Here is a 72089-nt window from a genome sequence, read left to right as displayed (position 1 = left end):
GAATTTAAGAAACAAAACAAATGAGAAAAGGGAAAAAAGAGAGAGACTAAGCAAGAAGCAGCCTCTTAACTACAAAGAATGAACTGATGGTGAAATAGGTGATGAGGATTAAAGAGGGCACTTGTGATGAGCACTGGGTTATGTATGAAATTATTGAATCACTATATGGTACACCTGAAGCTAATATAACACTATAGGCTAATGAATTAAAATAAAAAGTTAAAAAAATACAGTTTCTGATTCTTAGAATCTGGCTTGGAGCTTAAGATTTTTCAATTCTAATACACTTTTTAGAATTGACTTTTTTAAAAAAATGTTTATTTTTGAGAGAGAGACAGAGTGCAAGTAAGTGGGGGAGGGGCAGAGAGAGGAGAGACACAGACACTGAAGCAGGCTTCAGGCTCTGGCTGTCAGCACAGAGCCTGATATGGGGCTCAAACCCACAAACTGTGAGATCATGACCTGAGCAAAAGTTGGACACTCAATAGACTGAGCCACCCATGCACTCCTAGAATTGATTATTTTTGAAGAATTTTCCAATTTTAATAGTCTTTGCAAAATTCAGTGTGATGAGTTCACAGACCACACTTGAGTAGCAATGGCATAGGACCATGGATATCCCACAGTTATTTCCGAACACCAGTCCATAGATGTGTTGTATCAGAACCACCTGCGTTTTCTTTTTCTTTCTTTTTTTTTTTTGAAAGAATTTACTGATGGCTCACATAATGTAACAGAGAGGTAAATACAAGAGGCAGAGATTGCTTCAGGCATAATTTGGTAACTAGCACCTGGTCTCTGTATCCCTTCCTTTAACTTGGCTCCTTTCATTCCTCACAGTGACATTATACCTGCAGAAGCTCCAGTCCTTTCATTGTCTCTGTCCCAGAAGTCTTTGTAAAATTCTCAAGGTATCTCATTGGCTCTGAAGGGGTCCCATGCTAACCTCTAAATCAATTTCTGTGGAAAAGCAATGCAGGGTCCGATTGGTTGGGGCTAAATCTTATCCCCCTTGGGAAGTCAATGAGGCTTCATTGAACCTCCAGGATGAAGAGTATGTGTTGTGTATGTGTGCAGGAGGATTTCCAACTAAAATTGAAAGCTAGCAGAGAAAGTCAAGTCCCATCTAGCCTCAATCCTAACCCCAGGACTCTTATATCCAACTCTCCACTCACATAGCTAATAAGCATCTCGGATATGACATGTTCAAAGGGAGCCTCTGATCTTCTCTCACCAAAGTCTGCGCCTACCAATCTTTCTTATGCCAGTTAATGGCTACCCCAATCTTGTGGTAGCCCAGACCAGAAGTCCAGGCAGCACCCTTTACTCCCACTTCTCTCTTATACCCAACATTTAATCCATCAGCAAATCCTATAGCTCTACTCTCAAAATAATACAGCAGTCAGTTGATCCAGGCCACTAGCATCTTGTCCTTGGACAGCTGTAGTCACCTGGCTTGTTTTCCAGCTTATACTCTTGCTTCCTACGTCTATTCTCCCCACAACAGCCATAGTACGATCCTGTTAATATGAGTCAGATCATGGCACTCTTCCAAATTGGTTCCCTGCTCATTTGGAATAGAATCTAAACTATTATCAGGGCCTATCATTATGTGCCCCCCACCCTACCCCACCCAACTACTTGTCTGACCTGAAGCCATTCACCTGGGAGCTTGTTAAAGTCCACCTGCTACTTCCTGCCCAAGAGATTCTGATCCAGTAGCTCTGGGCTGTGTCCAGGGGTTCTTTATTATCCCAAGTGCCATGTGCGATTCTAATGTGCCAGTCCAGCTTTGCAAGCAGTTGCTCCCAACACCTAGCCTGGGCTAAGGCATGAAAGGAGTGAACAAACATGTGCTGAATCAGCATCTCATCTTTCTTCTGTGTGTGGTCTTCAGGCTGAAGCAGAAGTGATTGCGGAGCAGGGTTACCTATAATTTCCATAATGAAATCCGATTATACATAGTTTGTTATTTCTCTGAGGAGATCGCTTGAGAAGTGTAATTAGCATCAGCTTGCTTTGCAGGAGAAAGTGTGTCCTGCCCGTGCTGGTGTTGGCTAACATGTTTGCCTCTCCATAAGATGTCTGGGAGGCTGTTTGGTGACCACATCCTTCACTTTCACTTAATGGTGACAGCCCATTGCAGCCCACAGTGTTTCTGCCTGGCATCTGCACTGATAATGAAGGCAGCTTCACCAGAGCCCTTGTACAATCTGTCCCTGCTGGAGAGCCTGACTGCCTGACTCGTGTCATTTTAATTTGGTCCTTCACACTGCCAAAGCCACCTTGCATGCTGTCGCTTCCTGCCTGTTGCCATTCTTGGGCCTGCCCATCTCCCGAGGTGTCAGCTCCCAGCTTCTTCCTTCTTCACCTCTACTTTCTGGGCTGTGCAGCCCTAGCCCTCTTGATCTGGTCTTGGGGGCCCCTGCCCACCTTCCCCCAGCAACTACAGGCTGTGATAGGCTCTGAGTTCCCTGCTGCCCCGTTTTTGTTAGGATGTCAACTTAATTTCCAAGTGTCAGAAAATCTGCATCAAAGGCCCAAGTCCATAATCTTCTCATTGGAGACTCAACCTGGGGTTCTGGAAAGTGTCTATGGGGACACTTTGGTTGTAAGGAACAGAAATTGGCTATTTTAAGCAGAGGAGGAATTTATTAATATGCCTTATGGCAGCAAAGCCTGGAGAAATAGACTCAGGAAAAGCTGGGAAGAGGGACAGCCCTGAGGGGAGGGTTTTGGGAGTAGGATCTAATGGCAGAGCCTTCGGAAGCTCACCTCCAGGATGCAAGGGTGATAGTCATTTCCATTCCCGTGTCACTAGGCTCAACATTTAACATTCCCAGAGAGAGGATTACCCCACAAGCTCACCCCTCTATGCTGCACATCATGATTGTCCATCATACCAAGGATGTTAATAACGCAGCTGAGAAAGTTCCTTAGGATGAAGCATAGCTGAAGTGTGGGCTCCAGAGCCTGTGTTCATATCCCACCTCAGCCATGTTTCATGGTGTAGCTTTCAGCAACTTATTTATTAATTTTTGTCTGGGCCTCAGTTTTCTCATCCCCAAAATGGGCATAATAATAATACCTACTTCAAAAGATTCTGATGAGGCTTAATTAAATGAATATGTGTGAAACAGTAAAAATCGTGCCAGGCACACAGTAGATATTTAATCAACATTAGTTATCATTGGGAAGACCAAAATGAGGGGGTATGGCTGCATGGATGCTGGCAGTGCAGTGATTCAAATGCTCTCTCCATGGGATTTTTGCACATCCCTCTTCAACCTCTGGCTCAGATTTCCATGTGATTTATTACCCTCTCCTCCAGTGTGGGTGGTGCCTGGTCAGGAGGAGAGAATCCTCAGGACTTGGCCCATAAGTCCCATGAACACAGAAGGATAGGTCAGGACAACATATTGATCAGCAGCATAGGCTTTCGAGTCAACTTGACCTTGTTCAAATTCTGGCTCTGCTACAAGCAACTGTGTGACCCAGGCTGGTTGTAGAGTGTCTCTGTGCTGTATAGAAATAAGGGTAATAAAAGCTTACTTCTTTGGGAGAGTCCATCCACTCAGGGTAAAAACAGTTATTCAGCCCCAACTAGGAGCCAGACACTGTTCCAGGTGCTGAGATTACAGCATGATCTAAATAGACACATCTCTGCCCTTGAGCAAATAGGCATATCTTATTCCAACTATCATACAGAGTTGCATAGTTACAAATGTTGGGTTGTGGAAGAAGTGCCTGCATAGGGAACTTTGAGCTGTGAAAAGGTCTCATTTTGAGCTGAGATTTGAAGTGTGACTAGGAATGAGCTGGGCCAAGGTTGGGGGTGGGGCAGAGCTTAACATTCCAGGCAAAAGAAACAGCATGTGTGAAACCCCCAAGGTGGAAAACATCACAAGTCTGTGGGGGGGATTGATAAAAGGCCAATGTTGTCCTAGGTCAGGGAGAGAAAGGGAGTCAGGCTTGCCTGGAAGGGGACACGAGTGGAGGCAGGCAATCCAGTGACAGACAGCCATCTGTGGCAGACATCTAGGCTTAGGGACAGAGATGGCTAGGACTATGGCAGTGACAGTGAGGTTGGAGAACAAGTCGATGGATCTGAGAGATATTTGGGAGTTAAATCTTTATGATTAGTGATGGATTAGGATATAGAGGTGAGGGAATGAGAGTGTCAAGGATGCTGTCTTTGATTTCTCCAATATTTCTGGATATGCTATAAGATGGCGGCATTGCCACTCCCAGAGATGAGAGCTAGATCTGGGGGCAGGAGGGGTTGTGAGGTCAGTGTGGGACATGATACATTTGACGTTCCTTTAAGACATCATATGTTTATGTCAAATAGACTGCTGAATATCAAGGTCTGGAGGCCAGAGGACAGGTCTAAGATGGAAGAATAAACTTGGCCCTCACAGGCATTAAAGTCAGTCAGGAGCCCTGAGAAGAGATGAATTGGCTGAGGGGAGACACAGAGACCATCTGGGGAAAGCTCTTAGAAAGTGTTGCCATGAGGGGCACCTGGGTGGCTAGGTCGGCTAAGCATCCGAATCTTGATTTCAGCTCAGGTCATGATCTCATTGTTCGTGAGTTCCAGCCCACATCAAACTCTGTGCTGATAGTGTGGAGCCTGCTTGGGATTTTCTCTCCCTCCCTCTCTCTGCCCTTGCCCCACTCTCTCTCTCTCTCTCTCACAATAAATAAATAAACCTAAAAAAAGAAAGTTGTGCCATGTTTCAGACTTTAATGATTGTTGTGTGCATGTACATGCATGTGCATGAGTGTGCACATATATGCATACATGTGTGTGCAGTGTGTGTGCTCCTGTAGCCAAATCTCTCCTCTTGAGGCTGCTGCTGTGATTGGCTTTTGGTAGAGTGGATCTCACTTCATATTTGTTCCTGTTGTTACGTAAGGAAGGCCAAGATCCAGAAGGGGCCATGCTATGGTGGGGAGAGGAAAAGGAGACAGTGAGGTATGAAGGTGGTCTTACTAAGCTCCTCTCACCTACATCCACCACACACACAACTCAGACCTGACACTTTGATTGAACTTAAATACTTTCTTTCTAAAGGCTTCTCTGTAAGAATTATGAGCCCAGCTTCCCCCGACAACACCAGGGGGATGACAATATTGGCAATGGCATAAAAGCAGAGGAGAGAGGGAAGAGCAAAAGAGGAGCGTTTATCCTGAGCAGGGTCCTGGAGCACCAGCCACCTTCTGAGCAAGACAGAGAGAAACCAAGGGTTTTAAAAATAGAACCGCTTCACTGCTTCAGGCAGGGAAAACAACCCAGACTAAAGCCGACCTTCCTGATTCTAAGCAACTGATCCCCACTGAGGAAAAGAAGGCTCCTAAGCCCCAGAGAGGAGACAGAGGGCAGCCGGGCAAGAGGAAAGGGGCTGTAATTGGACTCTAGGCCTGAAGCTTTGTCCTGAAGTGGCCAATATGTTCTCTGCCTCTGAAGAGAGAGCAGGTCCATGGGGCACATGGGGCCCTTAATACAGACAGCAGTGTCTCCAGAGACAGCAAGGCAACTGGCAATAGGGCAGGCTGTTTCTGCAAGCACAGGTTACTGTCTATAAAACCATTCTCAGAAGGTACAATTCCCCTTCGAATGATGGCAGGGTTACAAAGTTAAGGATGACAGCATTGGTGCTCTGGGGAGGCTGAGGGGCTGGGGAGGAGGTAGGCATGGAGAATGTGGCCAGTGCCTTGGTAGGGAGAGAAGATGCCAAATCCCATGGGAGCTTGAAGGAAACAGAAGGCTTCAGAGACTGTGACTGTGTTTTGTTTTCACTAGACTTTATTTTTTTTAGAATAGTTTTAGGCTGATAAAAAAATTAAGAAGACAGTACAGAGAATTCTCCCATACCTTCTTACCCAGGTTCCCCTATTACTAACATCTTAATGTGAATATGATACGTTTGTCACAATTAATGAACCAATATTAATACATTATTATTAACTAAAGTCAATGCTTCGTTCAGATTTCTTTAGTTTCTACCTGATGTTTTTTTCTGTTCTGGGATTCCATCCAGAATGCTGCAGTATATTTAGTTGTCGTGTCTCCTAAGGCTCCTCTTAGCTGTCACAGTTTCTCAGAACTTCTCTTGTTTTTGATGACTTTGATGGTTTTGAGGAGTACTGGTCAACTATTTTGTAGAATGTCCTTTTATCAGAATTTTAAAAATATTTTTCTCATGATTAGAGTGGAGTTGTGGGTTTTTAGGAGGAAGACCACAACAGGGAGTGCCTTTTTAATTATATTATATCAAGTGTACCATCAACATGGTTTATCACTGTTGATACTGACCTTAGTCACCTGTCTGAGGTAGTGTTTGTTAGGCTTCTCCAAGGTAAAGTTAATCTCCTTCCCCTTTTCAGACTGCATTCTTCAGAAGGAACTCAGTATGTACAGCCCACGTTTAAAAAGTGGAGAGTTATTTTTCCTCTTCTTGAGAGCTGAGTATGTATCTATGTGAATTATTTTGAATTCTTCTGCAAGAGGGATTTGTCTCTTCTCCATCATTTACTTATTTATTCAATCATTTATATTGGTATGGGTTCATGGATATTTACTTTATAGTTGGGTTACAATCTAATACTGCTTCATTTTATTGCTTTTATCACTCCAGCTTTGGTCATTAGAAGCTCTTTCAGTTGACTTCTGTCTCTTTGACATACCCACTTCGATATATATTTTTAACTTCCTCACTTTTTTTTGGCATTTGACACTCATCTTGGACATTTCCTACCCCAATTTCTTTAAGGAGCTCTGGTTCCCTTGTTGGAGAATGGTATTAGAAACCAAGATCTGGGCACTAGGTGTGCTCGTTGCTACTGGGGTGTCATTGATTCTGGGCCTTTCAGCTAACAGAGCTAGAAAATGTATGTATGCATACTAACCCATGCATATACCATATTTGTAACTATTTCTATGGGTAACCATTTGTATCTACCTTAAACAAAGAATGGGTTCATAGGGATCTGTTATTCAGGTGGATCATTCTGGCCTTCTCCCTTTGCTTATATGTAAATTTCCACACTAACAGTGAGAACCTTAGCTCCTAACACCCAACATATACTTAGGTGTTTGATTCCAGTATATGTTCATAGTGGTGTCTGAATTATTAACCTACAGTATCCGTATAGGAAATGGCTTTATCAAGTAGAGCACAGGTCTTATGTGAAGTTCTTCTTGCCTTTGGTCTTACAGACACCACTCATTTCCGAAGTTACTTAGGTCCCTGCTCTTCTCTGAGGTTGTTCCATACATTTGTAATACATGTAGACTCTCTTGTCACAATCTATATTCCTTCCTGTGATTCCCCCAACCTCCTAATTTTTAAAATTGTATACATTAAAGTTTACTCTTTGTGCTGTTCCCTTTTATGAGTTTTAACAAATGCATAATGCCATGTATCCACTGTTAAAGTATCATACAGAATACTTCCACTGCTCTAAAAATTCCCTGTGTTTTATATATTCATCCCTTTCCTCTACCCTCCCCCAACCCCTGGGAAAACACTGACCTTTATACTGTCTCTATAGTTCTGTCTTTTATAGAATATTGTATAAGTGCAACAATATAGCATGTAGCTTTCTCAACTGGCTTCTTTCACTTAGCAGTATGTATTTAAGGTTCCATGTCTTTTCATGCTTGACAGCTCATTTATTTCTATTGATGAATAATATTCCACTGTATGAATGTAGCAGTTTGTTTATTCATTCACCTATTGAAGAGCATCTTGGTTGCTTGTAGCTTTTGGAAATTATGAATAAAGATTCCATAAACATTGGCATGTGGGTTTTTGTGTGGACATACATTTTCAAATACTTAGGTATACCAAGTAGGACAATTGCTGGATCATATGGTAAGATCATGTTTGGTTTTGTCAGAAATTGCCAAGCTATCCTTCCAAAGTGGCTGCACCGCTTTGCATTTCTACTAGCAATGGATGAGAGTTCCTGTTGCTCTGCATCATGATGAGCATTTGGTATTGTTAATTTTTGTGGAGTTTAACCATTCTAATAGTTGTGTAATGGTACCCAATTATTGTTTAATATATAATTCAGTAATGGCAAATGATGTTGATCAGTTTTTAATATGCTTATTGTCCATTTGTATGTTTTCTTTAGTGAGATATATGTTTAGATCATTTGCCTTTTTTAAAATTGGGCTATTCACTGCATTATTTTTGGGTTTGTAAGTTCTTTGTATATTTTGTATATTTTGGATGTCCTTTATTAGGTATGTGTTTTGAAAATATTTTCTTCTGATCCATAGCTTGTCTTTTTATTCTGCTCACAGTGTCTTCAGAAGAGAATAAGCTCTACATTTTAATAAAGTCTAACATCAATTTTTTTCTCACATGGGTTGTTCTTTGGGAGCTGTATTTAAAAACTTACCACCAAACCCACAGTCACTTAGGATTTCTCCCCATCAATTTTTAAAAGAAGTTTTACAGTTTTGCACTTTATATTTAGGTCTATGATCTATTTTGGGGTAGTTTTTGGAAAGGGTGCAAGGTCTCTATCTAGATCATATTTTCGCATCTGGGTGTCCAATTGTCCCAGGATTATTTGTTGAAAAGATGATTCTTTGTTGACTTGCCTTTGCTCCTTTGTCAAAGATTGATTTACTATATTTGTGTGGGTCTATTTTTGGGCTCTTTATTCTGTTCTACTAATCTATGTGTCCATTCTTTCAACAATACCACCTTGTCTTCATTATTTCAGCTTTATAGTAAGTCTTAAAGTTGGGTAGTGTCAGTTCTCCAACTTTGTTCTTCTTGTCAGTATTGTGTTGGCTGTTATGTGTCTTTTGCCTGTCCATATAGACTTTAGAAACATTTTGTCAATATCTACAAAATAGCTTGCTGAGATTGCATTGAATCTACAGATCAAGTTGGGAAGAATTAACATCTTAACAATACTGAGTGTTACAATCTATTTACATGGAATATTCCTTCGTGTATTTAGATTTTCTTGCTGTAATTAGTTTTGTAGTTTAATGCATATAAATACTATTCATATTTTTAGATGTATAGCTAAGTATATTTTTGAGTATTTTAAGTGGAATTGTGTTTTTAGAAATTTTTTTATTTTTATTTTTTTCAGAATTTTTAATTTAATTTTTTTAAAATTTACATCCAAATTAGTTAGCATATAGTGCAACAATGATTTCAGGAGTAGATTCCTTAATGCCCCTTACCCATTTAGCCCATCCCCCCTCCCACAACCCCTCCAGTAACCCTCAGTTTGTTCTCCATATTTAAGAGTCTCTTATGTTTTGTCCCCCTCCTGGTTTTATATTATTTTTGTTTCCCTTCCCTTATGTTCATCTGTTTTGTCTCTTAAAGTCCTCATATGAATGAAGTCAGATGATATTTGTCTTTCTCTGACTGATTAATTCAGGTAAAGGGTTAGTATCCAAAATCTATAAAGAACTTATCAAACTCAACACCCCAAAACCAAATAATCCAGTGAAGAAATGGGCAAAAGACATGAATAAACACTTCTCCAAAGAAGACATCCAGATGGCCAACTGACACATGAAAAAATGCTCAACATCACTCATTATCAGGGAAATACAAATCAAAGCCACAATGAGATACCACCTTACACCTGTCAGAATGGCTAACATTAACAACTCAGGCAACAACAGATGTTGGCGAGGATGTGGAGAAAGAGGATCTCTTTTGCATTGCTAGTGGGAATGCAAGCTGGTGCAGCCACTCAGGAAAACAGTATGGAGGGTCCTCAAAAATTAAAAATAGAACTACCTTACAACCCAGCAATTGCACTACTAAGTATTTATCCAAGGGATACAGGTGTGCTGTTTCAAAGGGAAATATGCACCCCAAAGTTTATAGCCGCACTGTCAACAATAGCCAAAGTATGGAAAGAGCCCAAATGTCCATTGATGGATCAATGGATGAATGGATAAAGAAGATGTGATTATATCTTCTAAGCAGAATTGTGTTTTTAATTTTAAATTCCAATTGTTCATTGCTAGCATATAGAAAAGCAATTGATTTTTGAATATTAGTCTTGTAACCTGAAACTTTGCTCATGAGTTCCAAGAGTTTTTCTATTGATTCTTTGAAATTTCCTACATAAAAAATGATGTCATCTGCAAACAAAGACTGTCTTATTTCCTTTTTTCCAATCTGCAAAAATTTATTTCCTGTTCTTGTTTTATTTAATTAGCTAATACTTCCAACACAATGTTGAATAAGAGTGATGCAAAGATAATATAAAAACAGGAAGGGGGACAAAACATAAGAGACTCATAAATATGGAGAAAAAACAGAGGGTTACTGGAGGAGGTGGGGAATGGGGGATGGGCTAAATGAGTAGGGGGCACTAAGGAATCTACTCCTGAAATCATTGCTGCACTATATGTTAACTAATTTGGATGTAAATTTGAATAAATAAATAAATAAATAAATAAATAAATAAAGAGAGAGAGAGTGGTGAGAAGAAATATCCTTGCCTTGTTCCCAATCTTAGGGGGAAAGCATCCAGTTCTTTTACCACTGTGTATAATTTCAGCTGTAGGAGTTTTGTAAATGTCCTTTATCAAATTGAGAAAGTTCTCCTCTATTCCTAGATGTTGAGAGTTTTTATCCTGAATGGGTAATGGATTTTTTCAAATGCCTTTTCTTGATCAATTGGCATAATCATATGATTTTTTTTTCTTCTTTAACCTATTGATGTGGCTCATAGAGAGGCTTGGGGATTCTAAAAATGAGAGGGATTATTTTGATTGATTTTTGAATGTTGATCAAAGCTTGCATACCTGGAATAAATGCCATTTGATTGTGGTCCATAAGTTTTTAATACATTGTTGGATTCAGTTTGCTAATATTTTATTGAGAATATTTATATCTATGCTCATGAGAGATATTGGTCTGTGGTCTTTCTTGTAATGTCCTTGTAGGGTTTTCATATTAGAATAATGCTGTTCTCATGGAGTGAGCTAAGAAGTGTTTTTCCTCTCCTTTTGTTTTCTGGAAGAGATTGTAGAGAATTGAAATTACTTTTTTTTCCCTCAAACATTTGGTAGAATTCACCAGTGGAACTATTTGGGCCTGGTGCTTTCTTTTGGAAAGGTTATTAATTATTTATCAAATTTCTTTGTTAGATGCAGATTATCTATTTAGATGATCTATTTGTCCTTGGGTGAGTTTTGATAGCTTGTGTCTTTCAAGGAGTTGGTCCGTTTCATCTAAGTTATCAAATTTATGGGCATACCTATTCTTCATGATTCTCCGTGATGTCCATGGAATCAGTAGTGATGGTCCCTTTTTATTTCTATTAGTAGTTTGTGTCTTCTCTCTTATTTCTTGGTAAGCCTGACTAGAGATTTATCAATTTGGTCAATCTTTTCAAAGAACCATATTTTGGTTTTGTTGATTTTTTTCTATTGTTTCTTTTTTATTTACTTCTAATCTAATTTTTGTTATTTTTATGCTGCTTTCTTTGGTCTTAAATTGCTTTCTTTCTATAGTTTCCTAATGTGGAAGCTTAGATTATTGATTTTAGATATTTCTTCTTTTCTAATATATTCTACAATTTATTAAACTATAATGTTTTAAATTTCTCTCTAAATACTACTTTTGCTGCATTTCACACATTTTGATAAGTTGCATTTATACTTTAATTTAATTCAAAATGTATTTGAATTTCTCCTGAGACTAGTTTAGCCTATGTGTTATTTAGATGTGTGTTACTTCATGTCCAAATATTTTGGGATTTTTAAATTATCTGTTATTGACTTATAGCTTAATTTTATTGTTGTCTGAGGACATATTTTGTTTGATTTCTTTTTTCTTTGAAGTATAGTTGGCACACAATGTTACGTTAGTTTCAGGTGTACAATAGAATGATTCAATAAGTCTATATGTTATGCTTTGCTCACCACAAGTGTAGCCACCGTCTGTCACTATACAACACTATTTCAATACCAATGACTATATTCTCAATGCTGTACCTTTCATCCCTGTGACTTATTCTTTCCATAACTGGAAACCTGTACCTCTTGCTCCCCTTTACTCATTTTGTCCAATCCCCCACCACCCTCCCCTCTGGCAACTACCAGCTTGTTTTCTGTATTTATGGGTCTGTGTCTGATTTTTGTTTGTTTTCTTCTTTAGAGTCCAGTGTAAGTGAAATCATATCGTATTTGTCTTTCTCTGGCTAATTAGCTCACTTAGCATAATATCTTTAGGTCCATCCATATTGTTGTAAGTGGCAAGATCTCATCTTTTTCATGTCTTAGGAATATTCCAGTGTGTGTGTGTGTTGTGTGTGTGACATCTTTATCTACTCTTCTATCAATGGACACTGAGGTGGCTTCCATTTCTTGACTATTATAAGTAATGCTGCAATAAACATAGGGGTGCATATATCTTTCTGACTTAGTGTTTTCATTTTCTTTGTGTAGATACCCAGTAGTAGAATTACTGGATCATTATGGTAGCTTTATTTCTAATTTTTTTGAGGAACATTCTATTTTGCTTGATTTCTATTTTTAAAGTTTGTTAAGGAGTGTTTTATGGCCCAGAATATGGTGTATTTGGTGAATATTCCATGTGAACTTGAGAAGAATGTATAGTCTGCTGTTGGATAAAGTTCTACAAATGTCAATTAGATCAAGTTCCTTGATAACACTGTCTGGTCAACTATATCCTTACTGAGTTTCTGCCAATGTGATCTATCAATTACTGAAGAGCATTGTCAAAGTCTTCACCTGTTAGAGTGAATATATCTATTTCCCTTTGGAGTTTTATCCATTTTAGCATCATGTATTTTGATGCTCTGTTGTTAGGTGCATAACATTAAAGATCATATCATTTGGGAGAAATAACCCCCTTATAATTACATAATCCCCTTATTTATCTCTGGTAATTTTTCTTGTTCTGGATTGTGCATTATCTTTTCTTTTGATGAGTGTTAGTGTGGTATATCTCTTTTTAACCCTTTTACTACTAACTCATCTATGTCTTTATATTTAGAGTGAGTTTTGGGGGCATCTGGTGGCTCAGTCGGTTAACTGTCTAACTTCGGCTCAGGTTATGATCTCACAGTTTGTGAGTTCAAGCCCCATGTGGGGCTCTGTTCTGACAGCTCAGAGCCTGGATCCTGCTTCAGATTCTGTGTCTCCCTCTCTCTATGTCCTTCCCCTGCTCATGCTCTGTCTCTTTGTCTCTCATAAATAAACATTAAAAAATTTTTTAGAGTGAATTTTTTTTAGACAACATATAGTCAGATCTTGTTTTTTAATTCACTCTGACACTCCTGTTGTTTAATTGGTATACTTACACCACTCACACTTTAAGTATTTGATACCAATCTATCTTGTGTGTAACTGTTTTCTATTCATTGTACTTGTCTTCCCTCCCCTCTCTTTTCCTGACTTCTCTAGTTTTTTTTTAAAGCTTATTTATTTACTTTGAGAGAGAGCGAGAGCTGGGAAGGGGCAGAGAGGGAGAGAGAGAGAGAGAGAGAGAGAGAGAGAGAGAATCTCAGGCAGGCTCCACACTGCCAGTGCAGAGATGCAGGGCTCGAACTCATGAACCATGAGATGGTGACCTGAGCCAAAATCTAGAGTGGGGCGCTTAACTGACTGAGCCATCCAGGTACACCTGCCTTCTCTAGTTTTGAGAATTTTTTATGATTTTATTTTCTCATCTTTTTTGCATATCAATTATACTTTTATTTTTTTTATTTTTTGCATATTTATTTATTTTTGAGAGATAAGAATGAGCAGAAAGACAGAGAGACAGGGAGACACAGAATCTGAAGCAGGCTTGAGGCTCTCAGCTCTCAGCACAGAGCCTGATGAGGCAATCGAACCCACAAATCATGAGATCATGACCTGAGCTGAAGTTGGCCTATTAACCAACTGACACACCCAGCTACCCAGCCACCCCAGTTATCCTTCTTTTAAAAATTTTTAGTGGTTTCCTTAGAGTTTGCAATATACATTTACAATTGATCTACTTTTATTTTTTAAATTTTATTTATTTATTTATTTATCTATCTATTTATTTATTTATTCATTTATTTATTTTAAATATGAAATTTATTGTCAAATTGGTTTCCATACAACACCCAGTGCTCATCCCAACAGGTGCCCTCCTCAATACCCATCACCCAACCTCCCCTCCCTCCCACCCCCAATCAACCCTCTTTGTTCTCAGTTTTTAAGAGTCTCTTATGTTTTGGCTCCCTCTCTCTCTAACCTCTTTTTCTTTTTCATTCCCCTCCCCCATGGTCTTCTGTTAAATAACACCATTGTGACTTTTGACAACATGGGGCTTAAGGGTGTCAATCCCCCATGACTTGAAAATCTGTAACTTTTGATTCTCCCAAAACTCAACTACAACAGTCAAACGTTCTGTATGTTATATGGATTATATACTGTATTCTTATAATAAACTAAGCTAGGAAAAGAAAATGTTATTAAGAAAATCATAAGGAAGATGAGAATGGATAAAGAAGATGTAAGATATATCTTGTCATTTGCAATGATGTGGATGGAGCTAGTCTGTCTTATGCTAAGTGAAATAAGCCAGTCAGAGAAAGACATATACCATATAATTTCACTCATATATGGAATTTAAGAAACAAAATAGATGAACATAAGGGAAGGGAAAAAAAAAGAGGGAGTCAAACCATAAGAGACTTTTAATGATAGAGAATTTTGGGGTTTGATGGAGGGAGGTGGGTGGAGGATGAGCTAGATGGGTGATGAGTATTAAGGAGAACACTTGTGATGAACACTGGGTGTTACATGTAAGTGATGAATCACTAGACAAATCTACTCCTGAAACTAATATCACATTACATGTTAAGTAACTAGAATTTAAATAAAAAATTGAAAAAAAGAAAGAAAATCAAAAAGAAGAGAAAATGCACTTACAGTACTGTACTGTATTTGTTGGAAAAAAAACCACATCTAAATAGACACTTACAGTTGAAAACCATGTTGTTCAAGGGTCAACTGTACACCACTTCCCAGGTAGTGCAGTTACCTTTTGGCAGAATATTCCAACTTCTGCCCACTAATCACTTATAAAAGTGCCATTATTGATTTTATTTACCCAAATGCTATAAACATACACTACATTGTTGGTATTATTTCCAAAACATTTATTCATTAGGTCAATTAAGAATATGAAAAATAAAAGATTTTATCTTTATTCATTCTCCAGTGCTTCTCCTGTTATCATGTGGATCTGAGTTTCTAATCTATATTATTTTCCTGCTTTCCTGAATAAATTTTTTTAATACTTTTTGCAGAGCAGATGTGCTGGTGATGAATTTTCTCAGTTTTTGTTTGTCTGAGAAAGTCTTCATTTCCACTACCTTTTAGGGGATGATGAAGGATACAGAATTCTAAGTTGGTGAGATTTTTTTTCCCCAACATAGTAAACATTTTACTCCACTCTTTTGTTGCCTGCATGGTTTCTGATGAGAAGTCCACTGTAATTCTTATTCTTGCTTCTCTATAGGTAAGATGTTTATTCCTTTTTGGTTTCTTTCAGGATTCTGTGTTTGGTGTTCTGAAGGTTGAATATGATACTCAGAGGCATAGAGTTTTTGAGTATTTATCATGCTTAGTGTGCCCCTGAGCTTGCCAGATTATACTTTGATGCCTATCATTAATTTTGGAAAGTTCTCAGCCATTTTTACTTTAAGCATTTTTCTGCTCTATTCTCTCTTTTTGCACCTTCTAGTATTCAAATTACATGTATGTTATATTTTTTGAAATTGTCCCACAGTTCTTGGATATTCTGTTAGATGGATTTTTATTTTTTTTTTCATTCTTTTTTTCCCTCTTTATATTATAGTTTGGGAAGTTTCTATTGACATATCTTCAGGTTCACTCATTTTTTTCCTCATCTGTGGCCTGATCTACTGATCTACTGATCAGCCCATCAAAGGCATTCTTCACTGGTTTCTAGCATCCCCTCTTGATTCTTTCTTAGAGTTCCCATCTTACTATTTATATTACACACTTGTTCTTGCATGTTGTTTACTTTTTCCATTAGAGAGCTTAACATATTAATTATAGTCATTTTAAATTTCCAATCTAATGACTCCCAAATCTGTGTCACATCTGAGTCTGGTAAGGATGCTAGCTTTGTCTCTTCAGACTGTATTTTCCTTTCATGATGTCTTGTAATCTTTTGAAAGCCAGACATGATATGTTAGGTAATAGGAACTGAGGTATATGGGCTTTTACTGTGAAGTTCTATCTCAGTCTATCTAGGTGTTGGTTTTTGTTTAATGTTTGCATAAGTGTCATGGGCTTCAGATTCTTCTAGTGTCCTTGTTTCTGTCTTTCCTGTTGTCTATGGTTTTTCCAAAAATCTTCTTAAGTGGAATCTGGGACTTGCATCTATTTCAGCTAAAATTCACTATTATTACATCAGAAACCTGTTATTGTGGTGTAAGGTGTGGAGCAGGTGTAGGCATTCTATAATTTTATGATGCAATCCCAGTGTTTTAGTTTCCCTAGGCTGTGACCTTCACAAGAGTTTCTTACTTTTCTTTCTCTCTCCCTTTCTTTAGATGAGATAGGGAGTCTAGAGGGGGCTGCTGTTGGGTAAGTGACTTTCTGCTTATTTGAGATAAGGCTCTGGTAAAATTCTTTTAACTGGAGAATAAGCCTTTGTTATGGAGAGTGCACTGGGCATATTTCAAAATGTTACTCCCCCCACCCCCTTAGTCAGAAATATGAGGGATTTGTCCTGGCTGTTCACCATGGGGATCTGGTGGGGTTTCTGGAGTTAAAACCCATGAAAGTGTGAGGATAAATGTAAGACTGTGGCCCCCATGATTTTCTCACTCTCAAGCTAGTCCACATTCATCCACATTCATCCTCCAGAAATTCACCAAAATTTGCATTTATTTGTCATATTGAATTAAGACTCCAGTAGCTTCTGCTCCAAGTAAGCTGATTTTGGCTGTGTTTTTCTGTAGTTAACTGTCTCTCCACATTTCAGGACATCAGTTTGCCCTATAATCCCAAATCTCTAATGGGTTCAAAAAATATATTGATTTTTCAGTTTGTTTAGCATTTTTCTTGTTGTAAGGATGGGAAAGATGACATCTAAGCTCCTTATATGGCATAACTAAGACCAGAGATCCAACAGGTGACTTTTCATATGCACCCTGAAGGACTATTTCCCCAATAGTCAAGGTGATTGGTTACATGCAACTGAGAGCACATGGACTCATCCAGATTTGTCTTCTTTGGGCAATGCCTCTACCTTTCCTCCTTTTATTAACACCAGAAATTTACCTACAAAAGGAAGTCATGTCAGAATGTACATTGATTGTGTTTTGACCACCCAACCATCCATTCACTCTGTCTTTTGTAACAGCCCTCATTTCTCAGTTAAAGGTGTATCTTTTCCCCTCCCCTTCCTCCAGCAGTAATATGTGTGCTTTGGGAAAAGCCGATTCCTCTACTTCTTCCAGGCATGTGACTCTTAACTGGCTGATCAGAGTCATAAGTTTCCTGGGACATAGTGATTTGTTCCTGTGATCCCCCTGGAGCCGATGGGATATGAAAGGAAATATATTGTTGTAGCTATGAGCAGGCATTATGGGATCAAAAGGGAGGAGCTTCATGACAATCACACTAACATAGAGGAAGATAGATGTGAGCAAACAGGAAAACCTTGTCCTAATGATATTGTTAAAGCTTTTTCTTCCAGCTGTGCCTGAGAATGCTTAGGTTTATAAACTTTTCACTTACAGGATCTTTTGGTTACATGATTTCCTTTTTTTGCTTAAGCCATGTGGGTTGGGTTTACTTTTGTTGCCGACCAAAGTCTTAAGTGATATAGAAATCTACAGTCAATCAACTATATTAATACTAGAGAATAATGCCTTACCTAAAGAGATGACCTTTTCATCTTTTATGAGGATTTCAGACCTCATAAGGGGAGATACAATCCAAGTTCTGCCAAATACATGCTCACACCCAGGGTGACTGTTCCCTATTTTGTGGTACTGGAGTGAGTAGTTGTTTGCTGAAGTATCATATGTTGGGATTCTTTTCATCTCTTTGTTAATTTGCTCTTTACGCAGAGTTTACTGGGCAGTTTTCCCAGGATTCTATTCATTCCTGCATGGGATTTTGAGACAGCTGAGGTATTTCCTTGAAGATGAGTCTGCCTTTCCCTATCATTTTATATCCTTAGCCTCTTCAGACACAGATCTCCATTTAATGTGAGGTTAAGCTTACTCCTTCAGCTTTTCCTTTGAGGGAGTCAACCAGAACCATAACAAAACACCATACACTGGTGGCTTAACAACAGAGCTTTATTTGCTCCCAGTTCTGGAGGCTGGATATCCAAGATCAAGTGTTGGTGGGTTTGGTATCTCCTGTAGCCCCTCTCCTTGGCTTGCAGATGATCACCTTCTCACTCTACCCTCGTGTGGTCTTCCCTGTGTGCATACATCTCTAGAGTCTCTCCTCTTATAAGGACGTCACTCGTACTGGATTAGAGCCCTACATTTATGACCTCATTTAGCTTTAATTAGCTCTCTAAAGGCCCTGTCTCCAAACATAATCACTTTGGGGGTTAAGGCTTTGATATATGAATTTTGAGGGGACACAATTCCGTCCATGACACCACTTTTTAGCCATTCTCAGTGATTTCTCTTCATTCTGAATGGATTATAGTAGTCTTAGTCAAATAATGATCAAGAGAAGTTCTAATGTTGAAAATGCTATTAAACAAATAGGTTAAGCATCATCTTTTTCTGCATTGAGCCAGCAGGACTTCATCTCATGGCCTACAGGGCAAATGGAAGTAGGAGATTGGCCTTTGATGGGACAGTTTGTCCTCATTGATCTTCTTCTTTTCTCTCAAGACCATCCACTCCTGTTTTCCTGTGACCATTTAATATCCCCCATCCAGGGTTCCTGCCCCCAGAAAATGCCCCCATGTTCTCAACTGATGCACACCTGTCACTTGAGCCTGCCCTTAACTATTTCTCCCTGGGAAAAGTGATCCTGTAAATTAGTCCACACAGAAAGGCTGGTGATGGATAACTGCTTAGGGAACTACCTCTCCCAGGGGCTCATATCAGGAGCCAAATGAACAAAACCCCAGTGGTGGAGTTGGAAGCATTGTAGAGAAGCTGGTCCAAGATCTTTTCATTGTCCTTCTTATTATACCAAGAAAGGTCACTCTTACTCACAGATTCTGGAAGGGGTAGCCACAGGACAGGTAGAGACAGCTGAATAAAAGGTCACCAATAAAGGCATAGGTTTTAATTTGGACATTGGTCCTGATGTGCTCTAAAATTTTGGGAAACCCTTTTTCCCTTTCCCAGCCTCAACTTCTCCACCTTCACAATGGAAAAAAAAATCCTGTCTGGCTCAACTCTCTCAGGACACCAAGAATGAATGCCATAACAGACAGAAAAGTGTTTTAGATGGAAAATGCCATAAAATAAATTCAAGGTGTTATTATTTTAAGGTGCAAAATCAGAACTTATAAAACGAGGCATAAAAATGTCTTGGTAGATATATTTTCATTCTGGAGAAAATTAATGGCTACATCTTGGGCTTGAATTTTCTATAGAACCAGTCCCAGAATATTGGACATGGAAACACTCTTAGCGATATTTAGTTTCTCTTCTTCAGATGAAGAGTCTAAAGCCTAGAGAGGGAAGGGACTTGCTCAGGGTCACATAGCAGGTTAGGGACACATTTGGGAGTGGGAACCTGTAGTTGTGACACCTTTCCTTGGTTTTATTCTTCATTTTCATGGGGAGGGCAGAGAGTGGCAGGGCTAAAACATATGAGCCATCTCTGGACAATACGTGAGAGTTTTAAGGCCTATTTCAGCATCTAAGTGTATTGTCTCTAATGGAGATCTCTGACTTCCAGGCCCAGTGGATGCTCAAGATGAAATTCCTGCCATAATTGCTGACTTCAGCTCCTCAGAGCTATAGACTGGCTTGACCCGGAAACTCTACTGTGGGTCACATCTTCTCCACTGGTCTGGCTCCTGTACAGTGTGGCTTGGTCTGGTTTGAGTGCAGAGGTAATTGCAATATATTGAGGTTTTGTATTGTAATAAAAATAGGGGCCATTACAGCTAGCATTTATGTCATTAGTATTTAGTGGTGGTGTGTTGCAGCTTTTTTAGTGCTCATAAAACTGTCGCTGCTTGCAGATATGTCACGGCGCTGATATAAATTTAAAGGGTTGGAAATCCATAAGTCATAAAAACTAGATAGTAAATAGCAACAGAACAGGGTGGACAAGAACTGTTGCATTAGGCATGCAAATGCTTATGGATTTGCATGTCTAGTGCTTGCATTAGCATAATGAGAAGCACATTTACATTACAGATGGACTTGATTAACTAGGCCCTTGTAAATAAAGTCCACTCAGACTAAATAGAGGATGTTTGGGCTCCAGAGAAGAGATGGTTATAGGAGCCAAAGGGCAAGCAGAGCCATTTCTTGCCCTCTTCTCTTCTGGCATTGACCATTGAAAAGTTTTCAGAATCACTGATAATGCCCAGATGGGAATGCTTTTGTACTTATTTGATGTAATAATAACAGCAAACATGCACTGAGTGCTTACTATGTATTGGCCACTATTTAAACATTTTATGCATAGTAGCTCACTTAATCCTCATAATAACCCTATGATTATAATAATACCCATTTTGCAGATGAAGAAGCTGAGATACAGAAAAGATAAGGGAATTTATCAGAGTCCAACTATTAGTAAGTGGCAGAACAAGGATACAAACCCAGGCAGTCTAGCTCAAAGCCTGTCTCTTAACCACTACACTAGCTGCCTTGTATCCACTGAATTCATACAGGTATGCAGCTAATGCTATTGAAACATCTGTTACATACCAGACTCCAGGATACTGCTAAAGATAACAGCAATAAGATAAATGCTTGCTATCTTCCTAAAAAGTTCATGTAGTCTGGAGAAATTTAGAAGAAAGCAAAAATTCTGACATTGTGCTCAAGGAGCTCATAGAAGGACACAGCCTCCAGGAAAGGTGGGTCAAAAAAGGCTGCAGAGAGGATACCTCTTGGACTGAGACTTGAAGTATGTGTAGGAGTCCAAAAGGTGAGGAGTGGAGGATTAGAGCACTTGCTTAGGGAACGGCAAGCGCGGAGCCACGGAAGTGGGCATATTCTCAGACCCTAAGTCAGTTCACATGAGAATGTAGGGAACATATGAACACAAGCCAAAAAAAGAAAAAAAAAAAAGCAGGGACTGGTCATGGGGACTTATGGGACATGATAAAACTTGGAGGGTCAATCAATCATCTGGGCCTATAGTGCTCTCCAAGTAGAAACCTGGCTCCAGGTTAGGCACTAGGATTTACAATTCAAATACGAACTCCCTATTTGGCTCCCCAATTCATGAAGTAAACCTTATTCCAAAGTCCTGTGTCTTTTCCATCATGTCATGGATTCATAAACTCACAGAGTTCGTTAGGACAACATGGCCATTCAGACCAGACTTTTCATGGTACATGAATCCTGCCACAAGCTCTTCATTTGCTTGTGAACATTTGCTTCATTTGCTTCTACCTGAACAGTTCCATCTGCAGTTGGACAGGTGAGGAATTTGAACCGGCTTATTTTGGGTAGCCCAGTTAAGTGAGAAGTCCAAGGGAGTACCTAATATTTTAGAGTGTTATCTATTAAAATTTAACTGTTCTATGAGCTCTTCTTATGGTAACAGCTCCTAAAAGTAAATATACTATTCATTCCAGGTACATTTGAATGGAAGCCTCCCATAAATGATTTTTATGATGGCAGCCAACTTGAGGAATTTTTGAGAGCTGAGAATGTTCTTTGAGTCATTCTGGGGAATCGTGATGGGATGCATTCTATTTTGTACCTCCAGGTAACGTGCAAAGTAGATTATTTTAGACTGAGTTTTCCAGTGGTCATTTTCTCCATGACCTGAAACCTTTTATTTGTCTTGATGGTGACTCTAGGGCCTTCATGAGCAGGTGGGAATTGCCATCTTGAAGTAGGCCATAGGTGTCCTGTGAGGATGCTGGTCACGGGTCTGTAACCTGTAAGTGAGGGGCAGAAAGAAGGCATGTGGGAACAGGAAGCCATGAGTGTTTTAGAATCAACAAAACCTCATGGAGAAATGTGGCAGAAATGCTCTAGGCAGAACCTCCTCAAAGGAGCAGTAGAGGCCATGTTGGAGATTCCATAGCATCATGACTCTCCCCAGTCATCTTTCACCCCTGCCCCTGACTCTGGTGAACTCTGGTGAACTCTGGCTAGTGCCCATCTAGGTTTCCTCTTCTTCCAGCGAATCTGATCAGGCTGAAGTTACTCTTAGCTCGTAGCTACTTTTGGTTGGCCAGGAGCTCCTCAGAAATTCCTTTTCATAGCTGGTGGGAAATCTGGAGTTGGGGCCCACAGGTCTAAGAAACAGAGTGGTCTTGCTTACTTTCTGACCAGGAGAGCCTGGTGTTCACTTCCATGGGTTCTCAGGGCTGGCAAATTTCTGAAAGCTGGACCTTCCTAGAGTCTGTGGGACAGTCTCCTCTGACCTGCCTCCGTCCTCCACTCTGAGTCCCTAGCACACCTACAAAGTTGGGTCTATGTAGTGTTGACTGAACTAGAACTGAGGGCTGAAGGCATGGTTTCCTAGGTTCTCTTTTCCTTAAAGTTGCTGGACATGTGGTCCAGTTCATGGATATACTCTTTGTGACAGTATAACCATGTGCCAAGTGACATTGTACCAGTATAGATACATATATCAATATTTTTCCTCTTGTGGGTGTATTTACATCAGTACATGTCTCTATGTGTACGTACATATATTATTCTGTGTGAGTGTATATATGTGCATGTTTATATGTATATTTCTCTCTGCAGATGTGTGTATAGGTGCTTATGTCTATGAACATGTATATGTGTACTTACACGAACCTGTGTGTACAGGTGCATCTGTGTATGTATACATCTGAAAATGCTAAAGAGTGTTAGACAGGTGCTTGGGGGAAAAGCTAAGAGATGACACTGTAATTTCTTCCCTGAAATTTTAGAGCCTCTAAGGACAAAATCCCCCTAGAGGAGGCAGCAGCCTGAGTTGCCAGCTGGGCTGTAAATCCCTTTTATGTTGCCCAAGGCCATTGTCTGAGGCACTATTCTTGGCCTGACACTCTAAGAGATGACAGGATCTCTAAGAAAGTATGGTAAGATCTAAGGGGGCTATTATCCACAGAACAGGGGAATAAAGTTTCCTCTCTCTGAACCTCCCATCCTCACTCACCATGAAATAGAAACACAGGGGCAGAGGGAAAATAATCGCAAACCTCACTGAGCCAAATTTTACATATATGGACTCATTTGACTCATGATGGCTCTATGAGGGCTATTGGTCCCAATTTCCAGATGAAGACATGAAAGCACAGTGAGTTTAAGAAACTCATCAGGATTGGATGTCAAGGCAATATGGCTCCAAATGTACAGGATGGCTTTTATACACCAAGTTCTGGGATGAACACAGAGTTGAGATTACTTGTTACCAGTGACCAGAGACCATTCTTGGCCAAAAGGACAACATAGTGAAGTTTTTATTTGTTTGAAATTCTTCCCTTCCTTCTTCATTCTTCTCTTTGCTTTGAAATGTCCACACCTTATGCTTCAATAGCCAGAGCTTCTCACTGAAGTGCCATGCTAGAACCTGTTCTCCTAGAGCCACCTCATTCCCCAATTGCTTGACTTCAGCAAGATTGCCTGTCTTGGCAGTCACACTCTCACTGACCTGCTCTCTGCTTTTCAAGGTGTTTCCATATTGAGCAAACTAATCAGTGCTAAGGTGATTATGGCTACTAATGAAATTAAATGTCTTACTTCCCCCAGACAGAATGCACTGAAATGTGCTGAAAGTGCATTTCAAGTTCGTGAAATCCAATGTCCTTTCTTAGGCTCAGAGAAGCGACCTACCTAAGGGAACAACAGCTAGTAAGATTATGTCTTGGCCTTGAATTCAATTATTCTAGTTTTAAACCCAACACTTCTTTCACTTTACCAAATTCAGGGTTTACAGTTAATCCCAAGGAAATGTGGTGATGGTGGTGCTGCAGGCACTGAGATTAGTCAGTGATGGAGATGGTCTGGTTATAATATAGGTCTCTATCTCCATTCACTATAGGTGAATAAGCTGGCTTTCTCAAGGTGTTGAAATGGGACACTTCCATGACAACTTGCTTACACCTCTCCTGGGTACTTCTCTAAGATCATGAAAATCTCAACCTGAAATGTGACCTTTTGCACAAATTCAAGGTGATAACCAGTGTCAGTCATCCAAGCATCAACATTCTTTCAAGAATAAGATACAGGAAAAGAGGATAAAGAATAACTTTTATTGTGATATTTGGTCTAAATATTGGTACAGGACTCCTGTCTGGAAAAGTCAAGCGAGAGGGCAAGTCTGATAGAGAGAACATAAACAGCAGATAAGATTTCTATTGTATACAGGATATAACTATTATATATGATTATTGTGGCAGTTCCCACCTGCCACTGTGAAGCTCTTTAGTAGCTATCCTTGTAATGTTTTATGTAAACATGGGTGTCCAAATCACCTGGTTATAGTATCCTTGATTCATTTTCTGGGTGGAGCATCTCAAAATTCATGGCAGAAGTGTCAAGAATCTACAAATCCCAATCTCTTGGGGAGAGGAAGCTGGGGGCATCTCCCAATGGTGGGTTCTCTGCTTCTCCTGAACTAAGGGCCCAGGGTCCCTACCAGGGTTTAAGGGACTCAAGGATACCAGATATCCTACTGTACAATTGGCTTTAATTGGAGAGGGTTTTCCCCTCTCCAAGAAACTCATGAGCTGCTTAAAATGACTTTCCAAATGTGTGTTGAGGCTGGATTTACGTCTGGGTTGCTGCATATTAAATGCTGATTATTAAAAACATTTGCATGGTGCTTTAACAACGATAGATTATGTATCTGTTACCTAAGTCTCAGTGAAAGCTTTATTAATTCATTATTATTTTATCAACATACAATAAACTGTTCTATTAAATCTAAACTAGACAGATATTTGGGGAGGGATCATCTAAAAGGACCTCAGCTGAGACTATCCCCAGGGAAGGACTTAATGAAGTTTCAAACAGTTAATAACCCTCAGTTCATAAATAAACCATGGGTATTTAAAGACCTGCAAAATACTGAAATAAGATGTTGAGACTCAACAAAGGAGATATGAGAGAGCACCCTTGGAATTCCCCTTCCTTAAAACTCACAGATATAGCCTCTACCTCTTGACAATATTTATTGGGCGCCTGGGAATATTTGGCACCCCTGAGGATGTTCAGATTAACTCTGCTCTTGGTCCCAAATTTACTAAGAAAATGGGCAGAGGCAGCTTTGAAACAATATTCTCCTTCTCTCAAATAATCCACTTTTGGCTTTAAAAATATTTTGGTCTGAGAGGCGAGAGAGAAGAAAGAGATTCTGTCTTAATATGAGACATGATAGTTCCTTGACAATCCTGTATGGTAAATCGAAAGTCAAATCTCATGCCTGCATGCTCTGGAGAAAGGACCACCCACACCATTTTCAGGGCCCAGTGCAAAATGAAATGAAGATCTCCTTGTTCAAAAGATAATTAAGAATTTTAAGATGACAAGAGCAGAACATTAACTCAAGCACAGGGGCCCTTCTAAACGTGGGGCCCAGTGTGATGACACAAGCTGAATGACATAAGCTGGTCCTATGTGGATGGCTTCTTGAACAGGGTAGATGGAGGTATAAGAAACAAAGTATCCAAGGTGGGGAAGTCTGGTGTTCCACTGGAACATAGGGAGTGCAGAGGTTTGAAACAACCATTGTAAGCAGAACAGTGAGCCTATAGCAATAAGTTGGAGGAATATTAAGAGGTTTAGGTGTTGGGTAAAAGGGGCAGGAAGCTATGAAAAGTTTTAGAGTGGAGCAAGATGACCTCAGAAGTTCAAGGTTACTGACGGTCAAAAGGCCAAGGACTGACTCAGTTGGGAAGGTTTCTTCACATTGCAGTGGTCTCTGCTTCCAAACTTTTCATTTTGGGGGCACTACTCAGAGCCAATACTTGGCTTTTTTTCTTTTCAGTTTGTAGTTCCTTGAGTGGTGAACACTAAAGTAGGACTTAGCCCTTCTTAAAGTTGGTTTCCCTGAAAGAAGAGCCTGAGGCACAGAGTTGTGTGTAAGTAGTTTAGTTGTGGGGTGATCCAAGTAAGTAGAGTGAGAAAGCAGGAAGAGAGAGAAGAAAAGCCGGTAGAAGATGTATTACTGAGTGACTTACCACAGTGGGTAATGGGGGTTCAATTTCACTTGGGGACTCTCTGAGGACTGGTGCAGAATGCACTGCAGAATTGTCACTCTGACAAATAGGAAGCTGAGGCATTTGTCCAGACTCTCATGCCACATAGGTTGAGGATGTCCTTTGGAGTTATTATCTAGCATATACTTCGGGGCTACACGTGTCAGTCGCTGAGGGATCTTCATGGATTTAGATAATATTTGAGGATAGAAAGAAATAGAGATTTGCTGAGACACAGTTGAGATAGGATGCTGGCTGTGTGCTCAGAGATGCTCCCACAGCTGCATGGAACTCAGGTGGGCCTAAGGCATTTGTCTGGGATACATAAAATATTTTTAATAAGCTCCTTAGCCACTGAAAAGTTTCTGAATGTCTTCATGGCCCCATCTACTCAGAACTCAGTCTCTGGGGACCCATAAATGAGTTTTTGGGGAGCAGTCGGTTGTCCTTTCTTATGCCAATTACATAGGCAGAGTCTGTGTCCTAGATGGTCACAACTTAAAACATAGGTAGACCAGAAAGCTTCCCTGGATGGTACATGGGCCTCTCCTTCCTTTGGATGTCTGGAATTCCACCTCTGACTTCTCTGTGAGAGGATTATCTTCTACCAAAACCTTCGGTGGGAATGGCAGCATATGAATGCTGGACTCCTGGCATAATGGGCTGGAAGGCAGACACATGAATTTCCCAATGACTAGCTCTGAGGCCAAAAATCATGACTTAAGAGTACAGGTTATGGAGAGGGGCAGACGTGGGTTTGAATCCTGGTCCTGTCACCTGTTAGCTGTGGAATTTTGGGCAAGCCAATCATTCATCTATGTAGCTCTTAATTAGTTAAGTAGTTACTGAACATTGACTCTATTCCAGGCATGGAACAAATCCACCTGGAGTTTCCAAGTTAGAGGAGGAAATAGACAATAAAAGATAGGAAAATAATGGATAAAAATGAATTGTTATAAGTCTATAAAGGTGAATCGTGAAATGATAGGGTATGGCGGGGATGGAGAAGGTGAATAAACTATGAAGATAGTGTAATAAGGCTGGGTTTCTTTCTTTTTTTTAAATTTTTAATGTTTTTATTTTACTTTTGAGAGACAGAGAGAGAGAGAGAGAGGGAATAAGTGGGGGAGGGGCAGAGAGAGAGAGAGGGAGACACAGAATCTGAAGCAGGCTCCAGGCTCCTAGCTGTCAGCACAGACCCTGACGTGGGGCTCGAATTCATGGACTGTGAGATCATGACCTGAGCCAAAGTCAGACACTCAACTGACTGAGCCACCCAGGCACGCCAAAGCTGGGTTTCTTAATGGAATAAAAGGAGACAACATGGGAAAAGCAGAGGTAAGAGCTTTCCAGGCAGATAGAACAACATGTGTTATGGCCAGGAGATAATAAAAAGCTTGCATATTTGCAGAGCCAAGAGGAATCCAGGTTGATGAGACCATAATAAATGAGGGGAGGATGGTCATTAGATAAAATTGCAGAGGGAGGGAGGGGATAGTTCATGTTGGGCATTGTAATCCAAGTAAAGGACTTTAGGTTTTATATTACAGATAAAGGGAAGTCACAGAAGTACTTAAATCAGAAGAATGATGTGATCCAATTTTTGGTTTAAAAAAGATCACTCTTAACATAGTGAAGTAACTAATTTGCTGGAAGGCCAAGAGTAGCCATGGTGAGACCAATTAAGAGGATTTCATGGTATTTAAGAGCTGACAATAGTAGTGAGGATGGAGGGAAGTAGGTAGAGTTGAGGAATATTTGGGAAGTAGAGTAAACCAGAGTTGCCAATGGGTTGGATGTCAGGGAAAGATAGAAGTTTCAGTGATGATTCCCTGGAGAAACAATGGTGTCATTTATTGAAGTGAGTAAAAATGAGATAAGAACATGTGTGAATATGTGTGTGGGAGATCAAACAGTTGGACATTTTGAGTCTGGGTTGTCTATATGGTGTGTAGGCTGAGATGGCAATTTGTTGTTGGCTCTTTGGGTCTAGACTTTGATGAAGACACTTTGATTGGAGACTAAACTTGAGAGTCATGGGCATACAGATGCTTTCTGAAAGCCTGAGAAAGATGTAATCTATAAAGTGGGGAAAGAAGATCTATCTGCAGTGGGGTGCCTGGATGGCTCAGTCAGCTGAGTGTCTGACTCTTGATTTTGGTTCAGGTCATGATCCAGGCTCTGAGTTGGGCTTCATGCTGAGCATGGAGCCTGCTTGGGATTCTCTCTCTCTCTCTCTCTCTCTCTCTCTACCTCTGCCTTTGCCCTTCCCCTGCTCACACACACACACACACACACACTCTCTCTCTGAAATATATTTTTGTAAAAATGAAGATCTATCTGTAAAGTCAGACACTGCTCAAGAAGCACAATTACTTCTCCCCTCTCCCATGCCTGTTTTCCTTCCATCATGGGAGCTAGTTGGGTGGCCCCCTGGAGGCTTTCACAAAGGCCGCAGTGAGGGACACAGCCTCAGAGTCATGGAATAGAACAGTCTTGACATAGCTCTAGTTACAAGCTAGCCTCACATAAGCCTCTTATTCCTGAGCAACATGATGCACTGGGTTGTGCTAGAAGACTCATAAACAAGATAGACGTGAACCTTTGACACTGAACTCATTCTCAAGGTACAGGCCACATTGATCCATCTTTCTTTCAATGCTGTGAGCTGAAGAGGAGAGGTGGGCCCTGGCGTCAGGAATCTGAGCCCTACACGCAAAGCAACTGCAAGCCCATTTGAAGTAGTTGTGATAAAAGGCCTTGGTTGCTAGGAAGAAGGCAGTGGAGAGGCTCACATAGGCTGTTTGCCAGGGTGGATTAAATACACATTGAAATATGAATCATTGGAGGCCTTTTAAAGACTGTCACCTGACATACAGAAATCGCATTTCTTTTCCAGTGGAAAATGGCAGCAAGCATCAATTGTTAGGGGATGCCACATGAATGACAGGCCTTGTACAGTGCTTTGTTCTGTGTGGAACATTTCTATTGCATAATGACAGTTTATGCACAATGTCGGCAAATATACACAGGCAAAACCACACACGTGCACGTGCGTGCATGCGTGCGCGCGCGCACACACACACACACACACACACACTTTGGTTATTCAACTGTAGGTATTTTAGAGCTTCCTTTGAATTATTATTGAGAGGATTTACATGGCCTTAACTGCCTTTGCCTAGCTCTGCAAAGTGTTTCTAGGACTGAAGAGTTTTCGAGCAATCATATCAGCCTCAACCATAATATTCCTTTATGTTGGGTTAAGATTCCCAGTTCTGGTTTCCAATAGACTTGGGTCCAAATTTTGGCCTTGCCACTGTGATCATGAATGAATTACTCCCTCTTTCTAGGTGTCATACATTTCCTTATTTCTAAAATAAAATTATAATATGCTGTCAGAATGTACAGGATTAGTGGGAGTGGTAAGATGTTTAATGCCCAGAGAGCACTTAGCAAAGAGCCTGAAATATGATAGGTACTCTGTGAGTGCTGTCAACTTGTTTCCTAGACTCTGACTTGCAGATGAGATCATGGAGATCACTAAGGTTAAGTAAGTCACTGAAGGTCACACAGCTGTTCTGGTGTTAGAGACTGAATGTTTGTGTCCCCCACGCCCAAATTCATATGTTGAAGTCCTAACCCCCCAAGTGATGGCATTGGGAAACAGGGTCTTTGGGTGGTAAGATTAGGTTAGATCATGAGGGTGGGGTCCTCATGATGGGATTAGTGGTTTTTTAAAAAATTTTTTACATTTATTTTTGAGAGACAGAGCACAAGTGGGGAGGAGCAGAGAGAGAAGGAGACAGAATCCGAAGCAGGGTCCAGGCTCTGAGCTGTCAGCGCAGAGCCCAATGTGGGGCTCAAACTCACAAACGGTGAGATCATGACCTGCGCTGAAGTTGGACGTTCAACAAACTGAGCCACACAGGTGCCTCGGGATTAGTGGTTTTACAAGAAGAGGAAGGAAGCAAGGGCTCTCTCTCTCTCTCTCTCCCAATCCGAGCACAGTATTGAAGAAAGGTCATGTGAGGACAGAGCAAGGAGTCAGCCATCTGCAAGCCAGGAAGAGAGACCTCACCACGAAATGAATCAGGCTGCACTTTGATCTTGGACTTTCCATCGTCCAGAACTGTGAAAAATAAATCTCTATTGTTTAAGCCACCCCATCTGTGGCATTTTGTTATGGTGGCCTGAGCAGATGAAGACATGTGGTAAATCCCAGCTGGAATTCATATTCTGGCTCCAAATCTAGGTACAAATCTCAGACAAGTCCTGGAAATGGGCTCAAAGCACCTGCATGCAGAAACGCAATTGGGAAGCAGGACTATGTTTTGCCTTATTCTGGGCTTTCTTCTTGCTTTCCCTGGGGTTCTGCATGGTAAGATGTATGGTTTCCTGACCCAATGTCAAAATGCCCAGATTATCAGGCTTGGATATAGCATTTTTACTCAGCATTTACTTGATTCACATTTATTTTTCCATTCACTTATTCTTTTAGTACATTTTTCATTCAACCTTAAATCACTCAGCATTTATTGAGCACCAACTCGGTGCAGGATCTTTGCAAAATAAGTGAAATGTAATCTCCTTGCAAACTCTGTGTGTCAGATGGCTTTGGATGTCCTATGTAACATGTTCAGGGCATGAGGCATTTCCTCCCCATCTGCTCCCCTTCCAAAACCTTGCACCATATACACACCAGATCATGCCATGAATGCAACTTGCTTCCTTTCTGGCATCTGGCTCATTTCTGCAGCCTCTGGACTATGACTATACATACCAGTGCCTGCCCTTCTTGCCCAGCTTTGCCCAGATCCCTGTATTTGTTTCCTATCGCTGCTGTAACAAATTATCACAAACTCAGTGGCTTAAAACATCACAAATTTGTTGTTTTTCACTTCTAAAGATTAGCTGAAGTATGACAAAGATCTCACGGTGCTTAATTCAAGGTGTTGATAGGACTGTATTCCTTTTGGGAGGCTCCTGTGAATAATGCACTTCCTTGGCCTTTTCCAGCTCCTAGAGGCCACTCACATTCCTTAGCTCATGGCCCTGTCTCCCATCTCCAAAGACTCCAACATTGTCTCTCTCTGAGTCTTCTGTAGTCACATCATCAGGAAGGTTCTCTTCTTTTAAAGATTCATATAACTAGATTGGGCCTTTGGATAAGGAGATAATCTCCTTTTGTCAAGATGTTTAACCTTAGTCCCATCTGCAAAGTCCTTCTTTGCCATGTAAGGTAACATATTCACAGGTGTCAGAGTTAAGGCATAGGCATCTTTGGGGGCACATTATTCTGCCTACCACATGCCTCAGCAGATCTCTCTGCGCAGGGCAAGCACTACCTGATGGGTTCAGAGCATCTGCCAGGCTCTGGCAGGCCTGCAGGAGGGTTTTATGTCCCAAGCTAAGAAGAGCAATAAGTGTTAAGTTCAGGTTCAGCGCAATGGATGGAGGCTCTCCAGTCAATCAAATTATAGTTCAATCAGTTCATTTTAATCACTCCTCTGGAGAGAAGTAAAACTCTGCATTGAGGAATACACAGCAATTTTATTGATGACAAGTTTAATTGTTTCATTTTTCCTTACTGTCTCTAACACAGCCGACTTTTAATCAGTGGGAGCTGAGATTCTAATGAAGTAAAGTCCACTTTTCCGCAGTTCACAACTAGCTGGAAATAATTGGGCTGAGACTCCCATCCAGACACTGCAGAGCCGCTGGCATTTTCCTGAAAACCAGGCTTAATTGCTTTGCTGATGTTGTTAAGTAGTCCTGAGGGGGTGGAAGTAGTAATGCTGCCCACATATGCTGGGAAACAATACCCCAAAATGTCTTAAAAGGGTCCACAAAGTCTGTCCAACTGGTAGCGAGGAAGAAAAAATGAACTGGAGTGTGTTTTCTGCAGGCAGGGGCCTGGGGGAGTATGTGGGAGCTGTGATGTGGATGGCTGCAATTTGACAAGATCAACAGCAACCGCCTTTTTCTTTCCTCTGAAAGCTAAGCAGGATTCTGAGTGCAGGGGTGTGTGTGTGTGTGTGTGTGTGCGCGCGTGTGTGCACATCTGGATTTGTGCGGTGTGGTTTCAAGGAGAGATCGAGATTTTAGGCTGCCTTTGGCCTCTGAAGGGGGCAGGGGGGGGCCACGTAATGGAGGATTCTAGTGGATATTGTCTCAGCCCTGAGAGGTGGCAGGGAGATTGGCTAGTCTGGAGAAATTCTAGGATCACAGATACAAGGCTTGGAAGAGTCAGAGAGATTCCTTCCTTATCCCCCACAAAGGCCCACTATTTTACTTGATGGATGGTGATGATAATAGCAATAGCTGCTAGGTTTTTTTCGCTTACTATGTGGACAGAGATTTGGGTTATGCTCTCTTTTATTCCTCATAAAAACCAATAAATAAGGTGCTATTATTATCTCCTATATTCAAATAAAGAAATCAAAGCACAGAGAAGTCCCCAAGTTTGCCCAAAGCCATAGAGTTGTAGGATTTGAATCCAGATCTGCAAGACACTAGAATCAATTCTCTTAGCTCTTATATCACATTTTTTTCAGTCCTAACAACAACATTAAAAATAGATAATTTTTTATTGAACATTACATGTTCCTGGCCTAGTACTAAGCACTTTCTGTATCTTATCTCATATAATCCCAAAAGCAACCCTAGAAGGCATGTTCCCACTTAGAGAACAAGAATAAGGGAATTGAGGTCTGGAGTGAAGGACACTATCAAAGGCCACTCAACTGGGACTCAAACGTAGGTCTGTCTGCTTTGAGAGCTTGTGATTTTATAACACAGCACTTTGCTTGGGAAAGGGTCTAGGTACTGAATGAAGATTGATATTAGTGTTTTCTCAATCTATCCAAATAATTAATTCTATGGTTCTGGGTCTGGCTGAGATGGCTCAGGACTTGGGCATCTCTTTAGACATCTGAAGAAAGAGAGGGATGAAGCCCCAGAATCCTCACCTAATGATCACGTTTTTGGAAACCCAGGTTCAGTTACTGCTTCTGACACTAGACTTGGGAACATAATTTAACTTTGGTAAGCCTCCATTGTATTGTCTGTATTTTGTGAAGATTAAGTGAGATCATGTATTTATTCTTTTATTCCAGAAATTTTTATTGAGCTTCTTACTCCGTGCCAGGAACTGTTATAGCCCTAGGAATGCAACAAGAAACAAGGCAGGTAAAGTCCTTGCTTTAGTGGAACATAGATTCTCATTGAGAAGTCAGATAATGAATAAGTAAGCAAGTCAACAAAGAAGAGAATTCTTGCTTGTGACCAATTCTACAAAAAGTACGATAGCAGAGGGAACCCCTAGGAGTGGAGGAGTGTAGGTGGTCAGGGAAGGCCTCTGAAGAGATGATATGGGACCTGAATTACTTGCTGGAGTCAATCATGCAGACATCTTGGGGAATAGCCTTTCAGGCAAAGGTGATTAAATGTGCAAAGATCAGAGGCAGGAATAAGCTTGGTGAGCAGAAGAACAGAAAGAAGGCCAGAGTGGCGGGGGAGCAATAAATGAGAGAGAAAGAGGAGGACTATGAGGTTGAGAAAGAGGCAGTGAACAGATCATGCAGGACCTAAAGGAATGGGCCATGGAATTTGAAGTTAGCTTTAATGTCAGTTGGAATTCATTCCAGGGCTTTTAGTAGCAGTAGAGACAACCTCTGGTTTAATTTCTAAAAGGCATTTCAGTTGGCCTAAAGAGGCAAGTTTGGAAATAAGGAGATAAGTTAGGAAGCTTCCACTGTAGGACATCCTGACATTTCAACAAATGAGAGATTGTTATAATAATTACCATCCCAGAAAGCAGTTAGCACTTGAGGAGATACATGGTTAAGTGTATAGGTAGCAGGAGAAAAAAAGGTCTGGCCAGTCGTACCAGGTCTGTAAGACAAACATTTTGTAAGACAGGTATTCATGAATCATTATGCTTTTTAATGAATTGAAAAATGGTGAGTATGGAAAACAGAATAAAAAGGAGCCCAGATGATAAGGACAAAACACAAGTGATTGATCAGCCAGTTTGTTTACAGCAATTATGACTGTGTGATTGCAGAGTCATTTCAACAATAAGTAACCAAAAGGGGCCCTTGAATGGGTGGATCTGGGAGAAGGCAAATATCAAATTCCCACTCTTCAGGCAGAATCTCTGCATTTGCCCACACTCCCCAAAACACATTGCTGGTGTCTTGGAGTCAGAAAAAAGCAGATAAATAAACTTGTGAAGAAGGTTATGTGAGGTGTGTGTGTGTGTGTGTGTGTGTGTGTGTGTCTGGGGAGGGGGGAGAGAGGGAAAGAGAGACTTCTTTGCCTCATCTCAAGTCATGGTGGTATTTTTATTTGAATTTTATTTTTCTGATGCTGTTAGATAACAAAGGGTAAATTAAAATACAATAAAAATTATAGAGGGAACATGGGAAAAGAAGAACGACATTCTCCTGGCATTTGTTTCAAGGCTGCAAAATGTAGAGTGTCTTGACGGCATAGAAAGAGATTTTTCTCCTTTAAACCAGGTGTTGGAAAATGTGCTTCATTTAAGCAAATCAATATCTTTAATTTCAGCCCGTTGCTCTGGATTTAGTGCCCGATTTCCAGGGAAATGTAGAAAGAGTCAAGCCTCATAACTTTCTGTAGTTCCTATGAAAAGAAAGCAGAAGACCAAAGGTGTCACAGTGGCTATTTTTAGAACTATTTTAACTTCTACTTCTTGGACTTCCTGTGAAGTCATAATGTGTTAAAGGAAAATAAGGTAAAGAAAGGGATAAGAAGTTCTGAGTATGGCCGGTGAAATTATAAATATTATGGTTTGAAAAGCCTCACTGATAAGGTGACATTTGAATAAAGACATGCAGGAGATGAGATGAGCCAGGTAGAAATCTAAGGGAAGAGAATTCAGGCAGAGAGGGGAAAGAACACAGTTATGTGATTGGAGCAGGCTTCAGGGTTTGGGGAGTTAGGAGCCATGTGTGGCTGGAGTGGAGAGAGCAGTGGTAGAGTTCAGAGATATGAGTGGCTGGATCATGTGGGGCTTTGTGGTTCATTTGAAGAAATTTAGCTTTCATGCTGAGTGAGATGGGGAGCTCTCAGAAGGTTTGGAGCAGAAGAGTGACATGATCTACCTTACATATTGACAAGATTTCTCTGATGCTCTGTCAAAAATTTCTCAAAGTGGAGCAAGCTAGAATCAGGGAGAATGGAGGGATCATGGTGGGATGGACCAGAATTTAAACCAGTGAGGGGCACCTGGGTGGCTCAGTCGGTTGAGCGCCCAACTTCGGCTCAGGTCATGATCTCACAGTTTGTGGGTTCAAGCCCCGCATCAGGCTCTGTGCTGACCGCTTGCTCAGAGCCTGGAGCCTGCTTCAGATTCTGTCTCTTTCTCTCTCTGCCCCTCCCCCACTCATGCTTTGTCTCACTCTGTTTCTCAGAAATAAAGAAATGTAAAAAAAATAAAATAAAAAAAGGTTTTGAACCAGTGTGAGTGGCAAGAAGTGTAAGATCTTGTTGTTTCGTTGAAGTACAATCAACAAAATTTGCTGATGGGCTGGATGAGGATATGGGAGCACCAAGCATGGGGAACAAGAGATTAAGAGTCTAGTCAGGACATACAGTTTGGAATATCTTTTATACGTACAAGGGGAGATGTTGCAGAGGCAGTTTTATAGATAAGCCTAAAGTTCAGGATAGAGGTCCAGTCTGGAGATACAAATTTGGGGGTTGTCAACATTTAGGAAGTTATGAGACTGCATAAGCCCAGTAAAGCACTGAGGATATGTATTAAAGAGAACTTTAAAACTGGGTTTAGAGGTCTCTTTTTAATTTAATTGTCTTAATTATGGGAGAATTAAGGCAATTGAAGGAGATAAAGGAGTGATTGAAGGAAGAAACTGCTGATTCAAGCTCTCATGTTGGATTTACATTTCTGCAAGTGTTTCACTTTTTTTCATGCAGTAATGCCAGGGATCCACCCATCTGTCCATCCATCCATCCATCCATCCATCCATTCATCCATCCATTCTACCTTCCACCCGTCCATCTGTCCATGCATCTATACATCCACCCACCTGTCCATCCATCCATCCATCCATCCATCCACCCATCCATCCTACCTTCCTCCCGTCCATCTGTCCATGCATGCATGCATGCATCCATCCATCCATCCTACATTTTTCTTTCATGATATATGTGAAAAAGCACACAGCATTTTACAAAAGAGATTCGCAAATGAACTTTGTCTCTATTCACCTAGCCACCCAACTTCCTTGGTCTCAGTCTCCCCTTTAATCAACTGAGAGAATGGTCTAAAATGTTAGTTTTGGACATTGTAGAGATGTTAAAAAGCATGCCTACTCTGATGTTCTATGGTTTCAGGGCCATCAGAAAATTTGAGGGTCCTTTTCTGAGTTATCTAACACAGATCCAATTGGATAAATATGGCAAGAATTGCTCTTAACTTCTTACTACTTTATTTCTGGTTGTTCATGAAAGGGCACACATACAAAATAATACAAATCCTCTGAGTCCACTGCTTCAAGGTTCCCAAGTCCATTCTCATCCAAATTCCTTGAGCTTCTCTCTGCTCTGAGGATGACTTTGCTGTATTGAGGTGCTGACATGCAGATGTTGAAAGGTTTGCTGAACAGGCAGTTTGGGGAGCAGAGTGTCACATTGTCCAGGGGCAGAGCACAGGCAGTTCTCATTGGGACCACTTGCTGATGGATGCTCGCCAGTTGGCTCATCTCTTCTTGTGATATTGTTATTTTAGAGACAAGAAAAGGCCAGCAGGTTTAAAAAATATGTATCTTAGAAGTTGTCTTTGTCATCGGTCAAGTTGCGACAGCCCTTATCCATATGCATGGTAGAATACTAACTTGTCTCTAAGTTCAATCTCCTAGTGTCTCTTTTGGGCAACAGAAGTTCTTCCACAGACATAGACCAAAGACCCTTATCACTACCCTGCCCCAGATATTTGACCACATTTAAGGCTTAGAACTTGGATTTGGGTTTTTTTCTTGGGATCTTCTTATCCCAGGTTTACTCAGTGATAAGAATCATGTTATCTTTATGTGAACTTCTCTCTGCCCTTCAAGCCATCTGCTCATTGCTAGTACAAGTTATTAACATTGATGACCACACCCAACATCTGGATATATCAATCTTAGCTTGGGTCACCTTGATGGCTCCAGTTATTGGTAATGTGTTTGAAGCTTTGGCATGAACCAGGGAAGGCGTGCCTAAACATTGGCCATTGGCTTCCAGGCAGATACTGGGCCTCTGGCCATGAACATCTTTATTTATTATCTTCCTTTCAACTCTCTCAGGCAAAGCAGTTGCCATAATAGAGTAGGTGCAATTTATTTTGGTCTTGGCAAGGCACTGCCCCCCTTCCCCAGGCTTTCATCTTCTTCCTCCCTCTTTCTTTGACATTATTTGTCAAATGATCCAAAGGTAAATTTTAATACCTTTGCATCACATTGGAGCTAAGTTCTGCTGGATTATTAATGATTAAATATTTTCTAGTCATCCACCTGCACAGTCTGTAACAAATTATCCCAAAAAGCAGATTAATTCCATTACGATTTTGAATAAGAAAATGACAAGAGAATGCCCTGCAGTCTTTAGAACTGAACAGTTGCTCCAAAAATCTCTCATATATCTGGAAAGTTGTTGGTTTTATAAAAGACTTGAATCTGTCCTTCAGAGGTCATTTAGCAGGTATTTATTGAGGTCCTGTTGGATATTAGCCTGGTGTGGGGTACTGAAAAACCTGGTTAATTCTTAGAACCACCTGGGGAACTTTGTAGAAATGTTCACCTCAGATTTACTGAATCAGGGTTTTCATAAGTGGAGCCCAGAAATAGGTATTTTTGGAAGGCTCTCCAAGTAATTCTGATGCAGCCAGTCTATAAAACTGTTTTGGAGTCTCTGCCATGGAGGATGTAAGAAGAAGGGAGGCAGACTTCTTACCTAAAGAGGGTTTATAATCTCATAGGGTTCTGGGATTTACCCAGGATGCATTATCAAGTAATGGAAGCCATTTATAGTTTAGGATGAATGAGTTTGCTTCTCAATAAGATAATAAAAATGTTTTGTAAACTGTGAGTCACTATTAGAAACAGTTCAGAAGAGAGAGAAGACTTGGGATGGTTTTATGAGGACATAGGTGAAAAATAAAACTGCCCATTGAACAGAAGTGGGGTGATAAGTAGATAAACTTTCGATTATCCAAGTGCATGAGGAATGGAGATTCTGATCAATTGATCTATATCTATCTATCTATCTATCTATCTATCTATCATCTGTTGGTTTTTATGTCAATCTAATCTAATCTATCTGGATTTGGTTATTAAATTGGTTTTGATTTTGTTACTAATGGACTTTCTTGCACACATGAGGTGAACAAAGGTCAGGCATCCTGTTTCAGTCCTAGCTCTGTTTTGCCTGCTTTCTGACTTTCTGAATAAGTCTTCCCATCCCTCTAGGTCTCAGTTTTCCCATCTGTGAAAGAGAAGATTAGATTTGATGACCTCTAAGGTCAATTCCCACCCTAACATTCTACGAAAATATGAGTCCACTTTCCTGCCTTAACAACAGTCCAGTGGCTGTAGTAGAATCTTTCTTTCATACCGACGGATCCAGCAGGACCTTAAGTCGTCATCCTGAATGTTAGCTCCCATTTATTGAGAATCAAGGTGGGAAATTGAGCACTGAACAATCTATGTAAGTTTATTTGTTCTAAAAAGACTAAATGTTAGCTCTGAACTCATTTGTATCATCTGCTTCTCTCTCTCAAGTGATAGAGGGAGCAAAAATACTAATATCTTGAGTAATTATAGTGAATGGATGTTATACTTAATTTGTAAGGCATTCTACTCATTATTATCCATAGTAATGGAGAGAGCACTCTCATTAACAAATAAGAGCTTCTTGAGCACCTATTATTGGGCAAGTCTCATGCTAATTCATATTCATTTGTGTACACCAAATTGGAATGCTCTGGAAATTTTATTTGTTGCAATCTTGCTTTTGTCATTATGTCAAATAGACAAGTGGTAAGAACCAGCTGTGTTCCCTGAGCCACCCAGTATGATGGCTTTGGGTTTGTAGTGGTAAGGGAGCTTCAGGATGGGTATTGGGCCATTTTCTTTAATGTCTTCCATGTGGGCTATTCCCAGTAGCTCATTTATGCCTTTGGTCTAGCTACCCACACACTAGAAGGGATCCTTTTTGCCTGACCAAACCCAGTTACTCCTTATCACTTAAAATCTGTACCCTTTAAGAGTCTCCCTGGCTCATTTCATCCCCCTTGTCTCAGATCTCACTGTACTTTCTGCTATTTACTGAGCACTTAGTGGGTGCCAAACACTCATCTATATAATATTACTTTACCTCTAATGGAAGCAACGGGATGTTATTCACATTTTTCAGAAAAGAAAATTTAGAGACACTAATCCATTTTTATGGGATCCCATAGCTGTTAGGAGGTGGGGACGAGAATGAAATGCAAATCATTGTGAGTTTTGGCCCCTTCACTCTCCTGCCACCTCTTAACTGGACCCTCATTTTCCCAATAACTTCAGGCATCTCGAGTTTATATTGAGCCTGATCCATAGGAGTTCGGCATACATGAGAGTCACCACTCATATTTGTCTGTCCTCCAGCTCTGAGTCAGTGTTGGTCCAGTACCTTTCTTAGCAGACACTTGTAGAGTTAAATGAAAGTAGTACATTTCACCCTTCCAGCTGGTGCCTTGCCTTAAGGGCTGGGACAGGAATGTGTGGAAGTCTTCTGAAGCCCATTCCCTGCCTCTCTCCTACCAGAATTATTGGGAAATTGGCCCCAGGCATCCATTGATGAGAAGCCTAGGAATGAAAGCACCAGCTCCTGAACACAGAGAAATTAAGGACCTGTCCCTTAATAGGAAGCAAATTATTGCTGTCTGTCTTTGTGTGCAATAAAGAGGGTGGGTGGGGAAGGGAGTGATCATTTCTTTGAGTAAGAAATAAGACATCAGAGCTTACCCAAAAAATTATCTCCTTTTTTCCTATAGAATTAATCTAATCATCTAAAGAAAATTTTACTTATTGGGGACAAATTATTCTAATGATTCAATAATGTCTCTTTTTCTATTTTTTTCCAGATAAAAGAAAGACAACCCTACTATGGAGAGGAAATTAGCTACAGATATTAAAAGGCCGAGTACAGCTTCTTTGAGCCATGAGCTTTCTAGCAGATATTTATGATTTGATCCTATGCAAATGTGAAACGTCTGTGGACAGGCTGCTTTAAAGATCACTACTAGCCCAGCAACTGCAAAAATGTTGAAAACAGCACTTTAAGTACTTTGTGTTTGATGTTAAGTTATTGCTAATTTTTTTGGATCTGGGGAAGTTCCATTTCCAGAAATCAGATACAGTATTATAAGAACACAAGGGAATGATTTCCAGCACTATTTATATAAATGTAAGGATTCAACACAAATGCAAATTAAAAACTGCCTCCTTAGAGTTTGCTTGATTGTGTTCACAGAGAAGCAACCACCTCAAACCTGCTAGGGTTTTTGCTTGTTTTGTGTTTGCCATAGAAATGAACGCTAGGCCAATTGTGCATCAGCTGCCTGAAAAATGCACTGGGGCTTTATTTTGCATTCAAGACAAATGATGTCTCTTTTGTTTTGCATTTAAAATAGGAATGTTGCATCAATAACCCCAGACTAACCTCACCCAGTACCTGCAAGGAGAGAGGGGAAGGCCAGCATAATTGAGTATGTGGCTTCACCTCTAAACAAGGCACAAGGGCAAATGTAGTTTTACCCTTGTGAGGAGTTTCTGGAAGGAGATGGTATTTTTTTCCTTATGCGTGACTGCATTCCTTGGTTGAATTCTGTGGCTTCATGATGCGGGCCAACAATTTAGAAAGTGATCTTAAAGCCATGGTAACAGTGGAGAGGCTGTCAAGAGCCACAGAGAATCTTGACCTGGTATACAGTAAGACTGAGGGTGTTTCAACTGCATGGCATCTGGTTACAGATCATCTCTTTACATCCTGTGACAGCACTGTCTGCTAAGAAAAATAGCTTGGTATCTCCTTCCAGCAAGTGAGAACCAGGGGCCCAGAGAGGTGAAGAGACTGGCTTGCAGTTCACACAGCACATGTTGAGGGTCGTGGGGAAGGGGCTCTCTGAATTAGCACTGAGGTCATGTTGCTGGAGCCTCCACACCTCCGCTCCACTTTGCCTGGTGTATAAAGTAGTAGGCTTCCCTTTACCGTTATTTGCTTGGGGGTGTGTTTTTCACTCTTAAACTCAATGACCTTGAATCTCTAGAGCGTCCTGGATAAAACCTGATAAAAAGTGGGATCAAAGGGTGGTGACTGGGAGATATGGTGGATAGATTTTGGCTTTATGATCAGGGAGATTTGGGTTGCCTCTTGTACAACCTTTGGTAAGATATGTAACTTCTCTGATCTTGGCACTTTCATCATTTAAATGGAAACAATAAATGCGTATCTCAGAAGAAACAGAATTATATACATTAAATATACAGTAGTCAATCAATTCCATACTGTGATTTTCTTCAATGGCTTAATCCAAGGGACTTGGATGATGACAAAATTATAATCACCAGAAAGGCAACTTTTGGGGTGTTATTGGATGCTCACATCCTATCTCATGGGTGGCTGCTTCTTTCCACCTCAGCTGAGGCATAAAAAAAGAATTTCACAATGGGGGAGACTGTTGGTGATCCTTGTTTAACCCAGCTTCAGTTTGTGTATGGGCTCATTGAAGGTCAGAGATAGGAAGGGAAACACAGAATATAAGTGAGGGGAGAAAGAAGGAGGAGGCAGATGTATGGGACAAGGTCCAGTTCTGCAGGGCACAGTGCATAGGTTGGTTCTGCACAGGAGCACTGGGATGAGGGGTGGACAGCACCTACCTCTTCGATGGCTGTGAGTGCCTGGATGATGCGTGTCTTGTTAATTGGCACAAAGGTGCCACATGAGCTGGCACAGCCCTGCAGAGTACCCTTCCTAGAGTCAGAAAATTTGGGTTGGGGGGGTCTATGCTTTGCTGGAGTGATAATATCCCCTCTTTGGGACTCAGTTTTCTTTTTTTGTAAAATAGAGTGTGGTTTCCTCACAGTTCACAGGGCTGTTAGAGAATCAAATGAGTTACTGGATAGAAAAGATGCATGGCACATGGTAAAATGCTCAGGATGTCTACAGCCAGCCTTGGAGCCTTCTCTTCCTTTGGACTTCATTCTATCTTCCTTGAAACCTAACCAGCTTAAGCTCTTGTCCTGACCTGACTCAGTGATTCTGAAGTTGCCTTGCTTACATCTGATATCTTAGTATTCAAGTCTGTGCTTCCCACGTTTGGTGATTCCATTATTGAGGACTCTTTGGTTGCAAGTGACAGAAAACCAACTCAAGTTGACCTGAGTCAGGGGAATGGGAAAACACCCATTTATTCACAAACTGAGAATTTTGAGGTTCATGCTGGTTTAATTTCCATCCCTCAGCTTTACTTTCACCTTTTAAACTTCATTCTCAAGCAGGCTGTCACCGCTTTAGGTGGTGGCCAAGACATGTGCACGGTAGACTTGGGCTTGTGTTCTATCAGCTTGGCAACCTGTTTGGGAAGAAGAGAACCTCTTTTCCCAATAATTCAAGCAAAAGTGCCAGGATTGAATCTCATTGGGCCAGTATAGGTATTGCCTGTCTTTTGAAAGTTTGCATTACGCTACTTTACTTTTTATAAAACACCGAAAGAAATCCAAAGAAGAGTTTTGCTTTTATGAGAAAAGGCAAAAAGCGAAAATAGTGTTCAGCATTTGTTTTGCAGTAAGCTATTATAGAGACCGCACACATCCCAAGCAGCAAGAGCTGCACCACCAAGTTCCTTTCCAGGGAACTACACTCAGCCTCCAGTCACCATGGCTTTGAACTGTATCTATGAGCATCTGTGCTTTATCTCAGTTTATTTTGTGCATCTGTTAGCAAGACACGTCCTAAGGTTTCAGAGAAACCTATGGGACTTCTTTTGGGGGGGCATGGGAAGCTTCAAAAAGTTTTCCATATAAATTAATGGTAATTGGTTCTTGGCTTTACATCATTTCAGCTTTTGAAAGGTTTCATAGGAACATTCCACTTTTGGACAGTGGGGGAACCCGTACTGGTCACCTGTCTTGTCTGAACTAATCACTGTGGCCAGGAAAATGGAATATGCTTTTTGACTAGAGATGAGTGATATTTACCCCTCTGGAGCAGATTTAGGGTCATCTGCCCCTATACCACACGTACTGAGTAGTGTGTGTGTGAGAGAGAGAGACAGAATGACAGAGGAAGACAGAAAAAAATTCTTCTAAGGCTAAAATTTCCTTAAAATACAAATGTCTTAAGTTTTAACGACCTGTAAGTCTCCAAAGAAAATAAACTTATTGACTAGGTAAACCAATCAGAAGATAAAGGACCATCAAGCGTCTAATGAGGTTTTCTTCTCACAGATCGGCTTCACTCCTGCCATACTTAGAGCTCACTCCAGCACTTGTCTTTCTTCTTCCTCCTTTTATTTTGTTTAGAATTTTTTTTTTAATTTAATGTTTATTTATTTTGAGAGAGAGAGGGCAGACAGAGAGGGAGACACAGAATCCAAAACAGGCTCCAGGCTCTGAGCTGTTGGCACATAGCCTGATGCAGGTTTTGAATCCAGGAACCGTGAGATCATGGCTTGAGCATAAGTTGGGTGCTTAACTGACTGAACCACCCAGGCACCCTCTTCTTCCTCCTTTTAAATTGCTCTCTTCCTGCTTCTTTGATCTCTCTCCGCCTCTCTCGATGTTCCTTCTCCTAAGGCTCCTGGGAGAAAGACTGCTACAGCAGGTACCCCAGCTCACTTGGTTCCCCACAGGGCTTCTCCCTCTCTCTGGGGGAGACGAAGACCCCCCATGAAAATCTCTGATGTCAGTCTGAGGAACAGTTTCCTGGCTTTCACCCACCCTCTCTCTGAGACTCTGACACTCCCTTTCTAACCCAGGGTCTTCCTGACCTCAGCCTTAGAAACCTTTTCTTTGTTCATCACTTTCTCCCCAGTTACTATCTGAATAGTCTGTTCCCCTTGCAGAAAAAGTTTTCAAAGCAGTTATTCATAACTGCCATCATTTCTTTCCTACCTCCTATTCTTTCTTCAACCCATGAGTGCTCAAAATTCCACCCCTACCGTTCTATGGAAACAATTCTTGTCATGTTTTCTAAGCCAGTGTTTCCCTCCTCATGACACCTAACCCAGCCTCTCTTTAAAATGCCATTGATGATTAGAGAGATACAGTTGACTTCTCTATCCTAGAGCACTTGGCTCCCTGGTGTGCCTTTGACCTTGCTTGCTATTTCCCCTTAGTCTATCTGGCTGGTGCTTTGCATTGGAAGACTCCAGAGATCAGGTCTTGACTGTCTTCTCTATGTAAATACATCTCCCTAGATGCTCTTATTAACAACTATATGCTATGGCTCCCAAATCTCTGTCTTAAACCTAGAATTCTCCCAATGTAATTCACGTTTGTATTTCTGAACACTTTATTTATATCTCTACATGAATGTCTAACAGCCATTCCCTGACTTACTTCTTCTGAGTCATCTCACATTAGTAAAGGCCATGGACATTCACCAACTTAATCCAGGCTCAAATCTGGATATCATTCAAAATTCTGCCCCCCCCCCCCCCCGTTTTTAACAACCCCATGCACCAGCACACTGTAACAAATAACTTAAAAATGTGGAAGTGGCTTTGGAATTAAGTACTGGACAGAACCTGGAGAATTGTTAGGGTTTTCTTTTTCTGCATGTGGGTTTTTTCCCCCTAATTTTGTTGTTGTGGTAAAATATGCATCACATAAAATTTCCCATCTTAATATTTTGTAAGTGTACAATTCAGTGTTATTAAATACATTCATGTTGTGGAATCATCTCCAACATCCATTTTGTAAAATGGAAACTCTGTACCCATTAAACAATAACTCCCCATTCCTCTTCCTCAACCCCCAGCCCCTGGAAGCCACCATTCTACCTATGTCAGTGACCTTGATGATTCTAACTACCTCAGATAAATGGAATCATATAGTATTTGCATTTTTTTGTGACTGGCTTGTTTCTCTTAGCATAACATCCTCAAAGTTCATCCATGTTGTAGCATGTATCAGAATTTCCTTCCTTTTTAAGATTGAATAATATTTCATTGTGTGTATATATCACATTTTGTTTATCCATTCATTAGTCAATGGACACCTGGGTTGCTTCCATGTTTTAGCTATTGTGAATAATGCTGCTATAAACATGGGTATACAATATCTCTTTGAGACTTAGCTTTCAATTCTTTTGGGAATATACCTAGAAGTAGAATTGCTGGATCATACAGTAATTCTATTTTTATTTTTTTGAAGAACTGCCAAACTGTTTTCCACAGCAACTGCAATATTTTACATTTCTACCAACAGTGCACAAGGGTTCAGATTTGTCTACATCCTCACCAACATTTTTTTTTATAAAAACCACCCTATTGTGAGGTGTATCTCACTGTAGTTTTGATCTGTATCTCACTGATTAGTGATGTTGAACATCTTTTGTGTGCTTATTGGCCATTTGTGTATGTTTTCTGGAGAAATGTCTCTTTAAATCCTTTGCTCATTTTTTAGTTATTTTGTTGTTGTTGCTTTTAGGGATCTTTTATATGTTTTGGATATTACTCCTTAATCAGGTATATTATCTGCAAGTATTTTTTCTCATCCTGTGGGCTACCTTTTTACTCTGTTGATAATGTCTTTTGTGCACAAAATTTTAAATTTTTCATGAAGTCCAATTTGTCTATTTTCTCTTTTGTTTTCTGTGCCTTTGGTATCAATCCAAGAAGTAATCACCAAATCCAATGTCATGAAGCTTTTTTCCATGTTTTCTTTTAAGAGTTTTATTTTAGGTCTTACATCCATTTTGAGATAATTTTTGTATATAGTGTTAGATAAGGGCCCAACTTCATTATTTTGCATGTGGATATCCATTTTTCCCAGCACCATCTGTTGAAAAGAACTTTTTTTCCCCTTGATTTAATGATTTTGGCATTCTTGTGAAAAACACTTGGTCATATATGCAAGGATCTCTTTCTGAGTTCTCTATTCTATTCTATTGATTCTATTGGTCTGTATGTCCTTTTTAATGCTCGTACACTCTTTTGATTACTGTAGCAGTGTAGTTAAGTTCTGAAATCAGCAAGTGTGAGTCCTCCAGCTTTGTTCTTCCTTTTTCAAGATTGTTTTCACTCTCTGGAGTCCTTTGAGATTTCATATGAATTTTGGGGTGGGTTTTTGTATTTCTGCAAAAAAAAAAAAAGAGTCATTTGGATTTTAATAGGGATTATACTGAAGCTGTAGATCACTTTGAGTACTATTGACAATTTAATAATATTAAATCTTCAATCCATGAACATGGGATGTGTTTCCATTTATTTATTTCTTCTTATTTTTTTAAACGAAGCGTAATTGACATACAATGTTAGATTAATTTCAGGTGTACAGCAGAGTGATTCAAACTTTGTATATATTGCAAAAGGATCACCTCAATGAGCCTAGTTACCTCTAACACTATACATAGTTAATACAATATTATTTTTAAAATTTTTTTAAATGTTTATTTATTTTTGAGAGAGAGACAGAGTGTGAATGGGGGAGGGGCAGAGATAGAGGGAGACAGGGAATCTGAAGCAGGCTCCATGCACTGAGCTGTCAGCACAGAGCCCAAAGCAGGGCTTGAACCCACAAACTGTGAGATCATGACCTGAGCTGAAGTCAGATGTTCAACCAACTGAACCACTCAGGTACCCCCAATATTATTGACTATATTCCCTATGCTGTACATTATATCTCCATGACTTCTTTATGTTATAAGTGAACGTTTATATTTCTTGATCCCCTTCACCCATATCACCCCTTTCAACCTCCCTTCCCTCTGGTAACCACCAATCTGTTCTCTGTATCTATGAATCTTGATTTTGTTTTGCTTTTGTTTTTTTTTAGGTTCAAAATATAATTGATACATGGTATTTGTCTTTCTTGGCCTGAATTATTTCACTTAGCATAGTTCCCTCAAGATTCATTCATGTTGTTGCAAATAGCAAGATTTAATTCTCTTTTATGGTTCAGTGTTTAATTTTGTGTGTGTGTGTGTGTGTGTGTGTGTGTATCACATCTTTTTATCCATTCATCCATCAATGGACACTTAGGTTGTTTCCATTAGCTTGGCCATTGTAAATAATGATGCAATGAACATAGGAGTGCATATGTATTTTCAAATTAGTGTTTTCATATTTTTCACATAGAGACGCAGAAGCAGAATTGCTGGATCATATGGTAGTTCTATTTTTTATATTTTGAGGAACTTCCATACTGTTTTACATTGTAGTTATACCAATTTACCCTCCCTCTAACGCTGCAAAGGGTTCCCTTCTCTCCACATCCTTGCCAACACTTGTTATTTCATGTTTTGTTGATATATTATCACCTGCATTCTGACAGGTTTAAGATATCTCATTGTGGTTTTGATATGTATTTCCCTGATACTTAGTAATATTGAACACATTTTCATGTGTCTGTTGGCCATCTACATGTCTTCTGTGCAAAAATGTTTATTGAGAATCTTTGCCCATTTTTGATTAGATTATTTCAGGGTTTTTTTGTTGTTGTTGTTGTTGTTTTGTTTTGTTTTGAGTTGTATGAGTTCTTTATGTATTTTGGATATTAACCCCAAATTGGATACATCATTTGCAAATATCAAATATTTAGTAGGTTGCCTCTTCATTTGTTGATAGTTTACTTCACTGTGCAGAAGCCTCTTAGATTGATGTACCCATTTGTTTCTTTTCGCATTTGTTGCCCTTGCCTTTGAAATCAGACCCAAAATCAACATTGCTGAGACATATTGTGAAGCTTAATGCTTATGTTTTGTTTTATGAATTTTATGGTCTCAGGTGTTGCACTCAGGTCTTTAATCCATTTTGAATTCATTTTTGTATGTTGTGTAAGTGGTCCGGTTTTATTCTTCTGCATGTAGCTATTTTCCCAATACCATTTGTTGAAGAGATTGTCTTTTCCCCATTTTATATTCTTGCCTCCTTTGTTAAATTAATTGACTATTTTTTGAGGGTTTATTCTGGGCTCTCTATCCTGTTCCTTGGATCTATGTGTCTGGGTCTATGTTAATACTGTTTTGATTAGTATAGTTTTGTAGTATAGTTTGAAATTGGGGAGCACAATGCTTCTGACTTTGTTCTTCTTTCTCAAGATTGCTATTGCTTTTCTGTGGTTCCATCCAAATTTCAGAAATATTCTAGTTCTGTGAAAAATGCCATTGGTATTTTGATAGGGATTGCGCTGAATCCATAGATTTCTTTGGGTAGTTTGGAGATTTTAATAATATTAATTTTTCCACTCCATGAGGACAGAATATTTTTCCATTTATTTGTGTCTTCTTCAATTTCTTTCATCAATGTCTTATAGTTTTTAGTGTACAAATCTTTCACCTTCTTGGTTAAATTTATTCCTAGGTATTTTATTCTTTTCGATACAATTATAAATGGCATTGTTTTCTTGATTTCTTTTTCTGACAATTGGTTGTTAGTGTACAGAAATGCAACAGATTTTTTATGTTGATTTTTTATCCGGCAACTTTACTTAATTCATTTATTAATTCTAACAGTTTGTTATTTGTGTGGATTCTTTAAAGTTTTCTTTATAAGTATCATGTCATCTTCAGATAGGGAGAGTTTTACTCTTCCTTTCCAATTTGAATGCCTTTTCTTTCTCTTCTTCACCTAATTATTCTGGCTAGAACTTCCAACACTATGTTGAATAGAACTCATGGGGCGCCTGGGTAGCTCAGTTGGTTAAGTGTCCAACTTCGTCTCAAGTCATGATCTCGCGGTCCGTGAATTCAAGCCCCGCATCGGGCTCTGTGCTGACAGCTCAGAGTCTGTGGCCTGTTTCAGATTCTCTGTCTCCCTCTCTCTGACCCTCTCCCGTTCATGCTCTGTCTCTCTCTGTCTCAAAAATAAATAAACGTTAAAAAAATTAAAAAAAAAAAGAACTCATGAAAGTGGGCATCCTTGTCTTGTTCCTGATTAAGATCAGCTTTTAGGAAAATCTTTTAGTCTTTCACCATTGCATATGATGTTCACTGTGGATTTCTCATATACGGCTTTTATTATGTTGAGGTGTTTTTCTCTATTTCTCATTTTTTAAGTGCTTTTATCGTGAACAGGTGTTGAATTTTGTCAAATGTTTTTTCTGCATTAATTGTGATGATCTATGTTCTTTTTGCTGCATTCTGTTAATGTGGTGTATTAAACTGATTTATTTTTGTATGTTGAACTATCTTTGCACTCCAGGAATAAATTTTACTTGATCATGGCGTATAATCCTTTTAATTTTTTGTTTAATTCAGTTTTCTGGTACCTGTATTTTGTTTAGGATTATTAAATGACTGTTTATAAGGCATATTGGTCTGTAGTTTTCTTTTCTTATAGTGTCTTTGTCTGGCTTTGGTTATCAGGGTAATGCTGGCCTCATAGACTGAGTTAGAGGTGTTCTCAAATTTTTCAAAAAATTTGAGAGGAATTGGTATACGTTCTTCTTTCAATGTTTGGTAGAATGTCTAGTGAAGCCATCAGATCCAGAGCTTTTCTTTGTCAGGAGATTTTTGATTACTGATTCTATCTCTTTCCTAGTTAGAAGTCATTTCCAATTTTCTATTGCTTCATGATTTAGTCTTGGTGGGTTCTGTGTTTCTAAGAATATGCCCATCTCATTAGGTTATCCAAATTGTTGGCATACAATTGTTCATAGTACTTTCATAATCCTATTTCTGTTGGTAGTAATGTTCCCACTTTTATTTCTGAGTTTATTGATTTGGGTCCTCTCTTTTGTTCTTAGTTCACCTACCTAAAAACTTGTCAATTTTGTTGAACTTTTCAAAGAAAAAATTTTTAGTTTCATTGATTTTATGCACCATTTTCCTATTTCCTAGTTCATTTATCTCTTCTCCATTCTTAACAATTTCCTTCCTTCTCATTGCTTTGAGTTTATTCTTCTTTTTTCTAGTTCCTTAAGTTGTAAAGCTAGGTTGCTTATTTGAGATCTTTCTTGTTTTTTAATGTAAGCATTTTTGGCTACACATTTCCCCCTTAGCAGCACTTTTGCTGTGTCCCATAAGTTTTGGTATATGGTGTTTTCATTTTCATTGCCTCTAAGTATTTTCTAATTTCCCTTGTGACTTAGTCTTTGATTTATTGCAGTACTGTCTTCTTTTGTGTTTAGTTAATTTTTTTTGTAGTGAAATGCTTAAATTCATTTCTCATTTCCTTTGTGTATATTCTCTAGCTATTATTTTTGTGGTTATCATGGAGATTACATTTAACATACTACAGTTAAAACACTCTAATTTGAATTTATATCAGCTTAACTTCAATAGCATATATAAGCTCTGCTCCTTTACAGCTCCATTCCCACCTCTTGCAGTTGATAATGTCACAGAATTCCATCTTTATACATTGTGTGCCTAAAAAGTAAACTAATAATTCTTTTAAATGCATTAGTCAAGTCTCTTAAAATATGTAGGAACAAGATTTGGACGTGCAAACCAATGTTACAATAATACTAACTTTTAGATTAATAACTGTATTTTTTTTCTTTAACTGCATTAATCCCTTAAATCGTGTAGAAAGCAAAAACAGCAGTTACATCCCTTGGGTAAATTCCTAGCAGTGCTATTGCTGGGTCATAGTGTAGATCTATTTTTAATTTTTTGAGAAACCTCCACACTGTTTTCCAGAGTGGCTGCACCAGTTTGCATTTCCACCAACAATGCAAGAGGGTTCCCATTTCTCCACATCCTCTCCAGCATCTATAGTCTCCTGATTTGTTCATTTTAGCCACTCTGAATGGCATGAGGTGGTACCTCAGTGCGGTTTTGATTTGTATTTCTCTGATGAGGAGTGATGTTGAGAATCTTTTCATGTGCCTGTTGGCCATCTGGATGTCTTCTTTAGAAAAGTGTCTATTCATGTTTTCTGCCCATTTCATCACTGGATTATTTGTTTTTCAGGTGTGGAGTTTGGGTACCCAAGGGATATAGGAGTGCTGATGCATAGGGGCACTTGTACCCCAATGTTTATAGCAGCACTTTCAACAATAGCCAAATCATGGAAAGAGTCTAAATATCCATCAACTGATGAATGGATAAAGAAATTGTGGTTTATATACACAATGGAATAATACTTGGCAAGGAGAAAGAATGAAATATGGCCTTTTGTAGCAACATGGATGGAACTGGATAGTGTTATGCTGAGTGAAATAAGTCATACAGAGAAAGACAGATATCATATGTTTTCACTCTTATATGGATCCTGAGAAACTTAACAGAAGACCATGGAGGAGGGGAAGGAAAAAAAAAGTTAGAGAGGGAGGGAGCCAAACCATAAGAGACTCTTAAAAACTGAGAACAAACTGAGGGTTGATGGGGGTGGGAGGGAGGGGAAGGTGGGTGATAGGCATTGAGGAGGGCACCTGTTGGGATGAGCACTGGGTGTTGTATGGAAACCAATTTGACAATAAATTTCATAATAAAAAAAAGAAAAATAAATTCTCCATCAGAGATATTACTTATCCCTGTTTTGCTTTAAAAAAAAAGAGCAGTTACAAAGCATTCTTACAATAATACTAGTTTTTATAAGCCCATGTATTTAGTTTTACTGATATTTTTGTTTCTTCATCCAGCTTCAAGTTACTGTCTAGTGTTCTTTCATTTCACCTTGCAAAACTTCCTTGATCACTTCTTACAGGGAAGATCTAGTGGTGAGTCTCTCAGCTTTTGTTTATCTGAGAATGACTTAATTTACCCCTCACTTCTGAAGGACATTTTTGCTGGATAAAAGATTCTTGTTTGATAGTTTTTTCTTTTAGCACTTTAAATACATATGCCCACTGCCTTTGGGCCTCCAAAATTTCTGATGAGAAATCTGATGATATTCTTATTGAGGAATGCTTGTATGTGATGAACCTGTTCTTTCTTGCTGTTTTCAAGATGGTCAGTTGTCTTTGGCTTGGAAGTTTGATTATAATGTGTCTCAGTGTGGATTTGAGTTTATCTTACTCAGAGTTTATTGAGTTTCTTAGAAGTTTATGTTCATGGCTTTCCACAAGTTTGGCAAGTTTCCAGCCATTATTTCTTCAAATATTCTCTGTTCTTCTCTCTTTCTCTCCTTCTGGGATTCCCACAATGCATATGATGGTTCATTTGATGCAGTACCATGGGTTGCTTAGGTTTTGTTCACTTTTCTCCATTCCTTTTACTTTCTATTTCTTAGACTTGATATTTTCATTATTCTGCATTTAAGTTTGCTGACTCTTCTTCCTGCTCAAATCTGCTTTTGAAATTTTGCTAGTGAATTTTTCACTTCAGTTATTGTACTTTTCATTTCCAGAATTCTGTTTCCTTTTAGATTTCTATTTCCATTTTGATAATCGATCACTTTCTTGACTTTCTGTATATCTTCCTTTAGTTCTTCGAGCATCTTTATGACTGCTGTTTTAAAATCTTTGTCTAGTATACCTGCCATACCAGGCCTTTTCCAGGGACAGTTTCTATTGCTTTCCCCCCTTTGAATGGACCATACTTTCCTGTTTCTTTGTATGCCTTGTGACTTTTTATTGAAAACTTGGCATTTGATTCTAATAATATGGCTTCTCTGGAAATAAGAATCTCCCCTGTCCTCTGCATTTGCATTTATTGATTGATTGATTGATTGATTGTAAGAGAGAGAGCGTGCACACATGAGCAGGTGAGGGGGAGAGAGAGAGGGAGAGGGAGAGAGAGAGAGAGAGAGAGAGAGAGAGAGAGAGAATCTTAAGCAGGCTCCATACCCACTGAGGCTCCATCTCACAATCATGAGATTATGACCTTAGCCAAAATCAAGAGTTGGACCCGTAATAAACTGAGCCACCCAGCTGTTTTTGTTTTGTTTTGTTGTAGCTGTCTATATGTGAAGGCTCATCCTGGGGTGTAAACTTAAGGTCTTCTCGGGTCTTTTCCGAGCTTTTCCCTAGGCATGTGCAATCACTTTCTAATTTTCTCCATAAATGCAGTTGGTTTTGAGTGTCCTGGTCTTTGATGTCTGGCTCCTAAAGGGAGGAAAAGAGAAAAATACAGGCAGTTAAAGGGCACCAGTCCTTTAAGTCACATGGAATTCAAGTCAACCAAATGGGGAGGGGTTTGATACAATGACAGGAGGTGCAATAACAATGGCCACCTCTTCTTTGTCTGCACCTCTGTGATAAGCAGCAATAAGCCATCAGAGCATAGATCCCCAATATTGAGTAGATAGGGCTTTTTTTTCCTTTCATATCTACTCTGGCTTCCACAAGCCGCTGGCAAGTTGCTCCAGGGACATGAGCTGCCTGTTATGGGCTAGAGGTGAGTGAAGGGTTGTGCTAAATGCTGAAATTGACTGAAATTAACTGCAATTGACTATTCAAGTCTTCCCTCTGGAAGCTGCAAGCCTTCAGTAGACTCCAGAATTGCAAAAGAGTGACATGAGACAGATTCTGCCATTTCAATTGTCATCTAGGTGGGGATTCAGATTCCTCATTCTTCTTATTTACCATCTTCCCAGAACCCTCTGAGGCTGGAAGAGTTTTGAGGTTCATGATAGAAACAGCCTAGACTGTCTTTAAGAGACTGTTGCTAGAAATATAAATGATCAAGTTGTTTCTGGTGAGGTCTCAGAGGGAAATGAGAAACATGTTATTGGAAACTGGAGGAAAAGTGATCTTTGTTATGAAGTGGCAGAGAGGTTGGCTGAATTGTGTTTTGCTGCTTTGAGAGAATTATAGCTTACAAGTGATGAACTCAAATATTAAGCTAAGGAGATTTTTAAGCAGTGTTGAAAGTGTGACCTGGTTTCTCCTTGCTGCTTACAGTAAACTGTGAGAGAAAAGAAACAAGTTGCAGAAGGAATTGTGAACCAATATTTGAAGATCTGGAAAATTCTCAGCCTTATCCATATTACAAAAACTGAGAATGTATGCTATGGAGAGAAAAAGAGTGTGACTGGACAATCACTGGCTAAATTATATGTGTGACTTGTAGATTCAATCAACCATCTCAGCAGAATTGCTGCCAGCTTGAACTGAAGAGGACAGAGATAGAATGAAATGTAGGAAGATAGTCCCACTTCCACGATTCTATAGGTTATGCGTGGAAGTATTTTACTGACTTCACTTCCATGATATATCCCCAATCTGTTTACCTCTCCACTTCCACTGCTATTACTCTAGCCCTACCTAAAGTCGTCTTTTGCTGGAATGACTTTAGCAGGCTCATAAATATACTTTATGCTTACACCTTGTCTCTCACCCATCTTGATCCATTCTTTTTTTTTAACGTTTATTTATTTATTTTGAGAGAGAGAGAGAGAGAGGGAGGGAGAGAATCCCAAACAGGCTCCTCATTGTCAGTGCAGAGCTCTGAACATGGGGCTCAATCTCATGAACATGACCTGAGCTGAAACGAAGAGCTGGATGCTTAACCAACTGAGCCACTCAGGTACCACTTGATCCATTCTTTATGCAGCAGCCAGGATACTCTTTTATGAATGTATATCATATCAATCATATCATGTCATATCAATCATATCATATCATTTTCCTGCCTGAAACACCTTGATGTCTTCTCATCATGTGTAGTATAAACCATGGCCTCTAAGGTTATATACGTGGGTGCCTCTTTGGCAAAATCTCTTACCATCTTTCCCACCTTGCCTCTGCCTCAGCCACACCAGCTTTTATCCTTGTGGTTGTTATTCTTCAAATAAGCCAGGCTTCCTTCTGCCTCAGGGCCTTTGCATTTTCTGTTTCCTCTGCCTGGAAAGTGCTTTCCCCAGAAGTTCATATCTAGATTTTTTTCTTCAAAATTAGTTCTTAGCCCAAATATCACTTCCTCAGAGAGAGCTTCCTGGACCATTAGGTATTTTTCCTCTTATTTTACAGTTGGGAAGAGAAAGATTCAGGAAGTTGAACAGTATGTCTGGGGCCATGTTGCTAGAGAGTGTTGTGGAACTCCGGATGAGAGGCAGGGTTGTGGCCCCTGACTCCAGGCTCTCTCTGCTTAAATACATGGAGTAAAATACAGGCACCAGTTTCACTCATCCTGAGGAAGCGGTTGGGGGGAGGGGTACTTAAGCCTCTTCTCTTGCCTCTCACTAGGGAAGGCTGCCTGACTCTGAGCCAAGCCAGTGGGATATTGTTTGCATTCCTTCTCTACCTATCTTGGTTTGATTATTATGTGACAAGCAGCTGGCTCTTGGAAGATTAGAACTCATCTTGGGCAAGTGATATGCAGAGTGCAGTGGAGCATTCTGAGTATGAGCCAGACATTAAAAAAAGAAGAAAGAAAAAAAAAACAGCCTCTGTAATTGAGGTGGCCCATGCCATTCTCTTTGTCATGAAGGCAGACACAACCCCAAACTCCAAAGGTGGCTTAGACACCACACAACTTGCTGGTCCACCTGAAAATCATCTTTCTCCACAGGGCACTAGCTGGTTCCTTGTGCTTCTAACATCAAAGCAGAAAATGCTCACAACATGCACCCCCCCCCCCCCATCCCATCACTCAGTCAAGCCTGGGCCAATCACCACACCAGTATAGGCCTGAGACCACTGCCTTGCTCCCCCTCCCCCCTGCTTCCACCTTCCGATCCCCACCTCTTCTGTAAAATACCATCCAAATACCACCTCCTCCAGAAAAATTCCCAGTGTGTTGGCCTTTAGCTTGGATTCTGATGTGATATGTTTTCTCACTCTGTTTCCCAGCCCCACGGGCTTCACCATGTGCTTGGGAGGTTCCCCACTCCCCAGTGCTAGAAACTGGCAGATTGTGACAGGTCTTAAAAACTCACAGGGGCCAGAAGATAAATGGGCAAAGCTGTTGGGATTTTGTCCACAAGGGTAAAAGTGCACAAGTAACAGAGCATTCCTCCACGGGAGGGAAAATCTCTGGCCCCGCAAAAGGGGATGAAACTGTGGAGCTTGCCTGCTTTGATGTCCTAAATCCTACTTCAGCTCAGGACTTGTCAGAAGCAGGATAGCTGCTGGCGGATTTTATCCAGCACATTTCTCCATTCCCCCATCATGAGTCACTGGTCTAGAATCAGCAGCCAGGAATGATAGAGCTGTTCAATATCATGGATTCAGGGGCCCTGATCTCGGCAATCATCTTCCGGCACATCTTCGGCTCATTTCAGGCCTCATTGAACTGAAGAAAAAAGAAAGGCCCTTCTGAGCACTGGTGAGGCCAGTACTGCTCTGCCTGACTACCCTGGGAAATCTCCAAGGGCATGGCCCCAGTGCCAAGACAGCCAACTACATCCAAGACATATGCTCCCATGAAGGAATTAACTCATACATCCACTCATTCATTCATTCAATCATTCATTTCTTTTTCATTCTTTTTTTAAGGGCCTGATGAGGGCTTGGCACTGATACAGGGATAAGCAAAAACCAGATTGTCTTCATGCTTTTATGGGACTTATTGATCAGTGGAGGAGATAGACAGTGATGAAATAATCACACTAATTAGTGTTTTATCAGGAACTGGAAAATCTCTGTGAAGGACAGGATACAGTCCTCTAACAGTACATTAACAAAGGACACTTGCTGGGAGGAAAGAGGGAATTTGGAGGCTTTTGCTAGGCTCAAGATGACCACTGAAGTTAAGAGGGGCTGACTGGGATAAGAGGGGAGAGTATAAGTGAAGAAGAGTAAAGTAGGTGGAAAGAATTGGCACTTTCCAGGAACTAAAGGAAGACTGTTGTGGCTGAAACAGAGGAGAGGGGAGATGGAACAGTGGGGTGTGACTCTCTAAGGCCTATAAATGGTGATTTCCTGGGGTCTGGGGTTACATCCTGGGCAGCAGACCAGGGGCCTCCCATACAACCACAGTCTTCATCATGGCAAATTAATACCCAGCAGTGGTCATTCTTGACTTACAACATCAACCCCAGCGCTGGTACAGTGCAGGAATTAATGATTGATTATGAGATGGAAATACACCTCACCCACATGGGCTTGAGAGAATGAGCACAGAACACATCACTTCTGAGTGATGGGACACCTTGTTTCATGTATGCTGCTTCCTCGACACAATGCTACATTGAAGTCTGGAATTTTTGCATCCTTTACCAAAGGCCTAGAGGTGTGTTGGGCATATAGTAAGTACTCAGATGATACCCTTGTAGACTGACAGTCTCCCTCCCCTCGTTCTTGCCACTCCCTGTATAGACCTTGATGATAACTTCAGGGTGTGTGTGTGGCAGTCACCTGAATGCATCGGAGAATCCAGAAGACTCGGATCTAGAAGGTCATGAGGGCAGTTCCTCCACATCTATCCAGCACCTTCCAGCTGCCCTCATGGACTTCTGCTGTCTCTGTCATTCATCTGCCCATGTTGTGTATTCTTTTGGGGGGTAGTGTTTCTCCCCAGCAGGCTCGGGCACCCTCAGCTATTCTGCACAGCATCTTGGCTGTTTTAGGGGTCCCAAAGTAAAGCATGAATCTTGCCCTCCATTAGTTTCACTCTGTTTTCTCTGTACTGTAATAGTTCTCATGTCAGTTACCTGAAAATCACCATAGACTCTTTTTCCTTACTCAACTCCATTTCCACTGCAGCAACAAGTTCTGCCAGTTCTGCCTCCTAAATACGTTGTGAATTTGTCCCTTTCTTTCCATCCTCAAAGCCAGAGCCTCCTCCTTGTGTTCCAGGCTGTAGCCCCTGCTCATATCCATTCTCAGCACAGGGACAGAGAGATTGCTGAAGCATGGAAAGCAGGCAATATCACTCCCTGGCTTAAAATTTTGATAGCTCCCTATCGAATTTAGGGTAATCTCTAGATTACTGCTCCCATCCCTGACTTACCCCATCCGCCTCCAACCTCCATCCACTTCAACCATGCAGGCCATTGAGAAGCTTGCCTTGCCTTTTTCATTCCTTCCTCTCTCCCTCCCATTCTTCCTTCCTTTCCTCCCTCCCCTCCTTCCTTCCTTCCTTTTTCTTTCTTTCTTTCTCTTTCTTCCTCTTTCTCTCTTTCTCTCTCCCCCTCCCTTCCTTTCTCTCACTTTTCATTGAGGTAACACTTAACATGAGGTCTACCCTCTTAACAAACCTTTAAGCCCACCATACCATATTGTTACCTCTAGGCACAAGGTTTTATGGCAGACCTCTAGAACTCACCCATCTTTCATAAACTGAAAGTTTATAACCATTCTTGTCTCATGATTTTCACCCATGAAATTTCCCGTTCTACAATAGTTTTCTCTTCACTCTTACCTGATGATCCTTACACATCCTTTAGGGCTTGGTTTATATGGCATTTCTTTTTTCTTGTTTCTTGAGAGACAGCGAGAGCAAGAGTGACAATGTGCAAGTGGGGGAGGGGCAGAGAGGGAGAGAGAATCCCATGCAGGCTCCAAACCATCAGCACAGAGCCCAATATGGGGCTTGAACTAATGAACCGTGAGATTATGACCTAAGCTGAAACCAAGAGGCTTAACTGACAAGCCAGTCAGGTGCCCCACTATTTGTTGAATGAATAATTCTTTCAATCAATAACTCATGAATCCCATGCCTGGATGTATTTGCACCCTCTGCCCCTGGTGGTTTTTTTCTTCACAGGCATATGCGCAGCCACCCTTATTATTCCCACACTTACCTGTGTTCTTTTCCATGTCCCTGATGAGCCATATCTCTCTAAAAACAAGATAATTTCTTCTTCTAATAAATGTTTCTCAAGAGGGTAGCGTGGAAAATAAAACCATGCTGAGGGGAAAGAGCACAGGCTGGGATGATGGAGACCCCCACTTACCAGCTTGACAACTCATTTTTTCTCTCAGAACCTTGTTTTTCCCACTTATCAATAAAAATGTTTTTATTTTTAATCAATCCATTCATTCTTTCATTCATCCTTGAAAAAGCTAATGCATGCACATGATTTAAAAAGGAACAAAAGTATATAGAGCATAAAAAGTAAATCCACCTCCCAGAATAAATAGTAGTCTCACATCAAGAGTGGTAAGCTGGCAAAAAATTAGGGTCTTTTGAATTTTCACAAGTAACATAAATTTATTATAGAAAATATAGACATGTAATAATGGATCAAAACCACCTAGGTGGCTCAGTCAGTTAAGCATCTGACTCTTGATTTCAACCTAGGTCATGATCACATGGTTTGTGGGATCTGGGATCAAGCCCCACATTGGGCTCCGTGCTGACAGCATGGAGCCTGCTTGGGATTCTCTCTCGGCAACTGCCCCACTTATGCGTGTGCGCTCTCTCTCTCTCTCAAAATAAATAAATAAACTTAAAAAAACACCTAGAGAACGTCACTATTAAAATTTTCATGTATATTTTTCAAGAATTTTTAGTGTATTTTTATTTTTCAGAAAAGTTTTCTAAAATATTTATTGAGCATATATAATATACCAAACCCTGCAGTAGCTGGTTTCATACACATGATCTCAATCCTCATTAAATACCGTGAAGACAGCTTACTGCTGCCCAATCCTGTGTTATCAGTGGAGTGAACCCCAGCCCAGGGACATTCAGTCATCTAAGGATAGCAAGGGGCCGAGCCAGGATCCGCACAGCTGTGCTCCATTTCAGATCCCCCAGCTTCCCAAGCTGTTCCTTAGATCTTCCTGGGATCCTTCTGGCCCCAGCTGGGTCCTAACTCTGCTCTTCCCTAAATTGTAAGTGGCCAAGAGAGTGGAGAGAATCACCTGGGATTGTGACTCTCCCTTCTGTTGTGGTCTGTGTGTGTGTTGGGTTGGGTTCAGGGAGAAATGTGTAGAACCGGTGTCTCATTTGGGGGGACCACTTCCTATTCTGGTCAAGGGTACACAGTGCTTAATCATGTTCCTGCGGTCAGGACTTGGACATTTAGCACAGTAGTCAAGCTCACACCCCAGGCTGTACATTAAGATTTAATGGGCCTTCCTTATTTACACCTAAATGAGCTTTTTAACGGTTTCATTAGCAAAATATATCAGTTTGCTTCTTTAAACCTTGCCTCTCCAAGGTAGCACTTTTCAGCCACTGGTTAATAAAAGATGAAAACCTTCATTTTTCCTACCTAAGGAGGACTGCGACTGCCTCCACCTTACTTGGTCAGTCTTGGCGGTGCCTTGCAAGAGTCAAAATCAGGAAGTCAATCAATGAAGATGTTACCAACCTGGCCAGTGAGAGCGCTGTTATCTGGGACTTTTTGCCATCAGCTTCTCCATGCTCCTTTGAATCCAAATCAGATGGCTAAAATGTAAGCCTTACAGATGAAACCACAGTTCTTGAGGGGCTTTTCCTCTAATTTGGAAAATCCTGTAGAAATTCAGACAGAGGAACAGCACAGGGAGTATTAGCCTTGCCATTCAGAACTGCTTATGCACACCCTACTCAGGCGCTCTGAGCAACAGTGCTCTATGCAGTGTACCTGAAATATCTTTTTATTTTCTTAACATATCCAGAATTTTGGGGAAGTTTTACTTTTAATGACTTTAGGCACTGCCATATGTTATTCCTGTGTTATAATATTGCAAAAATTGCCACAGTTTAAGACAAAAAGTTCCCACAATTATATTACCTAATCAATGCTTTTCTTTCTTAGTTTATGACCTTTGTCCGCATGGTTACTTAACTTATAAACATTTGCAGTGATGTTTTAGATCATATTTTACATCTTGCATTTTTACTTATTATGCTAAATTCTTCCAGTTTGTAATGAACCTTTTTCTTTCTTTTTCTTTCTTTCTTCTTTCTTTCTTTCTTTCTTTCTTTTCTTTCATACTTTCTCCTCTTGCCTCCTTTCCCCAAGCCTCCCCCTACTCCGTGAAGGAGGTAATCAATGCTAACTGCCCATAGTCTGTGCTCCCAGGTTTTTCTCCAAGCCTGGACAGATAATTACAGACACGTATACTCTTAGGTGAGGTTTTTCTTTTTTGCATTTTTCCCCCAAGTGGGACTTTACCATCCAGATTTCTCTGCAGTTTGCTTTTCCCTCCACTTAATACATTGTGGACAATAGCTATGGTTGTATTGTTAGTATTTGTTTGTCTTTCTACATTTAAGTTGTCAGTCTGCCTGGCGTTTCTTGTGGTAAATAATGTCAGACAGAAGTCTCACTTTGCTTTCTTCCAGGCATATAGTCAATCATGCCAGCTGCCTTTATTAATCAGAACACTCCAATCATCCTCTCAGCTGCCTAAACCTGCTTGGGTATTTCTAAACACAGTGCTTCAGTTAGACCCTGTGGAGCCAGGAGAGAGCTCCCCAGTTTGTGGTCTCATCAGCCTCTGGAGTCCCAAACCATCAGAGGGCATCTGGTCTGGTATGGGTATCTTGCAGATGACACACTGAAGCAGAGAAGCCAACAGAGTGGAGAGGTCAGAGTGATGTTGTAGAAAAAACCCAGGGCTTAGGGTCAGCCAGATGTGACTATAAATTCCAGTTCTGATGCCTCTTAGCTCTGGGACTTTGGGTAAATTACTTAAGCTCCTGGACACCCAATTTTCTCACCTGAGAAATGAATATTCTAATACCTACCTCATATGAGGACTGGAGGAGACATCTATACAATGCCTGACACACAGTCAGCTCTCAACAAATGACCATAATTTTTAGAGCAGCCCAAGGACATACACCAGCTATTTTTATTTTTAGTCTAGTTCTCTTTCCATTGGACTGATGTTCCCCAAAATGTCATACAAGTGATTCCAGGAGGACATGGAGATTGGTATTTTTATTTTCATGCAGTTTATTTAATGTAGTTGTTTGACAGTGACCTTCTATTAGTGGTGAATGATACTGTCTTTTCATTTACAGGGGAGTTATAAATTTCATTTTCAAAAACAAATGCATTTAGGGTCAAAAGATTGTTGATTTACAAAAATTATTAAGTACATAGTGATAGAGGTGGTAAAGGAATATGGCAAATACTGTGCAGATGGCTTGTAAAATAGCTGAGTTTTTTGCATACCATACTTCTTCATGCCATTTCTCCTGTGTGATTGGGTAGCACCTTCTCCGGAGTGGGGGGGGGGGTCCAGTCTCAGCTGTAGGTAAGCACATCAGCACCTCCTGTCTGCTGCTTCTCCATGGGGTTCACACTATTCATCTTCACAAAATAACAGACCTCCAATGGCTTTTATTCTCACTGTTAAAAAGGAACACAAAAAGTTCTCAGCTCCACTAGCTCTTGGTGTGTGTGTGTGTGTGTGTGTGTGTGTGTCCTGAGTAAGCCAGAAGCTCCTGGAGGGCAGAGACCAGCCTCTTGCCCGTCTTTGTAGAGAGCTGGGCACACAGTTGATTCTCAGTCTATACTTACTGCATCAATTGAGGGATTCTTCCCTTCAAGTATTATTTGGCTGTTTGGGGGAAAACTTAGTATTTTACAGACTTCTGTCAACATTTATAGAGTATTTATGATGGGAATGATAGAAATGTGGCATGCACGCTTTTGCCTTCCCTCTATCACTACCCAATAGCCATGGCAGACATCATAAGTTGATGACAGAAGCTTTTCTGACTGGGTCAGCCTCAGAACCCTTCCTAAAGCCTCTTTGAATTAGTGGAGCTGACATATGAGATGAAACCTTTTGGCCATCCCTGACCTACAGTGTGCTAGGGCAAGGATGTGGGGACCACAGCATAGTTTTTGACTTTGCCTAAATGTCTAGGACAGTGTCTCCTTGCATGGCCTCCCCCTTCTCACATGACACTGTGTTTGAGGGGTATATTCGGCCTGGGGCAGGGGGGCTTCTTGGAGAGGCAGCAGAGATGCAAACCTGCCTGCTAGGCTGTTGGCTTTCTCCCCATTTCATCACTCCGTGGGAGTCCAAAAGTGCCTCTGCCTGAGTGCGGTCACAGCAGGGGAAGAGGGGTGTCCATCTCACTTGCTAGGACATTGCCCCTACCCCACAGGGTGTAAGTTGTGACTGCTGTGTCAGCAAAACCTGCCAGACTGTTAATATTCAGATAACAAATGGCAAATGGTGAGGTGTGAGCCCAAGAGCACTGGAAACCCTGTAGTGACAGTTGTGAGGCAGTGTGACAATTTACTTACTCTGGGGAGGCAATGGGGTGGGTGGGGGGCATCAGCATTCATGGGGAGAAACCCCAGTTCTATTCAATTTTGTTTAGGTCAAGAGACATTCACTCAGCATGGGTGGTGCCAAATGTTGTCCAGGGCACTGGGGGGACCGTTCATTCATTCTATTAAACTCTATACCAAGCACCTACTGTGTGGCAAATAGTGTGTTAATCACTTATGATACAGAAGGGACAGAGGAGCCAAGACCCAACACATATGGGACTGACATTCTGTTGGCAAAGAAACACAAATACATATTGCAGCAGGCCAGATAGCTGAGGTTATGTCTCAACAGCAAACCAAAGATCTCAGTGACTTAACATGACAGAAGTTTATTTCTTGCTCACTCAAGCTTACTGCAGGTCCAGGTGACTCTTGAGGACAGCTGTCCCCCATGTGTTGGTTGCTCTGATATTGTGGCATCTCCATGTCAACAATGCTCCCTGGTGGCCATGGCAGAGGAAGAGAGACCAGAGAGAACTGGGCTTGACCTCTTAACTGCTGTCACTCAGAAGTGACACATGTCACTTCTGCTTATGTTACCTTGGCAAAAGTAAGTCACATAAACACTCCTAACCACCAGGAGCTGGGAAATCTGATCCTCCCATGTTTCAAGATGATGGAGGACCAGAACTACTGGTGAGCAGCAGCGATGTCTACCACGTCAGATGTGTATTTACAGGGTGGGGTGAACCTATAAAGGAAAAGAACAGAATTCCATGACATAGTGTGTATTAGCCAGCTCAGGCTGCCATAACAGAATACCACAAGCTGGGTGGCTCAGATCACACACATTTTTCTCACAGTTCTTGAGGCTGGAAGTCTAAGATCAAGATGTTGGAAGGCTTGATTTCTTCTAAGGTTTCTCTCCATGACTAGCTTCTCACTGTGTCTTCACATGATTTGTTTTTGGTTTTATTTTTTTTCTTTGCACATGCATCTCTGGTGTTTCTTGTCTTATAAGGACACCAGATTGGATTAGGGCCCATGCTAAAGGCCTCATTTTAACTTAACCACCTCTTTAAAGGCCCTGTCTTCAAATACAGCCATATTCTGAGGTAGTGGGGGTCAGGGCTTCCACATACAAAATTTGAGGAGACACAATTCAGCACATAACATAGTGTAACCAAAGAACTGAATCTTGATGAGAAGCTTGGCAAAGTGAGGTATGATGAAGGATGAGCAGGAGTTGGTAAAATGACAAGTGGGGAAAGTGTAATCAGGGAAAAGGAACAGTAAGTGCAAAGATCCTATGGCCTGGAGACTGTGCTAGGAGACCCCACAGTCTAAAGGGGAAGATGACCCTAGGATAAGACAATTTTACTCCCTGGGTGTGTGAGTATGGGGTGGAGAGGGTGGTGCTGAAGGTCAGGCAGCGGTTTGGGTTGGTAGAGAAGGTGCTTGAGCTGGATCTTGAAGAAAGAGTGAGCATCACCTGGTGAGGCAGCTGAGGTAGAACCTTCATGGGCAAAGGGATTGTCAACAAGGGGGGAAATGGCCTGAAAAGTTTTAATCTCCACAACAGGTGGGGGTTCCCTGGAGGGAAAATTACAAAGTGAGAGGAGAGCAGAGGAGGCTGCAGGTGTGAGGAACCACTCCCTCCCTACCTCCCTCCCCACCCCCACCGAGGATTTGCTATGGATGGTGGGATGCTCACTGTAGGCTACCACACTCTCTGACTTCCCTCCAGGAGCTGTGGTACCTACTCAGCATGTGGGTGCAGTGGAGTGAAAGCCTCAAGGGGGAGGGAGAACTGAGGAGAGGAGATTAATGGTAGTGGGCAGTGGGTAAAAGACAAGGGATTTGTTAGCTAGGAGTACATGTAAACCAGCAGAGATGGGGGGGCTCCCTGTGGGTACCCAGTGTGAGCCGGTGGGATTTTTGGAACGTGGCCTCCTTGAATGCAGCACCTGTTAGGCAGACCCCTGCCAGGGGATCACAGTAGTGGCCTGACAGCTGGGCTCAGCCAGAAGTGAAACCAAACTTGGGTCTGGGGTGCTGGGCCCAGAAAGGGAGTAAAAAGGAAAGATTATCAGACATTTCCTCCTTCTCAGTTCTGCTCTGAGACAGAGCTAGCATATAACTTGACTCTTGGATGTTTGTGAAATTTCCTTCTTCAAGGCTCTTTCCATCCAGTGTACATTTCTTCTATTTTGGGGCTAGGATGAGGGCTAACATATATTGAGGATTTACTATCTTCCAGATATTATTTTAAATGTGTTGTACAGATTAACTCATTTACTCCTGGCAGAAACCCCAAGAGGGTAGGGATTCTCATGCTCTTTATATATACTTCCCATGCAATGAACCTTAGGCACAGAGAGGTTAAGTAACTTGCCCACGAACACCCAGCTAGTGAGAGAGAGGGCTGAGGTCTGAGCCTATACAGCCTGGCTCTAGATTCTCCGGAGCTTTGCCAGAGCCACAGTCTCTGGCTGGAGTTAAGGATGAGTTTGGCCTGGCAGTTGTTGAGGGTTCAAAGAAGCCCAGACAGTTCACTGTTCCATCTCCTGCTGCTTCAGAGTCAGCAAAGGACTAATTGTCTGCTGTGCTGTGACACATTGAGGTCCCTTCCCGCAAATGATGCATTGCTTCTTTGCTCAGGTGAAAGTAAGTTAAGATTCTGGTATCCATTTCAATGTGTGTGTGCGTGTACATGTGTGCATGTGTGTGTGTGTGTGTGTGTGTGTGTGTGTCCCTGAACCACTGAGAAATTCTCCAACACCAGCTAGGTGTCCTACCATTCAACTCAATTCTGATGCTACCTGCCCAGAGATGGCGTCAGATTCCCTAGGTCAAGGGCTCAGTCCCACAAGACTTCCCTCCGCTTCAAATGCCAATGGCAAGTCCAGACTGTCACCTGTGCTTCTGACCAACCGGCTATAAATCAGCGGTGCCATGCCCCCCTCCTTGGATTGGATTAATTTGCAAGATCGGCTCAAAGAACTCTGAGGAACCCTCTACTTACTCGATCACCGTTTTGTTATAAAACGATATAACTCAGGGACAGCCAGATGGAAGAGACACATAGGGCAAGGTCTGCGGGAAGGGGCGTGAAGCTTCTATTCCCTCTCCAGGCACACCACTCTCCGCAAACACCCACGTGTTCACCAGCCTGGAAGCTCTCCAGACCCCGTGCGTTTGGACTTTTTATGGAGGCTACATTATGGAGGCATGGTTGATTAAATCATTGACCGCCTGCGTGTGAACTCCGTCTCCAGCCCCTCTTCCCTCCCCCGAGGTCAGCGTGGGTGGGACTGAAAGGGCCAACCTTCTAATCACGTGGTTGCCTAGGCGGTCCACCACCCCCAGCCTTAGATGCTTTCAAAAGTCACTCATTAACATGACAAAAGACACCATTCCTGCTTTCAGTACTCAGAAAATTCCAAGGGTTTTAGGAGCTCTGTGCCAGAAACTGGGACAGAAATGTTTCTTACTATAAATCACAGGACACAACAGTGCTTCTGGGAAAGGGCTTTCACTGTCGCTTCGTTATCAGCAGTTAATATTTAAGGCCAAGCTCTGCCCCCGCCCCGCCCAGGACTCCAGTTACAGCGAGCATAGCCCAGGCCAGCTGATCCACGGGTCTGCACGCTGGCCTCGCTGAGGGCGGAAGATGCGCAAGCGCAGGACAGCGGGAAGGGCTTCAATGGGAAGGTAACAGGGCATCTCCACAGCCTAGTGTTCACGGAGGAGCAGACCCCGGAGAACTCATGCAGAAAAGGAAAGTGCAAGTCAGTGTAAAACTTGGGTTCAGGGCACACAATAGGATAGCTTTTAGTGCAGGGCGTTGTGCACGCATTTGATACATACGTACTGGGCGTCTGCTGTACCAGGGGCACTGTTCTATGCCCCAGCGAGTTTCCAAGGACAGGGCTTGTGTTCCAGTGTGGAAGACGGGGTTAACAATTGAATGAAAAGGTGAAAACAGACCACGAGAAAGGGTTTGAAGGAAATGAAGCACATGGAAGTCATGACTGGGCTGTGCTGAGGGAGCTGCTTTGGACAGGGCAGTCAGAAGTGGCTTCCTTCGGGAGGGACATTGAAGAATCAGCCATGAGAAGACAGTTCTAGAATGTTCCAGGAGGGGCAAGGGCAGTGTCCTTGAAGCTGAACCAGGCCAGAGGTGTGGAGTCCAGGCTGCCTGGGAGGAGCAGTAGGGGATGGGGATGGGAGGTGGGTGGAGCCAGACCTCCTGAGGCCTGGGCTGGGGCCCCTGGGGGTGGGGGTGGGGGGAGTAGGGCAAGTGCTCTGGGATCCATTGCAGGACTGTCAGAGGAACACAGTCAACTCTGCTTGGTGATTATAAAAGTTCCCAGAGCCTGCCGGATGGACTGTGGGGAGGAGAGAGTGGCAGAGGGTGGGGTCAGTGGTGGTAGTGTTACAATCACCCAGGGGGGGTTGCTGTTGGGAGCTGGACATTGATTTGCAGTCCCCCTGGTCACTGGTGCCTTGCTGTTCCCATGCCATGGCTGCCTCCTGGAAGTCATGAACCAGGGCACTAGTCAGCCAAGAGTGGTCAGTGCTATGGCAGGGGCTGGGGGCACAGGGAAGGCCTGGGCAGGGTGGGGGAGCCTCCTAGGGGAGCTACCAGGACTAGATGTTTCTAAGAAGTCAGGAAGGGGGCAACTAGTACCTCTGTAGCTGTACGTGACATGCTGGGTTGGGATGAAGGAAAGGCTTCTCTTCAGATAGGTTGGGGCCCCCCACAGATGCTGCCATGGACACAGATTCCTGGGACCCTCTGCTGCACGGCATCAGGGATGCTGGCGTCAGCACGCTCAGCCAGCTGGCAAAGCACTGCCTGCACGTTCCTTACATTGGCCATTTCCCAGCTGCGAGAAATGGAGAAACAGTTGGGTTGAGCAGCAGGAGACAGAAGATGCCTGTTATCCACTTTCCTGTAATGTGGCTTTCAACCTTTACTTAGTAAAGTGAAGAGGGGGTGAACAGGGTGGAAATATTCTCAGTGTCATTATTTTATTATTACTACAATTCATATTTTGAGCACTTACTGTTAGCAACCATGGTAAACATTTTACATAAATTATCTCGGTTTTACAACAATCTGTAGTATGTACTATCATTACCCCACCCCCATTTTACACATGTGGAAATAGAGTCCAGGGTCATAGCACTAGTCAGTGTGTGAACCAGTCTCAGACCCCAGGTGGTTTGGCTGTAGGGCTCACAGGCTTAGCCACACCCTTCCACAGGTTTTAGCCTGGGGTGGGATGGGACACTTAGGGCATGCTATTTGGAGACATTGCCCCAGCTGAACTGGCATCAGATTAATGGGGGATGACAGAGGTTGAGATGACTCAAGAATATGGAGAGCCAGGGAGGGTTCCGTCAGAGAACAGCACAAAACAGCCAGGAGCCCTGCGCTGTCTGGACACAGCAGGTGCAGTCAGATGCTGTGGGGGACATCAGGTGTCTTTGCCTGCCTAGCACTAATCCTCCTTCTTCATTTTTCATTTAGGGACCTGACTCCTCACTTTTATCCATTAGGTATGATATGACTCCATCCCCAACTCAAGGGTGGGCACATGGTCCAGGTGTGGTCCATGTTGGTGATAGGACTTTTGTGGAACCTTCAAGAAATAAATGTTCTTTTTCTTCCAGGGGTCTAGGTTGGTAGGGCGTGAGCCTGAAGATGTTGTTGGCCAGAGAATCAAGCCTAAATCTCTTTTTCCAAAACAGGGAAAGACACAAAAATAAAAGCAGAGCCGAGATACAAGGAGAAACAGATTCCTGATAAGGAATCAGCACTCCTGTATGTTTAGGTTATGGTAAAATGGTAGAATTATTCCCTGTACTGCTTGAACCTGTTAGAATTGGATTACTGATTTGTAGATACAAGGCACAGGTGCATCTCTCCAAAACTAGTCTGTCCCATTCCAATGGGAACCTAGAGTGTGACTTCTCCATCCTGCCTACCCCTCCTCACGGACTCTCTAGTCAAGAGCTGTGTGTGTGTGTCTGTGTCCATGTGGGTATTTCTGTGTGTGTGTGTGTGTTCGTGTATGTCTCTATGTATATGTGTCTATGTATATGTCCCTGTGTTTGTGTCTATGTGTGTGTCTGTATATGTGTCTGTGTATGTGTCTGTGTCCATGTGTGTGTCTCTGTGTGTGTGTGTGTGTGTGTGTGTGTGTGCATGCAGATGATGGTTGTGCTTAGATGGGCCTGCCCTGCACTGGGTGGGGGTGTGGGGGGGTGGCTCTGGACTCTGGGCTCTAGAGCTGTGGCAAGGCCTGATTTATGGTAGAGGTGACAGTGTTGGTTCTTGACTCTTTTTTTTCCCCATTTTCCCAGTGGCTGAGTCCAAGGCTCAGGGCCAGATCTGCCCTGTGGTGTAGGTGAGCAATGAAGGGATTTCCTACTCAGAATCATGAGACTAGTATAAACAGCCCTGGGCCAACATTTCCACACACCATCAGGACTTAACTGCTTTTATGTCATTTTAATAAATTTTTTAATGTTTATTTATTTTTGAGAGAGAGAGACAGTGTGAGAGGGAGAGGGGCAGAGAGAGAGGGAAACACAGAATCTAAGGCAGGCTCCAGGCTCAGGAGCACAAAGCCCGATGGTGGGGCTTGAAATCAAGAACCTCAAGATCATGACCTGAGCTGAGGTCGGATGCTGAAACAACTGAGCCACCCAGGCACCCCCCTGCCTTTATGTCTTTTTTAAGAAAAATACTTCTCAGCCTCCTTTAATGATCTAGACCAGTGGCTTCTAAGTCAGGGTCCACTGGTCACTTTTTTTTAAATGTTTGTTTATTTTTGAGAGAGAGAGAATGCAAGTGGGGGGGGCAGAGAAAGAGGGGGACAGAGGATCCAAAGCAGGATGTGTACTGACAGCAGAGAGCCCAGTTCGGGGCTTGAGATTATGACCTGAGCAGAAGTCAGACTCTTAACTGACTGAGCCACCCAGGCACCCCAAGAGTTCACTAGTCAAATTGAGCCCAAATTGTTTGGCTTGAAGTATTGTTAAAAATTGTTTAAAAATAAGTTTCCAACTTTGAAGAATCAGGGAATTTTGTCTACAAAAAACAGTCCTATTTCTGCATTCTCTTGGAAAAAAAAGAGATCTAAGAAGACCAGGCATGTATCACCAAGTACCAATGGCCAGCTAGAGCTGAGGAGTGGCATGTGTGTTCTTTTGGTTTTATCATGGACCCCTTCATCATTCACTGGCTTTGTACACTCACATCTAGAGCTGGCCAGCTTCTCTCATTGATCTCTCTGCCTGGTGCCTGGAGGCCTTTGATTTATAGACCTTGGCTCTAGTTACAGAGAATCCTAAATATCAGAGCTGAAAAGGACCCAAGCAATAACCATATTCACACAGAGAATTGAAGATAATGGTGAGGGGATCCTGGATTCCTGAGCATCTTCCCAGAAAACGGTCAAAATCACTATCATCAGTCAAGTGATTATCATGGACTCAGCATACAAAGTATGACATGTCAGTGAATGATCACATCTCACTATGTGTAGGTGGTAGGTGTCACAGAGGAGAAAACAGAGGTCAGAGAAGTTATATAACCTAAATAAGGTCATAGAGAAGGCAGCAGAAATTGGATTTGGGTCTTGGTCAGAAAGATTCCATCAGATGGCAGGTTAGACCAGCTATATTTGGGAGGCTTCTGTCTCTACACTCCTGTGGGTCTTGATCTTTCTTAACCATTTCTCCACTTTCCCTCCTCTCCCTTGGACTGGGTCAGGACCACACTCCTTTGCTGTGGAAATGTCCCTGAGATGAGCCTGAACACTTTTGCCACTCTTGGCAATTTTCAGAATAGTCCAGTCCAACTCCAAATTGAGAGTGGTCAGAGGAAATTAGCTATAGAAACCACTGCCAGCAAGGACAGGTGCAATTTAACCTCAATTAATGGTCTCTCTACGCACAATTATAATTTAGTGTAAGAAGTCAAAGTAGCAAAGAAGCTGTATTAAGATTCCTAGTGGGTTGACAGTAATTACCAAATAATCGTTATGGGAATGAATGGGCCTGGTCATTAGGGAAGGGTTTTATTAATTTTTCAAAAATCTTTGGGAATGAAGATCATGGTCTTTTATCCATTGATAAAATCCCTGAAAGCCACGGATCCACAAGGCATTGGAGCAGGGACTCTGGAGATTAGCTGAGTCTAACCTATGCCCACAGGGGAGAGCAATGAGCTACCCCAAGCACAAATGAAAGATGGTGACTCAGGCTCTGCTTGTCCCCCATCCCCACCCCTGGCACTGAGAGGCTCAGACCTTGAGTTGTAGACTAATCCATCATTTCTAGATGGCTCTTTGGTGTTAAGAGCATGGGCTGTGGACTCAGACTCTCTGGATTCCAATCCTGACTCTACCACTAGCCTGAGCTTTTTCTCAAATCTCTCAGTGCTTTGGTTTTCCCATCAAATAGGAGTAATTGTGGTACTTACACATCAGTTCGTTGTAAACACTCTCTATATACGCAAAGTGCCAAGC

At 41.3% G+C, this 72089-nt stretch overlaps 1 long non-coding RNA gene across 2 annotated transcripts; it reads left to right on the top strand.

The window, feature by feature from the left end:
- The first annotated feature begins 16536 nt into the window (after nucleotides 1-16536).
- On the top strand, nucleotides 16537-40885 carry LOC125915278 (uncharacterized). 2 transcript variants are annotated; one of them, XR_007455620.1, is made up of 6 exons: nucleotides 16537-16627; nucleotides 19934-20090; nucleotides 21798-21931; nucleotides 24209-24339; nucleotides 33485-33557; nucleotides 40519-40885. It is a non-coding gene; the product is annotated as an uncharacterized LOC125915278 (long non-coding RNA). The 2 variants fall into 2 exon arrangements; XR_007455619.1 differs by lacking the exon at nucleotides 24209-24339.
- The last annotated feature ends 31204 nt before the right edge of the window (nucleotides 40886-72089 follow it).

Source organism: Panthera uncia (assembly GCF_023721935.1).
Source record: "Panthera uncia isolate 11264 chromosome E2 unlocalized genomic scaffold, Puncia_PCG_1.0 HiC_scaffold_19, whole genome shotgun sequence".
Taxonomy (NCBI): domain Eukaryota; kingdom Metazoa; phylum Chordata; class Mammalia; order Carnivora; family Felidae; genus Panthera; species Panthera uncia.
The sequence above is the reverse complement of the archived record's forward strand: the minus strand, read 5'-3'. Positions and strand labels throughout refer to the sequence as shown.